Raw genomic sequence first — 72089 nt, forward strand, 5'->3', positions numbered from 1 at the left:
CTTAGCTTGTTACACACACTTGACAATCCACGCTTCTAGGTTTGTTAACCGTACCCAAACGTATGCACTTGTTGGTTCAACAATAGTTAACCAAAAGGTTAGCCATGGGAGCATTTCATATCAACCATGTTCTTCTTCACCATAACTAGTTCAAATGACTTCAAAATGAACCAATTAGAGAGTTGTTCAATTGCAAGGAAATATCATGTACTACACAAGACACAATTGAAGCAAAGATGATTTGATTCACTTGAATCGGTTCATGAACTTTTATAGCCACGGTTTGCAAACTGCATTCCTTAGTCTTTTTAAGTTTAAGTTCAGAAATCATCTTCAGATATATAACCTTCTCAAGTTCGCAGACTAGGTTCGTGGACTTAAGTTACCGGCCAGAGTTTACAAACTCCAACAGAAATTTTCGGGTTTGAGACTTTCGCCGGTTTGCGGACTGGGTTCGCGAACTAAGTTCACGGACTTAGCTTTACGCAAGTAGTTTGTCAACTCCAGCATAAATTCTCGGGTTTGAGAACTTCGTAAGTTCGAGGACCGAGTTCACGGACTTGGCTCACGCCATTCTTCCGGTTCTCTTGATCAACAAAGTTCGCAAACGTTGGTTCAAGGAATAGGACTTATACATAAATGTGTTTCCATAACAATGCTTATGTCCACCATTTGTTATGTAATCTAAACTCTCATTTCAATCATTAAAACATTCTTAGAGGACGTTACATAGTTGTTACACCGTTTCTCGTCAAAGCAATTTTCAAGATGATTGAAACATATTATGACTTTCGTCACATGGTAAAGATAAACTTGATCGAAGCAAAAATCTTACCAACACATATTTCGAGATATAAATATGCAAGGTATACTCGGCTCGAAATACCAAATGTGTATAATCCAAGTCTATATATATAGCATAAGACTTCTTGTCTCAAAGAGTAGGAGATGGAGTAGATAGACTTTTGAGTGACAGATAAGTTCAAGTCTTCAGATACCTTTTTGTCGAGAAGTTACACCGGTTCCTTGAGTAGTTTTTCTTCTTGTATGATGAATCGCCATGAAGTCCTTGAGCTCAACTAAACTTTCTATCCTAGTCCGAGACTTAGCTGTAATAGACTAGAAATCAAGACTTATAGTTTCGATCACTAACATTGACAAACATGCTTGAAATAGCAACGCATGCGAGTTCAACCGAGCAATGTTCTAACAATCTCCCCCTTTGTCAATTTTAGTGACAGAACTATCAATACATATGAAATACAAAAAAGATAAAGAAACTTTAGTAGCTCATATTCCACATGTCTAATATTCAACATTCCTCGAAATCTTCATCACTTCCAAGTACCCCAATGATCCCAAAGTTTGTAAGTTTAGCATCACCGCTGTTGAAGATCCGTAGCTATAACAATGAGAAAGCATCGGTCTCGATCATTGTTATACAGTGTCATAGTATTATTACATAGTGTCAAAGTCCAATTGTATCACAACTTCAACAATAATACTATGGTGATATATATCACTCCCCCTTAGTCAATACTCAATCTCACATGGAAACCACTCCCCCTTACACAATGATCCGAAAATCATATGTATTTGTAGTGTGAACTACATATTAATTCTCCCCCTTTTTGCCAATAAATTGGCAAAAGTACAAGAACGGGATCATAATGAAATATCCGAAAGAGACATTTCATGACTAAAAGAAAAAATACATACCAACTAATTTAGATGCAATCATAAAGCCGAAGCTAAATGCATTCATCAAGGAGTTTAAAGATACAAGATAACCCCTCTAAAATTCCACAGCCGCACACCCCTCATGATATGACCATTAAGCACAAGTTCAAAAGAACTCTCCCCCATTTGATGTCATTCCCGAAAGAACAACAAGAGCGGCCTTAATTTCAAAAGAAAAGAAGGATTTTTATTGGACACCAAAAACCATGAGAATGATTTTCTGTATCCAAAAACTCAATCAAATTAATCACAAGTAAACCCATGATTAATTTGATCGGAATACGTAACCAAATTAAACACAAAAAGTGATCAATTCAATTGATTGTGCTCAACATAAGATAACTTACGGAGCTACGACTAAGTTAACCATAAGAAAATGATTAGCTTGACCGTTCATATACTCAACACAAGAAAACCTTATGGAGTCACGAAAATACTCAACTAGATTAATTACAAGAGAACCCATAATTAATCTAATTGGAATACACAACCAAACTAATTACAAAAGTAATCAATTTAATTGTCATTTGTTTTGCTCGACATAAGAATACTTACGGAGCAATAACTAAATAATCAAACAAGGTGATTAATTTAGTTCAATATGCTCGACATAACATACCTCACGGAACAACAACTAAGCTAAGAAAATCAACTTGGTTGTATAATGCTCAACATAAGATACATTACGGAGCCTCACAGTAATACATAAAATATGGATCAGGGATGATCAATACTGCGGAATACACAAGGATTCATTCTATTTTCCATCACTATTTGCATAACGATTTTCAAAAGACATAATCCTTGAAAACAAAAGATTTTAACCTATATTCCATCAAGTATTTGACAATATAGGCTTAACTTTTGTATTTGTAAAAAGTCCATTCATTCTTTTATCGATACGTGAATACCGATCACGAACGACTTTACTTTAGACAAAGTATGGGACAAACATAGTTCACGGACGTAAACACAAATATCCGATAACAAATTGCAATATAACAAATCATAAAGATTAATACTGCAAAAACATCACCCTCCAAATATTTTTATAATTTAAACCAATAAACCTAAAAAAGAACAAGAAGATGAAAATAATATCTATATGTTGTCATAATCATTGCTATTCCAAACTCTAGTAAACCTTCTCAAAAGAAGAATAAGTTCCCATAAGAAGTTTCCTAGGCATCAGGACAAACTCGTAATGCACATATAAGATGATTTGTCCTTCGAGGGTAGAATCAATATTTTTTGCCTGGATTTACACCAAGAATAGCTACCAAAGGCGTATAAACATATTTTATTAACAAAGAAGAACATACAAAGTCATTAACGACCATGCACTACAGTTCACATAAGATGATTGTGAACATTCAAGAATCCCATAGTGATGCATACTGCTGCCTGTTCTTGAACTTCCTTCTTTGTGATTCACCAACAACATTCTTGTAAAATCTAAAATGAGCTTAGAAGAGTAGTACTCCAAGAATACAAGTGCCAAGTCCAAGAGAAGTGGAATAAGTGCAACGAAACTGAGCAAAACACTCAAAAACAAGAGACAGGACAAATACCAATCTTAACTCATTCAAATACAATAATTCTCGTATCCATTTTGAAAAGAATTCTAATAGGAAGAGAATGCAAAAAGAATGAGGTCATTCCGAGTTCGGACGAAGAAGTTATGGCCAAAACAAGTTTATCGAATATTGACGTCAAGTATGCATACGGGTTTGCAAACGAATTTTCAAGTACGCGAACTTAAACCCCTGGATTTTGATTTTAAAAGATGTTATGCATACCTGGTAGGTGTACCATGAAGTCCAAACATCCCGAACTACTATTTTAAAACCTAAACGTTTAAGAACCTTAAAAACAGATCAAGTTAGGTAGAAAAGAACGATAAGAAAGGTACGTGAATCCTTATAAGTTCTCTAAACAAATAAAAACACAAATATTTCTCAAGTTTATAGACATACCTTTTTAGATGAATCCAATTGAATTCTACAGCCTTACCGAACATAATCTGTGCGCCCCAACTTTCGTGCTTCCCTCACCGTATACATAGCAGGGCATTCCTTGGTGAGGATGCACTTACAACATAATCAAGTTGTGTTAGGGTGAACAATGTCTTGTTCACCACAATTGACCTTTGGATTATCATGAAAGGGATCACTTTTAGAGCCTTTCACATCCAATTCCATTTTTCCAAAAAACTTGTTAAGTTCCAACATCATGGATACTGCCTTCTCCATAGTCATGGAATTTTCTGGAAGATCATTCCTTTTCACACTCAAAGAATCATTAGCTTTCTTTGGTACCCACTTCTGAGTGCGCTTAGGAACAACCAGAACCTTCTTCCCATTACTCTCTTCAAGATTTCTCGGAAGAGAATTGGATTGACTATTCTTTTGCAAGTTAGTCTTTCTCCAATTGGGAGCATCGGTTCTTTTCTTCGTATTTACGAAGTTATCCTTTTGATAAACATTACGATTGTGAAAAGGCTTTGTATAACGTTTATAGGCAAATCTAGGTTTATCACAGCAACGATTCTTTTGCCTAAAGGTTGGGAAGTTACAACCTGTAATGTTAACGGGATTATCCTTAGCATATGATCTTGGTTTCACAACTTCTTGTGATGCCCAAACAAGAACATCATGAAGTTTCTTATTCCTTATACGAAAACGACATCTCCTTTCCAGGTGACCTTTATTTCCGCAATAGTGGAAAACATAAGGAATGTTCTTACCTCGATCCGTATGTGCTGACTTTGGAGGTTGATATTCTTTGCTCTTTCGAACCTTAATTGCCGGTGAAGGTATTTCACTTTTGCCATCAGTGGAAACCTTTTGTTGAGAAGAATCACTAGCCTTGACAAATTTTACCTCTTTGCTAATACTTGGAGCATCTATTCCCTTATATCCCAATCCTCGTGTATCACGATGATTTTTACTTGCTCCTAGCATAGTGGTTAATTTGCTTGAACTAGTATTGAACTTTTTCAAGTCATCTTCCAACATCTTGATTTTATCAAGAGAAACAGCTAAATCAGCCTCAAGGCGTTTTTCTCGAGCGAGACAAGCACTTTCTCTGTCATCAAAAATAACTTGTTGAGAGTTAAACCTTGCTTCAGATTCTGCAAGTTTCTCTTCCAACAAAAAGTACTTTTGATAAAGATTATCACATTCAAGTGACTTCATACGTAGTTTTTCCTCAGAATCCTTGAGGAGCGTTTCGTTAGAACGATTCGAAAAATAAACACCTGCGTAACATCTTCTCAATTTCTTGTTTTCTCGACAGAGAGGAGTTAGAAGACGTGAGACATGAGAAATTGTAATCTTCTTCATCTTCCACGAATCCAAAAACTTAACATACTCTGACACTTCCTCATCAACATCTCTATCAATATCTGAATCACCTTCATCAGAAAGTTCATCCAACTGTTCTTCTAGGAGAGTTTCCCAATCAACATTTTTTACATCAAGAGAATGTTTAGATATTGACTTAGATGTGATAGTTCTCTTAGGTGAATCCAAGCTTTTAGAATCATCTGGTAATTTCTGAACTGGTACGTTATTAGAGATAGACTCGTCCATAAATTCAGATCGCTAAAAACACATACTTGTAAGGTCTTGAACGCGTTTGCCTGCTCTGATACCAATTGAAAAAGCGGGGGTCTAACAATACCATCCAATATTTCTCTTAGCAATCTGTATGGACAATCTCGAATATACTTTTAATAGAATCAACAAGACTCAATCAATTAAAAGTATATCAACGAGTTTATATCTCTATCTTGATTTGATTTACTCAAGCAGGAACTGCGAGTTCTAACCAAATGCAATGAATAACTTGGATGGTACCAAAGACCAATATCCAAGGATCAATCAATGACAATCAACAACCAAAGGTTGGATTACTCTAATTGATGATCTAACGCACAACCTGTATTATTTCAATTATAAAGATGAAACAATATAATGCGGAAATAGAAATAACACAGACACCAGAAATTTTGTTAACGAGGAAATCGCAAAAGCAGAAAACCCCCGAGACCTAGTCCAGATTGAACACACACTATATTAAGCCGCTACAGACACTAGCCTACTCCAAGCTAACTTCGGACTGGACTGTAGTTGAACCCCAATCAATCTCCCACTGATCCAAGGTACATTTATGCTCCTACACCTCTAATCCCAGCAGGATACTGCGCATTTGATTCCCTTAGATGATCTCACCCACAACTAAGAGTTGCTACGACCCAAAATCGCAGGCTTTGACAATAAACAAATCTGTCTCCCACAGACAAGTCTATCAAAAGATCAATCTGTCTCCCACAGATAAACCCTAAAGGTTTTGTTCTGTCTTTTAATAATAATCAAGGTGAACAGGAACCAATTGATAATCCGGTCTTATATTCTCGAAGAACAACCTAGAAATATCAATCACCTCACAATAACTTAACTATGGTAGTATAACAAGTTATTGTGAAATCACAAACAATGAGACGAAGATGTTTGTGATTACTTTTTATATCTTGCCTATCGGAGATATCAATCTCAATCCAATCAATCTGATAGTACTCGTACGATAGAAGATGCAAGATCAGATCACATAACTACGATAAAAGTAGTATCGGTATGGCTTCACAATCCCAATGAAGTCTTTAAGTCGTTAACCTGGTTTAAGAAGAAGAAAACCAAAGGTTAAAGGATAATCGATTCTAGTATGCAAACTAGTATCACATGTGAGGTGTGGGGATTAGTTTTGCACAATAATGGATGTCTCCTTTATATAGTCTTTCAAATCAGGGTTCACAATCAATGTTAGCTTAGTCACAAAGCATTCAATATTCACCGTTAGATGAAAACCTGATTTAGATTCAAGATAATATTTCTCAACTGTTAGATAGAAAACTTAGCTTGTTACACACAGTTGACAACGCACGCTTCTAGGTTTGTTAACCGTACCCAAACATATGCACTTGTTGGTTCAACAATAGTTAACCAAAAGGTTAGACATAGGATCATTTCATATCAACCATGTTCTTCTTCACCATAACTAGTTCAAATGACTTCAAAATGAACTAGTTAGAGAGTTGTTCAATTGCAAGGAAATATCATGTACTACACAAGACACAATTGAAGCAAAGATGATTTGATTCACTTGAATCGGTTCATGAACTTTTATAGCCACGGTTTGCAAACTGCATTCCTTAGTCTTTTTAAGTTTAAGTTCAGAAATCATCTTCAGATATATAACCTTCTCAAGTTCGCAGACTAGGTTCGCGTACTTAAGTTACCGGGCAGAGTTTACAAACTCCAGTAGAAATTCTCGGGTTTGAGAACTTCGCCGGTTCGCGGACTTAGCTTCATGCAAGTAGTTTGTCAACTCCAGCAGAAATTCTCGGGTTTGAGAACTTCGGCAGTTCGTGGACTTGGCTCACGCCATTCTTCCGGTTCTCTTGATCAACAAAGTTCGCAAACTTTGGTTCAAAGAATAAGACTTATACATAAATGTGTTTCCACAACAATGCTTATGTCCACCATTGGTTATGTAATCTAAACTCTCATTTCAATCATTAAAACATTCTTAGAGGACGTTATATAGTTGTTACACCATTTCTCGTCAAAGAAATTTTCAAGATGATTGAAACATATTATGACTTTCGTCATATGGTAAAGATAAACCTGATCGAAGCGAAAAGCTTACCAACACATATTTCGAGATATAGATAGGCGAGGTATACTCGGCTCGAAATACCAAATGTGTATAATCCAAGTCTATATATATAGCATACAACTTCTTGTCTCAAACAGTAGGAGATAGAGTAGATAGACTTTTGAGTGACAGATAAGTTCAAGTTTTCACATACCTTTTTGTCGAGAAGCTTTACCGGTTCCTTGAGTAGTTCTTCTTCTTGTATGATGAATCGCCATGAAGTCCTTGAGCTCAATTACACTTTCTATCCTAGTCCGATACTTAGCTATAATAGACTAGAAATCAAGACTTATAGTTTTGATCACTAACATTGACAAACATGCTTGAGATAGCAACGCATACGAGTTCGACCAAGAAATGCTCTAACAAGAAATAAGACGGACACCAGAAGTTTTGTTAACGAGGAAACCGCAAAGGCAGAAAAACCCCGGGACCTAGTCCAGATTTAACACACACTGTATTAAGCCGCTACAGACACTAGCCTACTACAAACTAACTTTGTCCTGGACTGTAGTTGAACCCCAACCAATCTCACACTGATCCAAGGTACAGTTGCGCTCCCTATGTCTCTAATCCCAGCAGGATACTACTACAACTAAGAGTTGCTACGAACTAAAGTTGAAGACTTTAATAAACAAATTTTTATCACACATAAAAGTCTACAAGAATAGGTAAATTTGTCTCCCACATAAATACCTAAGAGTTTTGTTCCTTCTTTTGATAAATCAAGGTGAACATGAACCAATTGATATACCTGACTTATATTCCCGAAGAACAACCTGAAATATCAATCACCTCACAGTAATCTTAATCGATTATTGAAACAAGATATTGTGGAATCACAAACGATGAGATGAAGACGTTTATGACTACTTTTCTATCTTGCCTATCAGAGAAATTAATCTCAAGCCAATCCTTAAGATTGTACTCAACTACGATAGAAACAAGAAGATCGGATCACACAACTATAAGAAGATAGTTGGGTCTGGCTTCACAATCCTAATGAAGTCTTCAAGTCGTTAACCTACAGGGTCTCGATAGAAACCTAAGGTTAAAGGAGAATCGACTCTAGCTTACAATTAGTATCACACATGAGGTGTGGGGATTAGGTTTCCCAGTTGTTAGAGTTCTCCTTTATATAGTATCCAAATCAGGGTTTGCAATCTAAGTTACCTTGGTAACAAAGCATTCAATATTCACCGTTAGATGAAAACCTGATTAGATTCAAGCTAATATCTTTCAACTGTTAGATCGAACTTAGCTTGTTATACACACATGAAATGTAACTTCATTTAGGTTTGAGTAACCGTACCTAAACGTGTACAAGCCGTTGGTTCAGCAGTAGTTAATTATAGGTTAGCCATATGAGCACTTTCATATCAACCTTTATTCTTCTTTACCACAACTAGTTCAAATGACTCAAATGAACTAGTTAGAGAGTTGTTCAATTGCTTAGATCTCATAGAAGAATACAAGACACAATCGAAACTAAAACAATTTTGATTCAGTCGAATCAATTAATGAACATTATAGCCACAGTTTGCAAAGATTGCATTCCTAAATATATAAATGTATTAGTTCACGAATTAAACCGTTTTTAGAAAATAACCTACTTAAGTACGCATACTGGTACACGGACTTAAGTACCCGGGTTAAGTTTGTTTTCAGTTCACAAACTCCAGCAGAAATTCACGGGACATAAACTTCTGGCAGTGCGCGTACTGGTACGCGAACTCTAGTTCTGGTTATCCTGAGCAACAAAGTACGCATACTTTATTTCAAGGATATTGGACTTACAAACATATGAGCTGTCTCACAATGTTTATATCCAACCATGGTTATGTATTATAAACTATCATTTCAATCATTGAAACATTCTTAGAGGACGTTATATAGTTGTTGCTCACAAGCTATTTTTCGTCAAAGCTATTTTCAAGTAATTGAAACTAATATGACTTTCGTCACTAGTAAAGATGAACTTGGCCAAAGCGAAATCTTACCAACACATATTTCGAGAAATTAATAAGCTAGATAAACTCAACTCGAAATAGTATGTGTATATAATCATAGTCTATATAGCAATACGACTTTTGTCTCAAGATAGGAGATACAATAGACTTTTGAGTGATAGATAAGTTCAAGTCTCCACATACCTTTTTGTCGACGAATTTCCACCAGTTCCTTGAGTAGTTCTTCATCTTTGCATGATGAACGCCATGGAGTCTAGAGCTTAACTACACTTTCTATCCTAGTCCGAGACTTAGCTATTAGTAGACTAGAAATCAAGACTTATAGTTTTGGAAACTAAACTTGACAAACAAGATTGAGATAGCAACGCTTGTGAGTTCGACCGAGTAATGCTCTAAGAATCTCCCACTTTGTCAATTTTAGTGACAAAACTATCAATACATATAAAATACAAAATAAATAAACTTTGCAGCTTCTCTTCCACATGCATGATCTTCTTGGTTCTTCAACATTACTCGAAATCTTTGTCACTTCCAAGTACTCCAATGATTCCAAAGATATTTAATGCAACATCATCGTTGTTGAAGATCCATAGCCATAACAATGAGAAAACAAAAGCTTTCGATCATTGTTAGACAGTGTCATAGTATTATTACACAGCATCAAAGTTCAATTGCATCACAACTTCGACAACAATACTATGGTGATATGTATCACTCCCCCTTAGTCAATACTTCATCTCACATGAAAACCATTACCCCTTACATAATGATCCGAAAACCATATGTATTTGTAGTACGAACTACACATTAACTCTCCCCCTTTTTGTCAATAAAATTGGCAAAGGTACGAAAACTAGTGGGATCCTCATGAAATTTCCATAGAGACACTTTATGACCAAAAGAAAATACATATCAACTTTTTTAAATGCAATCATATAGCCGAAGCTAAATGCATTCATAAAGAAGTTTATAAAGATATAAGATAACCCCTATAATATTCCACATTCGCATTCCCCACAAATATTTGGTAATTAAGCACAAGTTAAATTAAGAACACTCCCCCATATAATGTCATTCTCGAGAGAACAACAAGAGCGACCTTACTTTCACAAGAAAAGAAGGATTTCTTTGGACATTAACAAATCACATAAGAATATGAGTTTGTATCCAAAAAACTCAATCAAATTAACCACAAGAGAACCCATGATTAATTCAATCGGAAATGCTCAACATAAGAGAACTTAGGGAGCCACACAGTACATGCATAAAAATATGGATCAGGGAAGATCAATACTGTGGAATAGACAAATTTCTCATCACCATTTGCACAATAACATGTAATAAACATAATCTTCGTAAACAAAATCTCATCCTATCTTCCATCAATATTTGCATAATAACATGCAATAGGATTATCTTTTGTTTTGTCAAAAGTTCATTCAATCCTTTATCAATACTTGCATATCGATATACGAAAGACTTAACTTTTGACCACGTATGGGACAATCATAGTTCACGGACGCAAACACACATATGCCATGAAAAATTGCAATATATAAAACCATAAAGATTAATACTGCAAAAATCATCTTCCCAACTTTAGAGTTTAAATAAATAAATCAAAAAACAATGAAGATGAAAATGTTGGACATAGCTATGTGTAATCACAATAATGGATATTCCAAATCCTAGTAATCCTTCTAAAAATACAAGAATAAAATTCCCATAAGAAGTTTCTTAGATAAAACTAAAACAAGTCGTTTAAAAGAACCAGTGCCAACATGATTTACTTATCATATTCCTCATCAGAAACAATCCAAGATGCTTGAATCATGTTCAAATTTTCCTTGATCTAGGAAAACTTAGTTGCAATCAACAAAAATTGTTCTTGCACATATTTCACCCTTGAATTGACCTTACAAACACCCTTGTGAATTTTTTGAAGAAGACTCGGGGTGGTAGGATTACAAGAATTGTCAAGGGAATCATCTCTTTGTCTTTTGCACACATTCTCCCTTATACGCTTGAAAGTACATGGACGAACAGGTTTGGGCGCTCTAAGGGAATTGGCAATTGGATCAAAACCACTTTCACGGCAAATTTGACTAATCAAGCAGGGGAAACCTAACTTCTTGTTGGGTGAAGTCATCGAAGTCATTTGAAAAATGATGAAACCACAAATATCGAGACTCGGAATACCCAATTCAAGGAAATATGCCAATTCTGCAAACTCACGAATCCACCGAGAATTCTCAATTGTGGAGGGACAAAGATTAGGGATACCAAGTTTTCCGAAGGCCATCGAGGCAATACTAAGAACATTAGTAGGAAACTTCCCTTCATTCCAAACAACCTTCTTACCACAAAGACCATGAGAGATGTCTTCATACGATGGTCGTTCATCACTTGGCCTGGGTAAACAAATATTACCCAATGGAATTTTGGTAATTTTCGAAATCAACTCTCTATTAGCAAGAAACCTTTATCTATTTATCATGGTTTTGAATTCCACCTTTTTAAGATCAACATCATGATTGTTGGCGTAGAAAATTCTTGTGAGATTATCAAATCCTTGACCAAGACCATCAAAGATGTTTCCAATATTGAATTTTTCAAAGAAAATTAAATCCTCTTTATGTCCACTAGGGGAATCCAATTTATTTTCTAAAATAAATCCATTAGATGAAATTTTTTCAAAAAAATTAGCACAAGAATCATTGACAAACCTAATCCTAAGAGAATTTTGGTCTAAAGGAAGATTCACGCTAGAAGAACCCAAACTTTTTGAAATTCTTTTTGAAACCTTGAAATTCATCATGAGATCCAGAAATTGGAAAGGAAGGAGGAAGGAGACACTTACTTGGAATTAACCTTGAACACCCTTCCTTTTAATTTTTCTCCAAAGAGTTTTAATGGAGGAAATTCATGAACCCTAGAGAGTTCACGTATGCGGACAAATTTGGGAAGGAAGAAAGTACGCATACTTCTTTTGTAAACCCATGAATGGGCTTGGGCCCGTTTCTGAACCGTGTCCCACAAAAGGAATGTGGGATTTCCGAGGTGATAAATCACCAAGGACACGCAACTTGCGAAAGTACGCATGCTTGCGGAACGACCGTGCAGTTGAAAACAAACAAGAATTAACCCAGGTACAAACAAATCAAGCCTTTTTTTCCCCATCTCAAGATATTTACAAATGGGGTAATGCCAACAAGTTACCAAGTGGCGAGATGTGCAGAGAGATCCTCATGCAACATTTCCTGTTGATATTTGTGAACAGTACCAGTGATATAATCATAGTAATGATGATAATCAGGGCTAAAAGAGTTTTCTAACTTTCTACTCACATGATCATAAAGAAGTTTCTTCTGATGCCTTAACCTTGTGTTAATAACACAAGAACCCGGTTTATTGGAATTACTTGTGTTGACAAGGAGTTTAGTTCGTACAACATGATTGCATGATTTTTCATGTACAAAACTTTTATCGGATTGATTCTTATTCTTAAGAGAGTTAAGATTTTCTAAGAATCTAAAAACGTTTTCAAACACTCTAAAAAGATATTTGTAAATTGATCCTTCATGATAGTATTTCTCATAAAGATTAAGAGTTAATCTAGTGAGATTCCATATCTCTGAGCGTAAATAACGTTTTTTCAAACTTCCTTCATTTTTTGATTTTTCCTTTAGATTGTTTCTCATCATCTAACTTTTCCAAGATATTAGATGAAATAAGATTATCATGAGAAACCAGAGGTCTGGTTAATAATAATCCTTGAACGATCTTTAAGGAGTTCTGGCGTGCGCTACAGATGCCGAGAGCAAGTTTCCCAAAGAAATTTCCTATAAGGGCATACTTTAAGGATCTGTCAAACACAAACTTATCAGGTTTATAGTGTTTGCCTACTCTGATACCAATTGAAAAAGTGGGGGTCTAACAACCACACCCAATATTTTGCTTAGCAATCTGTATGTACAAACTCCAATATACTTTTAAGAGAATCAACTAGACAGTCAGACTCAATCTTAACAAAAAGTATATCAAAGAGTTATATCTCAATTTCTCGATTCAATACTTACTCAAGCAAATATAAATATGCGAGTCTAATTGAATACATGATAAATCACTTGAACGGTACCAAAGACCAATGTTCAAGGATCAATCAATTTCAATCAACAACCAAAGGTTGGGTTTTCCAATTGATCGATTCAACGTACAACCTGTGATATTTCAATTATATAACAAAATATAATGCGGAAAAGAAATAACACAGACACCAGAAGTTTTGTTAACGAGGAAACGCAAATGCAGAAAAACCCCGGGACCTAGTCCATATTGAACACAAGATGTATTAAGCAGCTACAAACTAACTTCGGTCTGGACTGTAGTTGAACCCCAATCAATCTCGCACCGATCTAAGGTACAGTTGTGCTCCATACGTCTCTGATCCCAGCAGAATACTACGCACTTGATTCCCTTATATGATCTCACCCACAACTAAGAGTTGCTATGACCCAAAGTCGAAGACTTTAATAAACAAATCTGTATCACAGAGAAAAGCCTACAGGAATAGATAAATCTGTCTCCCACAGAAATACCTACGAGTTTTGTTCCGTCTTTTGATAAATTTAGGTGAACATGAACCAATTGATATACCAGACTTATATTCCCGAAGAACAGCCTAGAAATATCAATCACCTCACAATAATCTTAATCGACTTGCGAAACAAGATATTGTGGAATCACAAACGATGAGACAAAGAAGTTTGTGACTACTTTTCTATCTTGCCTATCGGAGAAATTAATCTCAAGCCAATCCTTACGATTTTACTCAAATACAATATAAACAACAAGATCAAATCACACAACTATATAGAAGATAGTTGGGTCTGGCTTCACAATCCCAATGAAGTCTTCAAGTCGTTAACCTACAAGGTCTCGATAGAAACCTAAGGTTAAAGGAGAATAGACTCTAGCTTATAACTAGTATGAGGTGTGAGGATTAGGTTTCCCAGCTGTTAGATTCCTCCTTTATATAGTCTTCAAATCAGGGTTTGCAATCCAAGTTACCTTGGTAACAAAGCATTCAATATTCACCAACACCTGATTAGATTCAAGCTAATATCTTTCAACTGTTAGATCGAACTTAGCTTGTTATACACACATGAAATGTAACTTCATTTAGGTTTGAGTAACCGTACCTAAACGTGTACAAGTCGTTGGTTCAACAGTAGTTAATTATAGGTTAATATGAGCACTTTCATATCAACCTTATTCTTCTTTACCACAAGTAGTTCAAATGACTCAAATGAACTAGTTAGAGATTTGTTCAATTGCTTAGATCTCATAGAAGAATACAAGACACAATCGAAACAAAAACATTTTTGATTCACTCGAATCAATTCATGAACATTATAGACACGGTTTGCAAAGATTGCATTCCTTAATATATATAAATGTATTAGTTCACGAATTAAACCGTTTTTAGAAAATAACCTACTTAAGTACGCATACTTGTTCGCGGACTTAAGTACCCGGATTAAGTTTGTTTTCAGTTCATAAACTTAGCAGAAATTCACGGGACGTGAACTTCCAGTACGCGCACTTTAGTTCCGGTTATTCTGAGCAGCAAAGTACGCATACTTTGGTTCAAGGATATTGGACTTACACACATATGAGTTGTCTCACAATGTTTATATCTAACCATGGTTATGTATTCTAAACTATCATTTCAATCATTGAAACATTCTTAGAGGACGTAATATAGTTGTTGTTCACAAACTATTTTTCGTCAAAGTGATTTTCAAGTAATTGAAACTAATATGACTTTCATCACTAGTAAAGATGAACTTTTCCAAAGCGAAAGCTTACCAACACATATTTCGAGAAATAGATAATCGAGATAAACTCAGCTCGAAATAGTATGTGTATATAATCATAGTCTATATGACAATACGACTTTTGTCTCAAGATAGGAGATAAAGTAGACTTTTGAGTGATAGATAAGTTCAAGTATCCACATACCTTTTTGTCGATGAAGTTCCACCAGTTCCTTGAGTATTTCTTCGTCTTTGCATGATGAACGTCGTGGAGTCTAGATCTCAACTACACTTTCTATCCTAGTCCGAGACTTAGCTATTAGTAGACTAGAAATCAAGAGTTATAGTTTTGGCAACTAAACTTGATAAACAAGCTTGAGATAGCAACGCTTGCGAGTTCGACCGATCAATGCTCTAACAATAAGGTCACTCGAACTTGATCAAGGATCAAAATTTTCATATTTGATATTTGATTCAAGATCTTAAGATAGGACTTCTGATCATTTATTATAATAGATTCTGTTTTGTACTTGATCGATCATAAGGGAATTAAGTTAATAAATACCCAATTTGTGCTTGTGGTATTTATTAACTTGTTGATATGAGATATTAATACAGCGGTTACTGAAACAGATTAGTCCTTTACTATTTCGGAATACGATCCAAAAGTGTTGAGTGCTAGAAGTCTTCACAACAGGTGGAACGAGTACCAGATTGGTAGTAGGCACATGGATACTGAAGGAACTGTGTATTTTGGAGTTATTTTACTTGGTCTCTACTATACGAAGTTGGTTGTAATCTTTGCATGACGACTTAACTCTGAGAGTATTCAAAACTGGATTAGATCCCTTGGTTTTTTTGCATTTGTTGTTTCCTCGTTAATTAAATCTTGTTGTGTGCTTTTACTTTACTTTCTGTATTATAATAATTATTTTAGTTATAATAAAGTAAATGCACTAGTATGTTAATCCAACACTTGGATTTGATCCTAATAGATTGGTTATGAGTGTCAAAACTTATTCTATATATCTAATGTTAGCTTTTTAAAAAGTAATCTCCTTGACAGTTTTTGTATGTGTTTGATTACACAAGGTGTCTCTTATATAGGTGAATATCAAAAAAAGGATATCGAAAACATTATAATATACTTGGTACCCTCGTCATTTCAGGTTCATTAATTCAGTATCATAATTCGAAATGATTTATGTGCACTATGCCGTCATGGATGTTAAGGATGAGAGCACATATAATTGAATAAAAAGTCGGATTTTGTAATTTTTGAGTCCACATTGATATTGTTTTGCAAAGAAAGTCATCCCATATAAGATAACGAGAATTCAAGAAATTGCATATTTTTGGACTGTTTAGAGCCTACAATACCCAGTTGGTCACCTTATAATTACCAACGATCTCCCGAGGGGCGGAGCCAAGGGTTGACTAACCCCGTCTCGATCCCCTTAAAATCACCAAATCACCCTTGTTTTATCTAGTATTTGGTATTTAGTCTCTCTATCTTATTATATTTATCCCACCAAAATCCATATTTCTATATACTCCTCATGAAAAGCCTTATTTATTTGGAAAGATTAATAACATTCGCTCGAGTATCAAATCTATGTCCTCAAACAATGCTCGCTCTGCAAATAAAAATCAAAGGAAATTTGTCAAAACGGCTGTTTTTGTTCCTCCTAAGGATGGTGAGGTTATCAATCTAGATTTATTGCTTACAAATGATGGTAATGTGGCTGATGAAGACAGTAGATTAGGGAAGCGGCATAGATCTACTAATGAACCCATTGAAATTCCTTTGATTACTGAGACTTCTTCACAAAGTACCTCCCTGAATTCCACTACAACCACCAAGACTACTCGCAGGTCACATCAGAAGAGGACCAAACTGCAAGTGCTAATGAGGGGAGTCAGGTATATTTTATCTTCAAACATCTTTTACTTTTAAAGTTCATTTATTTTTCATCGTTTCTGCTGATCATTGCAAACTCTTTCACCTCATCATATGTTTTAATTACTGTTTCGTATCTACTTCATAAACTAGTCAAAATCATTAAATACCCTTACTTAGCATTATCATTTGTATTAAATCTCACATGCATAATTGATTTCAGTTTTTGCGTTAGAAAATCCAAGCTAGTCTTAGTCCTACTTGTAATTACTAAATTCTCCACCATGAGAGTATTATCATGGAATGTTCAAGGTCTTAAAATCACAAGTACTAGGGATCATATTAAAGATCTTATTAGGACCCAAAACCCTGATATAATCTTCTTATGTGAAACTAAACTTAATGAATCAAAGATGAAACCTCTTGTTCCTCTTATCAATACCCCAATGTGAGATATATTTCTTCAGTAGGGTTATCTGGTGGTCTAACAATTATATGGAAAAATGGTTCTCTCTTGTGAGCTCCTTGGCAGTGAAAACAACATGTTTCATCTAGTTATTCAGGATGATCCAAGTCAGCCAGAATGGTTGCTTTCTTGTATGTATGGGTATGGAAATGGTCAAAGGAAAAAAGAGCAATGGTAGTTCATTGAAGAAACATGAAGGAATGTTAATAGTCCTTGGTGTTTAATGGGTGATCTTAATATTCATCTTTCGAATTCTGGTGCTTCATCTTCTTATAACAGTGATGGTCAAATTACTTCCATGCTTCAAGATATTGGCTTAGAAGATCTGGGATTTATTGGTCATGAACACACTTGGACTAGAAACAATCTGGGAACGGTCAAAAGGAGGTCTAGGATAGATATGACGCTTGGTAATGCAACTTGGAATTCTATCTTTCCTTCTTCAAAGGTTTTACACTTAAGTCAAATGGGAAGTGACCATTGCCCTATTATGCTCATTACTGATTACAACCATCCTAAACTTTGGAAGCCTTTTAAGTTCTTTCAAACTTGGTTAAATGACAAAAAAATGTGCAGTTGAAATAGCAAAAGCCCGGAGTCAGCAAGTTCAAGGATTAGCTGCTTTCAAACTCACTAAGAAGATGCAGTTTACAAGAATATATCTTTCTAAGTGGAACAAAAAGAACTTTGGTGACATTAATCTCAAGGTTGACATTCTTCAAAAGCAGTTATCAGAAATCCAAGCTCTTCCTCACTCTCAGGATAATACTTCTAAGGCTTTTCAGGTTAATGAAGAACTACAAAGGTGGCATCATATTCAGAATGAATTCAATAAACAAAAGTCCAGAGATAACTTTCTTAAAGATATGGATAATAATACAAAGTATTTCCATACTATTTCTAAAATAAAACGAGCAAGAAACAATATTGATACTCTAAAAGATAAGAATAGTAATTGGCTGCATTCTAGAGATCAGTTATGCAAACTTCTCACATATAACTTTCAAGAAATTAGCACTTCTACAAATCCTCAACTGGATGATAAGTTCTACAATCATTTGACTAGCATCATTACTGAAGAAGAAAACATAATACTTGTAGCCGTACCATCTAATGATGAAATTTTCTCTGCTCTTAAAAGTATGGAAAATTGGTCTGCTCCTAGTCCTGAGGGTTTTCAAGCTGGTTTTTATAAAACTCAATGGAACATAGTGGGCGAGGATGTCTGTGATATGGTTAAAATATTTTTTATCTCTAAGCACACGTGCCATGCTCTCAACAAAACTTATATCTCTTTAATTCCAAAGACTAAGAAACCTATTTCTCCTTCTGAATTCAGGGCTATAAGTTTGTGTAATAATTCTTATACGATTCTTTCTAAGATTCCGGTTGTTAGAATGAAGCCTCTAATGGATAGAATTGTGTCTCCATATCAAGTTGCTTATGTCTCTGGGAGACTTATGAATGACAACACCATAATTTCCCATGAATTATTCCATCCTGTGAAGAAGAAAGAAGGTGGGGGTTGCTAGTTGTCTTTGAAGGTGGATATGTATAAAGCTTTTGATAGATTGAAGTGGTATTTCATTTAAAGGCAATGAGAAGTTTTGGATTTTGTGAAGAATGGATCCAGCTTATTAAGAAATGCATTAGCACCACTTCTCTCTATGTTCTTCTCAATGGCTCTCCATGTGAAGAATTCAAGCCTACAAGAGGTATTAGACAAGGAGATCCCCTATCTCCTTACCTTTTTATCTTAGCAATGGAATGGTTCTGAAGGACTCTCACAGCAGCTCATCAGTCAAAGAAAATTCAAGGTATCAAAGCAGCTAGAAATGCTCCTCCTATTAATCATCTACTATTTGCATATGATTGCCTAGTCTTTACTCATGCTAATTTAACCGGTGTGTCTAATCTTCTTCAAGTTATAAAAGATTTCAGTTCACAATCTGGCCAGGTCATTAATTTTGACAAATCATCCATTTTATTCAGCAATAATATGGATTCTTCTCTATGTGATTCTCTTAGTCACATTCTTGGAGTAAAGAACATGGATAGGAAAGATAAGTATTTAGGCTCTCATTTGCTTATTGGTAAATCTAAAGTCAATTCCTTTGAAGACATAAATTTATCCTTTGAAAGAAGACTTGTTAATTAGCAGGGAGGTACTATGTGTCAAGCTGGTAGAGGTACCATGGTTAAAGCTGTCCTTAATGTTGTGACTATGCATCAAATGAGCTCCTTAAAAATTCCAAGGAAATTAATCAAGAAGTTAGATACTCCTCAAAGGAATTTTTTTTGGGGATACAAATCTAACAGAGGCAATAATCCTATATCCTGGAACAACTTATGTATTCCAAAGGAAATAGGGGATTTAAATTTTAGAGATCTTGAAAAACTCAAGCATGCTTTGCTCACTAAATTTGCCTGGAGAATAAGTGCTCAACCTGATCTGTTGTGTGTTAAACTCTTAAAAGCTAAGTACTTCAGAGAAGAAAAATTTCTTCATATTCAGAAAGATAAGAACAACTCCAGCTGGATTTGGAAAGGTGTAGAAGTTGGGCTCAAGATTTTTCAACAAAATGTTTGCATGGAGGTTAATAATGGAAGGAAAACTCGAATTTGGCTTGACAATTGGATCATAAATCTGGACAATAATCCAATACCTTCTCAATCTATCCATCTTAGTTATGAGTATGTTTCTGAACAGTTGCTTCCAAATTCTTCTGAATGGAACATCAGTTTACTATATATTCTTTTCGAAGAAGAAGTGGTGGAAAAGATACTAAAGCTGCAAATTCATTTAGAAGATGAAGATATTATTCGATGGAGACCAACAAGAGATAGGTTATTCACAGTAAAGAGTGCTTATAACAAATTGGTTGAGAGCAATTTTCACCAGCAAGAACTCATCAATTTTGTACCCAAGAATGTATGGAAGTCTCTCTGGAAGATGAAAGTCCCTCACAGAGTGAAGCTTTTTATTTGGAAGTGCTTAAAAGAGATAGTTCAAACAAAAGATAAGGTTGCTAGGTACAACAGTAGCATTGAAACTCACTGCAAAATCTGTAATTAACTGGAGGAAACGATCTTTCATCTCTTACTAGAATGCCAACATGCTAGAACCGTATGGAGAGGTCTTGGTGTCAATGTGGATCAAGTAGATATCAACTGTGACAGTATAAAGGATTGGATCATCTCTTGGTTGAATAATCAGTTTACAAATGGAATGGAGGAAGATCATATTTGGAGAACTACATTGATGGTAGGCTGTTGGGTTATTTAGAAGGAAAAAAGTGTAAATGTCTTTCAAAATAAATCTTTAAACCCTTTATCTACTATTTCTATAATTATATTTTACTTGCATAATTGCTCTCTTGCAGTCAAGAACAACATGTCAGAGCAGCCTAACATTCAGCTTACACCTGCTCCACTAGAACATGTTACAAAAGTATTCATTGTTGTATCTTTCGATCATCTTACTTACACTTCTGGCACCGATATGGTGCTTGTTTCTTATGCAGGAACATATGATGGAGTTAAAGGATCGTATGCAGACGGAGTAATTGAATCGGAAGCTGCAGAGTGCATGGCTATACTGGAGGCACTAAGTTGGCTTAAGGACCTAAACATTAATGAAGTTCAACTCATTGCTGATGCAGAAAGGTTTAAAACTCTCTCATGTTAAGAGAGACTTGAATAATTTAGCCGATAGTGTAGCTAAAAGAGCCTGGAAGGATAAACTTCTCTTAGAAAATACATGGATTATTCATCATGGCTATCTTCTTTATTATAAAGGCTTACAGTGCCAGAAACTGCATAATTAATATAAGTTCTTTATCAAAAAAAAAAAGAGAGAAAGAAAACTCCTCATTTGTAATTTTTGGCTCCGCCACATGGTCTCCCTCATTTGATGATATCAGATGACGGGTCCAAGGAAGTCATCAGATGAGGTCCAAGGAATACTACAGACTACAATTATAGGGAAAATTAGGCTAAGACCCCGTCCGTAACGGACGACAGTGGACGTCTGCACTGAATCTAATGTGAACAAGAAGTAAGCCGGTCTAACTGTTACCAAGAACAATCACTCCCTTTCTCCACCTAGTTGTGCATTCTTTTTACTCGCTGGTCGTTCCCATGCTCACCACCACGGCCACTAGTCAATTAACTTTGAGAGTTCAAACCAAATTGTAGCTTCATAGTAGTATGGTATTTAGTCTTAATAGGGTCATAACGGTTCAGTCTTTGGAAGGAACAAGTTATGTTATTCTGAGTCTTTTTTTTTTTGATCGGCATGTTATTCTGAGTCTCTGACCACGTATCCCATGTAAGTACGTACTTACATTTGGTTGGTCATCATTTTCATGCACAGCAATATCTCTTGGTTATCACTAGAGAATGGCACATGCTGCACAGCTACTCCTCCCACTCCCACAGCGCTGTGTACGGATAGGGCTGGGATGCCCTATAACTTTATGGCTTTGTGGAGTTCCTTTTGTCTGGAAATCATAAACATTTGCCATCCAGCCGATCGAAATTTGGTCTATTCTGTCGTCTATCCTAAATTTGGTCCTACACTTGTGAAGTGTGTACATTCCATTCCGACCTCACATTTAATGATCAGCATCTTCAGTTTGGGAGCTCGACATGTTTTGACGCTGCAGATTTCAACACAACTATCTCCCCACAGTATTAAATACCTTCCAACGACTCTCGCTATAATATCTTGTCCATTTTCCATTAATTTCTTGATATTGAAATCTGATTGATCTCCATATTTAATGCTTTGGATCCACTTCTGTTTTGCTGGTCCTCGTTTTGTTCCAGTTGAACTCTACATTGTATACCATATAATTTTTTTAAAAAGTACAGTAAAGTACTGCAAGTCTGTTATGCACGGTATCAAAGTTTTGGTTCTACAGCTTTGCGCTTCTGCAGGCATACGTGGGATTGGAGCGCAGGTATGTTTCGGATTGGACAATTTGGACTGAAGAAGGCAAGAAGCGTACTGAAAAATTCAAGCTGCTAATGTGCTTTTTCTTTGTCATGGCACTCTACGCTCTTTCCACTTAGAAATGCCCGTTGGTTCCATGATGAAGTTAAATTAAGACGGACTTTTAAAGTTTTCTCTAGCAAAAAAAAAAGAAGAAAAGATGTCCTTCGGCCAAATCTTTGGAATAGATCCAAGCCCAAATGGAAGCCCAACATACTTGAACAACTGCACGGGAGGTAAAGAATAGAGCCATCCTGATTTCTTTGGTCAATTAGTCTTTGTATCAACTATTTTCCTTACCAGAATGAACCTGGGCGGAAAGAGTATCACGCAACTAAAGGCAGATAAATTAAGGTGGCAAAACCTCTTTGTATAGGAAACCTTTTAGCTGAAAAGGCCATACTTTTGCAAAAGTGCAATTTTAATCCATCACCTCAAATTATTTTCGTTAACCTTGTCTGCTCGCCATGTTTACGCCGACACTTATGTATTATTAGGTTTAATGTAATGCATGGCCAATGGCATGTAACTACATCAATCTAACTAGCATTCAAGCATGCTGCATCCCTCTTCTGATATTAAGTTTGTCTACGAACCTACGTCTAACAAGCCCCGCCCTCTAAAATTTACGCTGCTTTACTTTAGTGCGATACAAATTTGAATTGGATGCGATATAAATCAGTAGTTGTTAGAAGCTGGAACAAGTTTTGTGGCGCTTATATCCAAATAACTTCCATATAAAATTACGAAACATGACAGGGTCCACTGGTTCCAAATTGCCTTCTAAAACACCCGATTCTAAGGACATGTTCCGCATTTACGTGGAAATATCTTGGAAGACCTGTATATAGGATTTCATCTTCAGATTAGTACAAGAGTATAACTCTCTTCAATGTCTGCTATGATATATGTCTGTGTTTGTTGTTAGTCATTCTGTTACTAGTTTACAGTTCTGTTTGTATCCGTGCAAGTCTTGTAATTCCGTTAACTGCGACAGCATGTCTTTGTATCTGTATTAGCCTTCTCCTATAAAGGCTTGTACTTGTTTTACTTTCTTTGTAATGTGATCAAACCATTCCTATCCACTCATTTCAGTATGATATCAGAACCGATTAGGGCCTGATAACCAGTTTAGAGCTTCCGCCATTAAACCTGCAATTCAAGCTCCTGTTCTTGAATTTTTCTTCTGATTCGATATGGAATCAAGTATTACTAAAGTTCCTTTACATACTATAGCTAGTATAGTTCCTTCTAAACTTCAAGATCATAATTTTCTAACATGGAAATCGTTATTACTCCCTCGTTTCAAGGGATACAATGTTCTTGGATATATTGATGGATCTAAAAGATGTCCAAACAAATTTGTGCATGCACAGTGTCTGCTATGATATATGTCTGTGTGTGCTGTTAGTCATTCTGTTACTAGTTAACAGTTCTGTCTGTATTCGTACAAGCCTTGTAATTCCGTTAACTGTGACAGCTAGCATTGACAGCCTGTCTTTGTATCTGTGTTAGCCTTCTCTTATAAAGGTGACAACTAGCATTGACATCCTGTCTTTGTATCTGTGTTAGCCTTCTCCTATAAAGGCTTGTACTTGTTTTACTTTCTTTGTAATGTGATCAAACCATTCCTATCCACTCATTTCAGTACAGATCAGTGTTCTAACGGTTAGGATGAGATTAAGAATTTGGTGCTAGCGAATTTCGAATTCAGATCATTGATATCATCGCCCACTAACTTTACAACTGCATTACAGTGACACCTGCACGTCTATGGATCCTTGTTAAAATAAACATGATGATGTTGCCCCAAAGTTTTTCTATACAGTCCGTTAGTAAAATAAACCATTTGTTGATACCACCATTTTTAAACTTTAAACAAAAGAAATTTTTATAATCTTCCATAGAAATCATCTGTTAAACATGTTTTGCATTTCAAACACTGTAAGAGGTGGGTGGGCTTCTCAATACAAAACTGATCTTGGGCTTCTTAAATTTAAAGTCTCGACAATTCGGATGTTGAATTATCCATACATAATGATTGGGATTCCTCCTACGTGGTCAAATCTCATTGGATCATGTACTACCTGCTCTACGGAAGATACCTGCTCTACCCTCCAGTGGCTATTTAACGGATAAAAGGAACTAGACTATGAAATTTCCATAGACACCATATAAATATACACCGCGTATACTCGTTTGCCTTTTAGTCGCACTCGCATCTTTCTCCTATTCCATTTTACAAAACAAGAGAGACAAAAGAATAGGTCAGAAGACATATTGAGACAGACGCCTTCGATAAAGTTCCAAGCATTTCTCTATCAGACACGACAAATCTTCAGCTTCTTCTTCTTCTTCTTCGTCTGCTCCTTTTTATTTCACAGCTTAGTAATAAACGTGGATTGGATCAATCTCTTTGAATCCTAATCAAATTCGCCTATTATCAATATTTTAGGATTTCGGTTTTAAATTTCCGAGTTATTATTTTTTTTAGGGTATTTTATGGAAGGGAAATAGATTCTTCTTCTTCCGTAATAAAAATCTGTAAAGAAGGTACGATTTATTAATTTGATGGGATATTTCTGTGAATTTTTTTTAGGGTTTCTGTCGATTGAAGCTTTTTTAGAATATAATTTGTGAAAAATAAATCTTTAGGGTTAGTATATATTTTTGTGGGTAATGGAAACTTCGAATAGCAGTACGGATTCGTATAGGAATTCGTCTAGCAGTAGTAGTAATAATTCGAGAAGATTTGGGATGCAATTTTCTGCTGCGAATTTTATACAAGCACCTTTGTCGGCGTTATTGGAATATTCTGGAGTTTTAAGAACTAGGTCGAGTCATCAAGAATCCGAGAGTTTGATTAATGGAAGTCCTACATCTGTTTTTCGTGAGAGAAATCAGAATCGGTTAGATGATTCTATTGGCCCAGTTAGTGGGGATGGGGAAGTTTCGATTAGGATAATTGGTGAACAAGATAGAGAAGGTGGTGAAGATGCCCTATCTGCTGACCAGATTACTGGCTCATCATCAGCTGTTGTGCTGGAACGGCAGGGGGGTAATGTGGGTAATGATGGTGGTGGAGTTGGTGAGGGGTTGGCATCTTCAGCTTCAATAGCGGGTAGTAATTCTAGTAATGAAACCACTGATGGGGAAGCTGGTGCTGGTGTTGGGGGTAATAATAGGGACTCGTCGTACCAGAGATATGATATTCAGCAGGTTGCTAGGTGGATTGAGCAGGTTTTGCCCTTCTCTTTGCTTCTCTTGGTGGTCTTCATTCGACAACACTTGCAAGGTATTTCAACTCGCCACTTATTTTATACATTAATTTCTTTTCTTGAAACAATTATATATGCAGATGTGTTAAAAGAATGAAGCCATTTTGGCATGAGGGCAGTCGATTTTTCTCTTTTAGACTCTGCTCATATTAAAATTTCTGAACCCTCAGTTATGACTGGTAGACGTAGTGTGGTGCTATGGTATAGTTCATATGTTTGCCATCTTTAGAACTATGGGATTTGTTTATGGTCTCATTCTTGTGCCTTCTCTTGGTTTTCTACAGGCACAATGAAAATGCTCACTAAAATGGTCACTTTAATTATTTTTCCTGATTTATGGGATGTGATTCTTTCAAACGTGTTTTTATACATCATTCTAAGAAAGAAACGGTTGTTCCTACACCATTCTATTTTGCTCTCATTGTATAATTTACTCCATCACTGTGATATCATGCATCCCAGCAATTTATTGAACAAATATTGCATCTAAATCTAATACTTGATAACCAAAATGATCAGGATCACCCCCAGTTAAATTGTAAGCCAGGTAGCGAGATTAGTGCTTCACTGTTCTAGAAAATCTTGACATAATTTTCATGTTGATTTTTATGTCACACTTCTATTTTCAAACCAGTAAAATACTAAAGCATTAGTATCATACTAAGGTGGTACATGTGTTGGCTTGAGTTTTTTTTTGTGTTCGCTTGAGATGTTGAGTTGTTTTCATTTTCTTCCCATAATATTCCAAATCCGCTCCTTCATTGTATTAATATAAGCAATAACGTACAGGTTTCTTCGTTACAATTTTGATTGCTGCTGTAATGTTCAAGTCAAATGATATTCTACGGAAGCAGACAGCGCTCAAGGTACTGTGGTGTATCTTTTTTTTTTCTTTTCTTTTTTCTTTTTATCACTTCTTCTTTTGTGCACTTGATTTTCGTCATTCTTACAGCGTGGTTTCTTGTTTGTTTATACAGGGGGAGAGAAAGGTTACTTTTCTTGCAGGAATTGGTGTAGTCTTCATACTTCATGTAGTTGGTGTTTATTGGTGGTTTCGGAATGATGATCTTCTCCATCCTCTGGTTATGCTTCCTCCAAAAGCAATACCTCCTTTCTGGCATGCTATATTCATCATCATGGTCAATGGTATGATAATAGCTCCTATTGCCATTGCTACACTTGCTTTCAATTGGAAAAGGACTCGTTTTTTTTTTCCTTTTTTAAAAATAGGGATAGGCGGTCTGAAAATTCCTGTTCAACTTACCGTGAAAGATCATGTAATGCAAAGTTGCAAATAGAGTGCTTTCACAACTTATCTATGTTGGACTAGCATCCTCTTCCCTTTATTACCACTTGGTTGTGGTGCAAAATTGCTATGACTGATATCTTTTTCACCTGCTTTGGAATACACCCTGCAAATGCCTGTGTAAATTTCTAGTACCTTCACGGTGTAATCATTTCTTCTTTAAGAAATGGTGCTAAAGTACAAATACTTCTTATTCATTGTGTTTCAGTCTCTTTTATTAAACTTCGAACCTTTGACAAAGCATAAAATTTCTTAATCTTGCTGTTCGTTCTTAATATTGCTTTACTTTTCAGACACGATGGTGCGGCAGGCAGCAATGATCTTGAAGTTGGCACTGCTGATATATTACAAAAATAGCCGAGGTCGCAACTACCGTAGGCAGGTAAAGTGATTTGTTGTTTTTTATGATATAGCAATAGTGTTCAGTAAGCGAGCGGGTTCCATCTGATTTATCATTAATTACAGTATTTACTTTCATTCAGTTGGTGGACCAGGTAAAACCTTTATGTTCTAATTACAAGAGAAACCATTAGTAATATAATAATGCGTCATTTAGAGTGTACATCTAGTTTTTTCTTCTTTTGATCGAGGGGGTGAATGGTAAGTCTGTGTTAGGAGGTGGCAGTTCTTTGGTTAGGATTTTTTCAGATTATAGTTACTGCTGAATTAAAATGATCTGACATTAGCTAAGGAAAACATGAATATAAAATAGTATGTTATTACTTGTTAGCTTATCCTTTCAAGTCTTGTGAGTTAAAAACTGCTCGAGGTCTCGCCTCAAGTTGAGTGTTAAGTTTATGACTCATCCAATTGAGGGTATAACCTCAAGCTGAGTTCAACTTTATGACTCATCCAGTTGAGGCTGTAGCATCTCTTGTCTTCTTTCGTTTGTCCTGACTATGCTTTTCTAAAATACATGGTTGCCATGACCTTCAGTTCTTTAGCTGAAATGTTGACTAGTAAATATGTTGAAACAAAAGAGCATATGTTTATTTACCATTTTATGTTTAAAAAAAATTCAGGGTCAAATGCTTACTTTGGTGGAGTATCTATTGCTACTATACCGTGCCTTGATACCAACTCCTGTTTGGTATCGCTTCTTTTTGAACAAGGAATATGGAAGCCTCTTTTCATCCCTAACCACAGGCTTATACCTTACTTTCAAGCTGACATCAGTTGTTGAGAAGGTATGGTTCCTTGCGAACACATTTTTTATATTCTTCTTCCAAGTTCCCAGGAACATCACTTAAAATATTCTAAAGTTCATTAATTGCAGAGTGGTGGTGCAATGTTTTTAGTGACATTGGATTTTGTGGTTTCCAGGTCCAGAGTTTCTTTGCTGCATTAAAGGCATTGTCACGTAAAGAGGTTCATTATGGGTCTTATGCCACATCTGAACAGGTAAGGGTGCACTTGAGCTAACTTTTTTTTTGCTTGATAGATGCTCGAACTTTGTGAATTTAAGGACCGAGAATTTGATGATTCTGTATATTGAGCTGGCTTTCTTGGAGCTGTGCCATGGATCAATATTTCAGAAATAACATATCTATGCTTGATATCTTCTAAGTGATTCCGTTTTTTTCTTTTTTTTTTCCTGAGAATTGGGATCTTTTGCCTTCGTTGTTTATTTTTGCTAGTCTTTGACATTACTTAACAGAACAGTTGTATATATTAAAGGCCACTTCATGGTCTGTGCCATGGATCAATATTTCAGAAACTCTTTGTCGATTTCGCTGCCATTTGGAATGAAGGGTTTTGGTATGAGACAAGATATATTTGTATTGTTGGGGTGTTCTTCTGAAATATATCAAAATGTTTAAGATTGTCTTTTCGGGATATCTTGGTTTCCAAATCAGAAACAATTGGTCAAATAGACTAGTAAACTTAGAGGTTGCCAACTGAATTGGTGCAATAGAACTTGATAATTGCGTTGTTATCATGATTCTTTTAGTTCTCCACACTTGTGAAATCTCGCTGTGCACAATATTATCTGGAGTAGTTTGGCAATACTCTGGGAGTGTCGTATTTGGTGTGAGTCACATAACAGGATCTGAAGTCATGTCATCTTTTGTCTTCTTGTTGAAGCTAGAGATGGTTAGTCACCTTTGAGGATGTATTGAGTATATTGCAGTTAACATTGTTGCTTTCCAATTAATATTAAAAATCAATCACATTTTTCTCCTATATTCAACATGTCTGCAAAAAAGATGCAGACCACCCAACACATACAGACCTTATAGTGATTTCGTACATGTAAAATTTATTGAACTCATAGTTTACCCCTTGGTCTTTTGTATTAATGATAGTACTATTATTAGCCACGTGGTTTAAGCCTTCGGCAATATGATGCAGGTTAATGCAGCAGGTGATCTGTGTGCTATATGCCAGGAGAAGATGCATGCACCGATCTTACTTCGTTGTAAACACATTTTCTGTGAAGATTGTGTATCAGAATGGTTAGTTTGTTAGCCTCAAACCTCATTACTTTTTGTTCTACTTATTGTTGTTAATTTATATTCATGCGCTTATATGCCATATTTGACTTTTTTATTTTCAGTTATCTAGCATATTAAGAACTGTGTTAGTTGATGGATATTTCAGGGAGACCCCTGACCCTATAGCATTATCTTTAGATGCAGTCATTCGGGTTTGAGTATTCACCTCAGATTGTACACCATAATCCATAGTAGTCCATACATATCATGCAGATGTTGGTGCTCTCGAGTAATAAAATTGTCCATGGCCAGAAACTTGAACCAAATTTATATCTTCTCTATGACTGTGGACCTGCAAGAATTCCTGCTTGTGTTTATTTGAAATCAGATCCTTCAAGGCAACTGATTATGATTTTGGTTTATGTGGTTGAGCAAGTAGACTTCTATCCAGATCCTTGGTCGCATGTCTTCTTTTTTTCTGGGCAGAGTTGCGCGCTTATGAAATTTACGTATTAATGATATGCTGGAATTAAGGATGAAGTCTTTTTATATAACATCGTTTGGTGGTAGTAGTATCATGTGGTTATACACCATTAGGAGGCAGTTTATTGTCTTTACTCTGATAACTTGCTGGAAAGTAGAAAGCAAGATTTCTTAGAACATTCACATTTTTTCAGGTTCGAGAGAGAAAGAACATGCCCATTATGCAGAGCCTTGGTTAAACCAGCAGATCTCAGATCATTTGGCGACGGATCGACCAGTCTGTTCTTCCAATTATTTTGAGGGATGGCCTCTGATACTACTTGCCACGGATAAAATTCAAAGAGCTCTTCTTCTTGGTTCTTTTGAATGGAGAACCGTTTAACAGAGCAGCTACAAAACCAACACTTCTTATGATGCATCTGTTTACCAACTTGCGTAATTGCAGGTGTATTTTGCAAGCTCTGCTGTTCTCTCACGTTATTGTGTAACACCGGGTTATATGATGTAGTTAAGGCTAGTTCCTTCAAAACCAAAAAATGGGACTGGCCTTATGATTATATGTTATTGGAGAGGGATTTTGAACTACGGACAAATATCATATACAGACAAAAGGCTTACAGAAAAATGAAGAAAAATTATCCTCCTCGGATTAACCTCATCTCTGAAATATTTCTTGCTACTCTTTACTACGAGTATTTAAGTTAAGTTGATGTTTAGTTACACTGCTAACAATTATGTATATTTATGCTGGAAAGTACATTATCAAGGAAAACACTCTTTAAGTTCAGTTTTTCATTCAGCACACTGGATTTCAAACTACCTTGATAAAATGTTAAGTTCAAGTGGGAATGCATTAATAAACCACTTATTAGTATGGATCTGCTCTGTAAAAATAATATATCTTGTACAGTTCCGACTTCTTATGGTGGAGTCCAAGTTATTATCAAGCTTGGGAAAAAAGCGTGTAAGCTTCCAAGTTGGGATTATCTACATTTTTTCTAAGGCATGTTTCAAGGTTTCATGAACTGACAGATCGGAAAAATACGCCTAGCGCGCCAGGGCGTGCAGGCTATAACTTCCCGATGCGCCACTTTAATGCTACTAAGCGGGCATTAAAACTCCTCTTCGAGTCAAGGAAATGCACATTCATTTGCCCTTGCAAGCATGCCTAGTAAACATGATGCAGCTAAGTTAGCCTCCACACCGTTCCAACTTATCCTTGTTGTGCAAAGCGTTAAAAGCCATAAAGGCCAAGGCCGAAGCATCTTGCATTCATCACTAGCTTCCGAATATTTTCCAGGCATAAGGCCATACCTGGGGCTTCCTTCGATTTATTCGGGCTCCGCTAACTTGCATAAAGATATTGCTTACTTTACTGGCCATGCCCAATGCGCCACTGATACATGCCTTCGTCGAATCCCTTGATAGGAAGTATGAGCATCGAAGGAATGGAACGCAACTCACTTCTTCAAGTTTGGCCACAATCATCTCTTACATCACAATACCGAGCCAGCCTTGGAATCCAGAAAAGCATGATTTATAAAGATGATACCAGTTTTGGCGGAGCTGATACCATTTGAACGATCCAACCGCCAGGATTTATTAGGATTTCTTTTCCTATCCGTATTCGTATCAGCCCCGCAAGAACCGGTATCCCCTTCATAAATTGTGCAAATAAAAGTGGCAATCCGAGTCGCGTTAAAAGCAATTACGAACCGCGCAATCTTATGGTTGGTTTTATTTCTAAACTAGTGGTATCTTTTTAGCAGTCGATCTTGTGGCCAAAATTAAACGCAATTTCGCATCGCATTTTGGAATCTATTTTACCTTACACCATTATACTTGAACTTCCATGATCAATTCCAAGTTCTTTTAAGTGTCGTGAATTTTGGAAGATAGAATTTAGAATTAGCATCCGCCGTTAGATTACAAAATATTGATACACATAAGGTCAAAAGAAATTTTGGGATAGATTTTTTCCACCGAGAGCGCCAACCATGGTATTTTACTAGGTCCTTGTTTTTTAGCCTCATGGTGTTTGTTATCGACAAAATGAAATCTTCTTATTCAATCTCATGATTTCTTTTGATCCCTATCAATCAATCTATAGGGATGGAGTCTATTGCTTCCCATAGACAAAAAGCTATCAAAATGATTTCAGAGAAACGTAAAACACTAAACTTATGCAAAACAATAATAATTAAAAATAAAATCGTCCAAAATGAGTCTATTTTATTTATTATTTTTAGATATAGGGCTTAGATGATATTTCTGCCATGACTAATATTTGGACAGTTACTTTTGGTCTACTTCTACTCAAGTAGCAAAAATAAAAATAAAAATTCTCCAATTTTTTAATACAGGCAAATACGGTTTGCCTTCCAAATTTCACAACTATAACTACATAAAAGATGTCTTTTTCAATTATAAACGAAATTAACACCCGAAAAACTTCGGGTGAACCAAACAATGTTCATTGTTGATATTTACAACATGTCTCGGAAATTGTAAGGTGAATAAAAATCTACATTGTAGCCTTAAATTGACATCGCAATGGAATTTGCAGCGTAATCCAAATCTGCCAGTATAACCCAAATTATGTTGCATGGTGTTAGAGCATTGCTCAGTTGAATCCATCAAGCGTTGGCATGTCAAGATTGATTGTCATATTTTGGTTCCAAAACTGAAGGTCACTTAGTTAGATTGCTAGATTCAAATTTGTTAAGTTAGACTAGGAATTCTAGAAATGTTGAGACATACAAGTATTACTCTGAAGACCCGGAGATTCTGAAGACGTATCGACATCAACTAACATATCATCCTTCTGCTCGAGGTTAATAATACAAGACTTGATTTGCTTTTTTTTATTTTTTTTATCTACGTTACTTTCAAGTCGTTTAGATAGAAAACATAACATGCCAAGTTATATATATATATATATATATGAAACTCTAGTATGAGAGACTTGATCATCTTATTGTGATCAAAATGTCACGGAAGAATACATACCAAAGCTGTGTATATTGAATTACGAAGTATAACACCTATCTTTTGAACTTCGTAATTACGACATAAACATTATCTTTGTAAATTTTTACTAGATTGTGTAATGAACTTAGGATTGATTATATACCTAGAAAACTACGTTTAATTACATGAGTTTAAGGAAGTAGATTTACGACAGTTATTTCGTAGTTGAAAGGAATCAGTGGGATTGGTGGTCCGATTCCTATTGGGGATCTATAGCAGGACCGATCCCTACCTATTGGGGATCTCTAGCAGAACCGATTTCCATAGCAAAACCTTATTTCCGGTTTCACGTATTCTCTAGGGTTTGTGTGATTTTCGGAATGTGGGCTTGCTAAATAGGAAAGTTCAAGATGTCGACATAGTGAGTAATTTGAACATGTGTAAGATCCTATTCACTTATTGTTCAAAGATATTCCTTGATACTCAAGGTGAGATCTCAAACCGAAATGTTTGAGAATCTACTATTGAGATTTTCGAATATATATATTTTACTTTTCCAGCAAGTAAAACATATCTCTTGAAGATATATTAGTAAAATATACTTGTATATTAACTAATATTAAATTGTCAGCCATGAGGGATTTCGGTATAACAATTGGATATTAGCTGGAATTAGACAAAACCGAATATTAGAGCTGAAAAAGCGGGGGTCTAACAACACCACCCAATATTTCTCTTAGCAATCTGTATGGACTAACTTCGAAATACTTTCTAGAGAATCAACTAGACAGTCAGACTCAATCTAGGTAAAAGTATCTCAAGGAGTTAATATCTCTCTCTTATTTTGATTTACTCGAGCTAATAAAAATCAGCGAGTCTTTAATCAAACACAAGGAATAACTTGGATGGTACCAAAGACCAATATCCAAGGATCAATCAATGACAATCAACAACAAAGGTTGGATTACTCTAATTGATGATCTAACGCACAACCTGTATTATTTCAATTATAAAGATAAAACAATATAATGAGGAAATTGAAATAACACAGACACCGGAAATTTTGTTAACGAGGAAACCGCAAATGCACAAAAACCCTGGGACCTAGTCCAGATTGAACACACACTGTATTAAGCCGCTATAGACACTAGCCTACTCTAAGCTAACTTCGGACTGGACTGTAGTTGAACTCAAATCATTCTCCCACTGATCCAAGGTGCAGTTGTACTCCCTACGCCTCTGATCCCAACAGGATACTGTGCACTTGATTCCCTTAGCTGATCTCACCCACAACTAAGAGTTGCTACGACCCAAAAACGCAGGCTTTGACAAAAAACAAATCTGTCTCCCACAGACAAGTCTATCAAAGGATCAATCTGTCTCCCACAGATAAACCCTAAAGGTTTTGTTCCGTCTTTTGATAATAATCAAGGTGAACAAGAACCAATTGATAATCCAGTCTTATATTCCCGAAGAACAACCTAGAGTTATCAATCACCTCACAACAATCTTAATCGTATGGTAGCGAAACAAGATGTTGCGGAATCACAAACAATGGGACGAAGATGTTTGTGATTACTTTTTATATCTTGCCTATCAGAGATATCAATCTCAAGCCAATCAATCTGATTGTACTCGTACGATAGAAGATGCAAGATCAGATCACACAACTACGATAAAAGTAGTATCGGTCTGGCTTCACAATCCCAATGAAGTCTTTAAGTCGTTAACCTGGTTTTAGAAGAAGAAAACTAAAGGTTAAAGGAGAATCGACTCTAGTATACAAACTAGTATCACACATGAGATGTGGGGATTAGTTTTGTACAATAATAGATGTATCCTTTATATAGTCTTTCAAATAAGGTTTTGCAATCAATGTTAGCTTAGTAACAAAGCATTCAATATTCACCGTTACATGAAAACCCGATTTAGATTCAAGCTAATATTTCTCAACCGTTAGATCGAAAACTTAGCTTGTTACACACACTTGACAATGCACGATTCTAGGCATGTTAACCACACCCAAACGTATGCACTTGTTGGTTCAACAATAGTTAATCAAAAGGTTAGCCATATGAGCATTTCATATCAACCATGTTCTTCTTCACCATAACTAGTTCAAATGAACTAGTTAGAGAGTTGTTCAATTGCAAGGAAATCTTATGTACTACACAAGACACAATTGAAGCAAAGATGATTTGATTCACTTGAATCAGTTCATGAACTTTTATAGCCACGGTTTGCAAACTGCATTCCTTAGTCTTTTTAATTTGAAGTTCAAAAATCATCTTCAGATATATAACCTTCTCAAGTTCGCAGACTAGGTTCGCGGACTTAAGTTACCGGGCAGAGTTTACAAACTCCAGCAGAATTTCTCGGGTTTGAGAACTTCGCCGGATCGCGGACTGAGTTCGCGGACTTAGCTTCACGCAAGTAGTTTGTCAACTCCAGCAGAAATTCTCGGGTTTGAGAACTTCGGCAATTCGCGGACTTGGCTTATGCCATTCTTCCGGTTCTCTTGATCAACAAAGTTCGCAAACATTGGTTCAAGGAATGGGACTTATACATAAATGTGTTTCCACAACAATGCTTATGTCCACCATTGGTTATGTAATATAAACTCTCATTTCAATCATTGAAAAATTCTTAGAGGACGTTATATAGTTGTTTACACCATTTCTCGTCAAAGCAATTTTCAAGATGATTGAAACATATTATGACTTTCGTCACATGGTAAAGATAAACTCGGATAAAGCGAAAAGCTTACCAACACATATTTCGAGATATAGATAGGCGAGGTATACTCGACTCGAAATACCAAATGTGTATAATCCAAGTCTATATATATAGCATACGACTTCTTGTCTCAAAGAGTAGGAGATAGAGTAGATAGAATTTTGAGTGACAGATAAGTTAAAGTCTTCACATACCTTTTTGTCAAGAAGTTCCACTGGTTCCTGAGTAGTTCTTCTACTTGTATGATGAATCGCCATGAAGTCCTTGAGCTCAACTACACTTTCTATCCTAGTCCGAGACTTAGCTATAATAGACTATAAATCAAGACTTATAGTTTTGATCACTAACATTGACAAACATGCTTGATATAGCAACGCATGCGAGTTCGACCGAGCAATGCTCTAACAGTCTTCTTCAGATGAAGTCCTCAAATGCATAAAAGTCCTGCAACCGGGCTTTGAGCATGAACTGATTCTCTGTGGTAAGTGTTTGTATTCGTGATCTCCATATCCACAATGCTTGCAGTGTAATAACTCCTTCTTCAATTTGGCTTCAAGTTTGAAGTTTTTGCAGAGTGTTGCAATCTTTTCTTCTTCTTCTTTTTTAATCATCATAGCATCATCTAGCATATGTGGTTCCTCTGGACAATTGGGATCTTGACATTGCAAATACCTGAGATTTTCCGGTTGTGATTCAATCACCATTCTGATGCGTGAACAACCTTCCCGCGGACACTTTGAATACATCCAAGAACATTGCATAAGACTGTGGTTATCCATGAAACATAATGGGCAAACCTCTTTTGCTTCGACACATAATATTTGCTTCGCTTTGCCTTTAGAAATCATGGTGGATGATGAGAAAGAAATCGGTTGGTTTGGTTTAGAATAAAACCTAGTGATGTATTTATAATAGAAAATAGGCGTTGGTAATTCAAACGAGCGTTCAAAGGAAAGTCGCATGCGATTTTACTTTGAACGCCAACGGCTAAATTTCCATTTCCAACGGCAAACTTTTCTTTCTCAACCTATAAATTTCATTCCTCTTATCTCCAAAATCACATTTTCTTCTTCTTCTTTTTTCCTACATCTCTCCTCCTTTGCAGAAATGTCTGTTAGAAATCGTGGTCCCAAGTATACTCAAGAAGAGGATATAACTCTATGCAAGGCATATTTATTTCATAGGGTAATCACTTGTGTTGTTATTTCTCATGACAGTTATTTTTGGGAGAACGTTTTTTCAATGTTCGTCTCATTGACGGGAAACCCAGGAAACCGAGATGTTCATCGATTGCGTGCTCGGTTTCATTCTATTAGGCTTGCAGTCCAGCCATTTCTTGGTCTGGTAATAGAAATTGATCGAGAAAAGTTCAGCAGTGTAACTAAAGATGAAGTGATCCAAACAACTCTTGATAATTGGGAGGAAGCTCATGGTAAGCCTTTTTGTTAGGAAGCGTGTTTCAGAATTTTAAAAGTTGGTCCATCTCAAGCACATCGTTACTGCACTCGAATGCCACTGCCGGAATTTAGAATGGAAGAAAATGTTGCTCTTGTTCGATGTTGGTTACATCGTATGGTGAGACCAATGAACAATGAAAATTTCTGGGAATGAGTATTAGGCATTTTGTAGCATCGCGGAATGAAGCCATAAGAAATAGTAAGAGCCTAGAACTAAGAATTGCATTCATCACTAATGAAGTCAAACATTATACATAAGTATTGTGGATGGTTCATCGTAGCAATTCTGGATTATCCAACGAAGAATTGGAAACCATCGCTCAGACCAAGTCGCCGGTTCGCGGACTGGGTTCGCGTACTGAGTTCACAGACTTAGCTTCACGAAAGTAGTTTGTCAACTCCACCAGAAATTCTCGGGTTTGAGAACTTCGGCAGTTCGCGGACTTGGCTGACGTCATTCTTCCGGTTCTCTTGATCAACAAAGTTCGCAAACTTTGGTTCAAGGAATAGGACTTATACATAAATGTGTTTCCACAACAATGCTTATGTCCACCATTGGTTATGTAATCTAAACTCTCGTTTCAATCATTGAAACATTCTTAGAGGACGTTATACAGTTGTTATACCATTTATCGTCAAAGCAATTTTCAAGATGATTGAAACATATTATGACTTTCGTCACATGGTAAAGATAAACTAGGTTAAAGAGAAAAGCTTACCAACACATATTTCGAGATATAGATAGGAAATGTTTACTCGTCTCGAAATACCAAATGTGTATAATCCAAGTCTATATATATAGCATACGACTTCTTGTCTCAAAGAGTAGGAGATAGAGTAGATAGACTTTTAAGTGACAGATAAGTTCAAGTCTTCACATACCTTTTTGTCGAGAAGTTCCACCAGTTCCTTGAGTAGTTCTTCTACTTGTATGATGAATCTCCATGAAGTCCTTGAGCCCAACTACACTTTCTATCCTAGTCCGAGACTTAGATATAGTAGACTATAAATCAAGACTTATAGTTTTGATCACTAACATTGACAAACATGCTTGAGATAGAAACACATGCGATTTCGACCGACCAATGCTCTAACAATCTCCCCCTTTGTCAATTTTAGTGACAAAACTATCAATACATATGGAATACAAAAAAAAAAGATAAAGAAAATTTAGTAGCTCCTATTCCACATGTCTAATCTTCAACATTCCTCGAAATCTTCGTCACTTCCAAGTACTCCAATGATCCCAAAGGTTGTAAGTTTAGCATCACCGCTGTTGAAGATCCGTAGCTATAACAATGAGAAAGCATCGGTCTCGATCATTTTTATACAGTGTCATAGTATTATTATACAGTGTCAAAGTCCGATTGTATCACAACTTCAACAATAATACTATAGTGATATGTATCACACCCCTTAGTCAATACTCCATCTCACATGGAAACCACTCCCCCTTATACAATGATCCGAAAACCATATGTATTTATAGTGTGAACTACATATTAATTCTCCCCCTTTTTGTCAATAAAATTGGCAAAGGTACAAGAACGGGATCATAATGAAATTTCCGAAAGAGACATTTCATGATTAAAAGAAAAAATACATACCAACTAATTTAGATGCAATCATAAAGCCGAAGCTAAATGCATTCATCAAGGAGTTTAATGATACAAGATAACTCTTCTAAAATTCCATAGCCGCACACCCCTGAAGATATGACCATTAAGCACAAGTTCAAAAGAACTCTCTCCCATTTGATTTCATTCCCGAAATAACAACAAGAACGACCTTAATTTCAAAAGAAAAGAAGGATTTTTATTGGACACCAAAAACCATGAGAATGATTTTCTATATCCAATAATCAATCAAATTAATCACAAGTAAACCCATGATTAATTTAATCGGAATACGCAACCAAATTAAACACAAAAGGTGATCAATTCAATTGATTGTGCTCAACATAAGATAACTTACGGAGATACGACTAAGTTAACCATAAGATAATGATTAGCTTAACCGTTCATATACTCAACACAAGAAAACTTTATGGAGTCACGAAAATACTCAACTAGATTAATTACAAGAGAACCCATAATTAATCTAATTGGAATACACAACCAAACTAATTACAAAAGTAATCAATTTAATTGTCCTTTGTTTTGCTCGACATAATAAAACTTACGGAGCAATAACTAAATAACCGAATAAGATGATTAATTTAGTTCAATATGCTCGACATAATATATCTCACGGAACAACAACTAAGCTAAGAAAATCAACTTGGTTGTATAATGCTCAACATAAGATACATTACGGAGCCTCACAGTAATACATAAAATATGGATCAGAGATGATCAATACTGCGGAATACACAAGGATTCATTCTATCTTCAATCACTATTTGCATAATGATAATTAATAGACATAATCCTTGAAAGCAAAAGATTTTAACCTATATTCCATCAAATAACTGACAATATAGGCTTAACTTTTGTATTTGTCAAAAGTCTATTCATTCTTTTACCAGTACGTGAATACCGAACACGAACGACTTTACTTTTGACAAAGTATGGGACAAACATAGTTCACGGACGTAAACACCAATATCCCATAAAAAATTGCAATATAACAAATCATAAAGATTAACTGCAAAACATCATCCTCCAAAATTTTTTTAGAATTTAAACCAATAAACCTTAAAAAAGAACAAGAAGATGAAAATAATAGCTATGTGTAGTCACAATCATTGTTATTCGAAGCACTAGTTATTCTTCCAACTAAACCAAAAAGAAGACATACTAGGAAACAATATCTTTGAGAAATTCCTTATCATTCCCGAACTCCTTGTCGCCAACATCCATTGAAATATAAGGTTCGTGGAGGAAGGAGTCAATACCAACAAACCGTCTTGGCTGATGATGTCGAACCAGGGCCTTCTGAATTTCCAAAGATCTTAAAACGCAAGCCTTTATTTCATTAATCTCCTTTCTTACTTCCTTCAACTCATCAAGAACATCGGAAAACTTCTGAGAGTTAGAAGGGACAGCCCTGGGTTTCTTGTATCCTCCTCTTTCTTTTCAAGGAAGGAGTTACTGAAGATTTCTCTTTTTCCTTGATTGATGGCATAACAATCATATTGACATCTTTTCCATCCAAAGACATGATGCTTAGAGAAAAGTTATAAACAACTGGTTTTTGTGAGTGGAATTCACAATCTCATCAAGCTTATAAAAGATATCAGAGAGAAAAAAGGAATGTAGGGTTCGCAACCTTTAAACAGGTTCGTGGACGCCCAACTCTAAACCCTATAAAGAGTAGAATTGTCGATAATAATACTTTCTTTTATTTTGATAGACAAACAACTAAGAAAAGAAGAAGAAAAACATTTCCTAAAGCCTGATTGGTACACAACCTTGTCTCTTTTGATCAGGCACATGAGACAAGATTTACCTAACAACACAATCAATTTGTGTTGTGATGAACAACAATTTGTCCACCATTTTCCTCTAGAGAGGAACCCTCAGACTTCTGTCTATCAAAGCGATTTGACCATACTTTCTTCTTTGATGGTCTTATTTTGTCTTTGGAAACCAACTTCTTATACGAAGATAAAATCCTACATACCTCAGCAGTCTTCTGAGCAAGTTTAAGCTTTCTTGCCAATCGATTTGCTATTCGTTGAAATTTGCTGGCGTGCCTCAATTGATGTTTGTACTTGTAACATCTTGATAGTTCATGACCCTTCTGAGAACAAAATGAGCACGTCAAACTTGGATAGTATTCAGGCATCTGTGGTGTGAAAGCATCCAGACACATAGTAGATCCTAAAACATTACAAACAGAGTTTCCGAAAGATGGGTCAATTGATTCTTCCAGCTTGATTGGATTCTCTTCTTCACCGAAACCATCAAGGTTGATATATGTATTGCTACAATTATCAAAATCAATTTTTCACATAGAAGACCAACACTTGATTTCCTATCTCATCAGAATCATAGATCTCAGACATCTCATCAAGTGTTACAGCAAGACCTTTGTTCCCAGTGTATTTTCTACGATTTGGGCACTCGTTTGCAAAATGACCAAAACCTTTACACTTAAAGAACTGTGGCATGTCCTCGTCATCAGCCTCGTCAGCATCCCTGTTTTTAGAAGAGACGCGATTGTGAGGTTTATCTGACGACCTAGGTTTGTCTCTTGAAAACCGTTTACTTCTCTTCAATAGAAGATCCCTAAACTGTCTTGTGATCAAGGAGACCGATTTGTCAAGATCTTCATCCGAAAAATCATCCTCAGACTGATCATCCTCAGAGACATAAACACTTTTACATTTATCAAGCAATTTAGTGTTCTCCTGTGCTTTAAAGGCAACATCCTTTCCGATTTTGGATGTTTACTCATCATCAAAGATCTTTAGCTTTCCAACCAATGTATTTCTGGAAAGATTATCAAGGTTATTTCCCTCAACGATGGCAGGCTTCTTAGATTCGTATCTAGATGGCAACGATCTGAGAATTTTTGTCACAATGTTCTTTTCAGTAATAGTCATACCCAATGCAAAAGATGCATTAAATATTTCAGACACTCTGTGATTAAACTCATCAAATGTATCTTCATCTTCCATACGAAGGTTCTCCCAATCAGAATTAAGGTTTTGAAGCCTAACTTCCTTTTCACTGGAGTTATCTTTAAATACGGTTTCTAAGATATCCCAAGCATCTTTAGACCTAATGCAATTTGACACATGGTGCTGAAGATTTGGGGTAATGGCATGTATGATGGCATTCAAACCGTTGGAATTTTTCTTTGCAGCAAGTATCTCGGCAGGATTATATTCACCAATATTCTTGGGAACGTTTACATCTCCAACTGCCACAACGGGACCATCATAGCCATTAACAACATATACCCATGATTCAAAATAACGTGCTTGAAGAAAAGCTCGCATAACAATTTTCCACCATAAGTGATTAGACCCATCGAAGAATGGTGGTACGTTAATAGAGATAGCACCTATGTCCATAGAGTCATATCGCTACAAACACAGACTTGTAAGGTCTTGAACGTGTTTGCATGCTCTGATACCAATTGAAAAAGCGGGGGTCTAACAACACCACCCAATATTTCGCCTAGCAATCTGTATGGACTAACTCCGAAATACTTTCTAGAGAATCAACTAGACAGTCAGACTCAATCCAGGTAAAACCATCTCAAGGAGTTAATATATCTCTCTTGTTTTGATTTACTCGAGCTAATAAAAATCAGCGAGTCTTTAATCAAACACAAGGAATAACTCGGATGGTACCAAAGACCAATATCCAAGGATCAATCAATGACAATCAACAACCAAAGGTTGGATTATTCTAATTGATGATCTAACGCACAACCTGTATTATTTCAATTATAAAGATAAAACAATATAATGCGGAAACTGAAATAACACAGACACCAGAAATTTTGTTAACGAGGAAACCGTAAATGCTGAAAAACTCCGGGACCTAGTCCAGATTGAACATACACTGTATTAAGCCGCTACAGACACTAGCCTACTCCAAGCTAACTTCGGACTGTACTGTAGTTGAACCCCAATCATTATTTCAATGATCCAAGGTACAGTTGTACTCCCTACGCCTCTAATCCCAGCAGGATACTGCGCAATTGATTCCCTTAAATGATGTCACCCACAACTAAGAGTTGCTACGATCCAAAATCGCAGGCTTTGACAATAAACAAATCTGTCTCACACATACAAGTCTATCAAAGGATCAATCTGTCTCCCACAGAAAAACCCTAAAGGTTTTTTACGTCTTTTGATAATAATCAGGGTGAACAGGAACCAATTGATAATTCGGTCCTATATTCCCGAAGAACAACCTAGATAAATCAATCACCTCACAACAATCTTAATCGTATGGTAGCGAAACAAGATGTTGCGGAATCACAAACAATGAGACGAAGATGTTTGTGATTACTTTTTATATCTTGCCTATCAGAGATATCAGTCTCAAGCCAATCAATATGATTGTACTCGTACGATATAAGATGCAAGATCAGATCACACAACTACGATAAAAGTAGTATCGGTCTGGCTTCACAATCCCAATGAAGTCTTTAAGTCGTTAACCTGGTTTTAGAAGAAGAAAACTAAAGGTTAAAAGAGAATCGACTCTAGTATGAGAACTAGTATCACACGTGAGGTGTGGGGATTAGTTTTGCACAATACTAGATGTCTCCTTTATATAGTCTTTCAAATCAGGGTTTGCAATCAATGTTAGCTTAGTAACAAAGCATTCAACATTCACCGTTAGATGAAAACCTGATTTAGATTCAAGCTAATATTTCTCAACCGTTAGATCGAAAACTTGGCTTGTTACACACACTTGATAATGCACGCTTCTAGGTTTGTTAACCGTACCCAAACGTATGCACTTGTTGGTTCAACAATAGTTAACCAAAAGGTTATCCATATGAGAATTTCATATCAACCATGTTCTTCTTCACCATAACTAGTTCAAATGACTTCAAATGAACTAGTTAGAGTTGTTCAATTGCAAGGAAATCTTATGTATCACACAAGACACAATTGAAGCAAAAATGATTTGATTCACTTGAATCAGCTCATGAACTTTATAGCCATGGTTTGCAAACTGCATTCCTTAGTTTTTTTAAGTTTAAGTTCAGAAATCATCTTCAGATATATAACCTTCTCAGGTTCGCGGACTTAAGTTACCGGGCAGAGTTTACAAACTCCAGCAGAAATTCTCGGGTTTGAGAACTTTTCCGGTTCGCGGATTGGGTTTGCGGACTGGGTTCGTGGACTTAGCTTCACACAATTAGTTGTCAACTCCAGCAGAAATTCTCGGGTTTGAGAACTTCGGCAGTTCACGGACCGAGTTCGCGGACTTGGCTTATGTTATTCTTCTGTTTCTCTTGATCAACAAAGTTCGCAAGCTTTGGTTCAAGGAATGGGACTTATACATAAATGTGTTTCCAAACAATGCTTATGTCCACCATTGGTTATGTAATCTAAACTCTCATTTCAATCATCGAAACATTCTTAGAGGACATTATATAGTTGTTACACCATTTCTCGTCAAAGCAATTTTCAAGATGATTGAAACATATTATGACTTTCGTCACATGGTAAAGATAAACTCGGTTAAAGAGAAAAGCCTACCAACACATGTTTCGAGATATAGATAGGCAAGGTATACTCGGCTCTAAATGCCAAATGTGTATAATCCAAGTCTATATATATAGCATACGACTTCTTGTCTCAAAGAGTAGGAGATAGAGTAGATACACATTTGAGTGACAGATAAGTTCAAGTCTTCACATACCTTTTTGTCGAGAAGTTCCACCGGTTCCTTGAGTAGTTCTTCTACTTGTATGATGAATCGCCATGAAGTCCTTGAGCTCAACTACACTTTCTATCCTAGTCCGAGACTTAGCTATAATAGACTATAAATCAAGACTTATAGTTTTGATCACTAACATTGACAAACATGCTTGAGATAGCAACGCATGCGAGTTCGACCGAGCAATGCTCTAACAGGAGCTTATTGCATATCTTGTGAAAACGCGGGGGTACCAAAATACACCACCACTTTTTTTTAGGCAATCTGTATGAAAAAACTCAATACAACTCCGAGAGTTAAGCTCAATCAAGGAATAATATCTAGAGTTATCTTTATCTATCTCTTTCTCTCTCTCTTGCGATTAAAACCTTTACAAAAATAAATCAGTGAACCTAATCACAAAGAGATTACTTTCATGGTACCGAAAACCAATGTCCAAGAATTAATCAAGCCATATCTAACAAACTAGGTCGGATGTATCTAATATGATTGATCAATGCAAAACCTGTGATATTTCAATTATAAAGATAAACAATTTAATGCGGAAAAACAAATAACACAGACACCAGAAGTTTTGGTAACGAGGAAACCGAAAATGCAGAAAAACCCCGGGACCTAGTCCAGATTGAACACCAAATTGTATTAAGACGCTACAGACACTAGCCTACTACCAATTAACTTCGGACTAGAATGTTGTTGAGATCTAAAAGGTATCCCACCAAATAAGGTACAGTCCCGCTCCTTACGCCTCTTGAATCCCAGCAGGACTCTGCGCAATTGATTCCCTTAGATGACGTCACACCAGCTAAGAATTGCTTTAACTCAATTGAATACTTTAAACTAATCTTCCTCCCACAGCTTAATCCTATTTATATTCTATTTACGATCAAAAATATTTTGGTCAAGGTGATATGGAAATCGATAGCAATAGACAAAGTCTAGCTAACTTCAAAATACGGACTTATGCAACCCCAAGTGCAGCCTAGATTATTATTCACCTCACAAGTATAAAACTTGTGGAATCAACAAAGTTTGAGATGAAGGGAACTTTGATGATTTCAATCTATCTTGATTGATAGAGCAAGATTAACAATCAACAAGATCAGGATACTCGAGTTATCAAGGATAGATAACTGGACCTGGCTTCACGAATCCCTATGAAGTCTTTGTAGTCGCTAAACCCTAAAAAGTTTAGGAATAAGACGACTCTAGATACAACTAAGACACACCAAAAAGCAGTATCGGGATTCAAAGATCCCAGTTGCTTGAAGTTCCTCTTTTATAGAAATTCAAAACATAAGTTGCTTTAGGTTTAAGTTAAGATAGCTTTGGAACCAAGCAGTCAATATCCACCGTTAGATGAATCTTTGAATCTGATTTACGTAAGCAAGATATACACTCTGGTTAGGTGAAACCGTAACCGAACCGTGTACAAAGACTATGTTTAACATGGTTAGCCGAAACTAGCCGATTTGGACTTAATAGCGTAATACTCATTTTCATGAATATTTAAGACATTAATCTTGAGTCACAATCATGTGATCGAATAAGTCTAGTATTTTTTAGAATTAATCAAATGCTAATTATCTCGTAAAATTAATTTAACCACACTTGAAGATAATCGACATGGTTAGTAAATGCACAAAATATAAATACCATAGCCATTCGTGACTAAGGACAGCAAGAGTACGTGTGGCCGTTTGTAAACATTTAACCAAACCAAGTTCTGGAGTTAATAGAACTATTTAAGTATGCGTACCGGTTTGGAAACCTTAAGACTACGACCTGTTCCAGAATCCACATAACTATTTTGGTTTGCGTACCGGTTTGTAAACTAACCAGGTTTTGTAACCACAGTTCCTAAATGGTTTTCATATGAGTATGCATACCGATCCGGTTCATGAGTTGAACAGATTTTCACATGATATACATAAGAATATGTGTACCAAAAATTTGTAAGTCGATATATAGATACTCTGCTACGTGTACGAATACATGTAATACGGGTTCAGACTTATAACAATTTTCCCATTTTGTAAGACTGATAACATTGTCTTGTATCCGAATCTACAGTAGTTATATATTTCTCTCTAAATCGATTCAAAATATTCCTGAATAACATCAATGACACATATCACTGTTCCAGGCTATTTTCGAATGATGATACTTGAATCATGATTTTGATTGCGAACAATAAATTGTCCTTAACCGAAATTCATCAAGTATGAAAAAATGTTCATTAAGCCTAGTCATTATATTTCGAGAACTAATTATCAAGATAAACTTGACTCGAAATTCTTGTATATGCATAATAGTCTAATTAGTTATGCGACATCGTCTCAGTGATAGAAAAGTGAATATAACTTGAGAAATAGGTGGTTCAGTCTTTACTTACCTTTTGTTGATGAAGTTCTCCAAAAGCTTCGGTTGATTTTCTCCTTCAAATGGTAGAACGCAATGATGACTGCCGAGATCCTCGTTTCTCAACTACATTTCTATCCTAGTCCGAGACTTAACTAAATATAAACTAGAAATCAAGATATAGTTTTGAAAACTAAATTTGACAACAAGCTTGAGATAGCAACACTTGTGAGTTCGACCGAGCACTGCTCTAACATCTTGAGAATATTTTCGGCTATGGAAATTCCTTGGTGTCCAAACTACCTTGGTTTATAAATAGTGAAGTTTTTTCTTCTTACAAACTTATCCTGAGGCAGTCACTTCATTTTATAATCACTGTTGTAGACGACCAATAATATTACTTGTAACTTAATTAGGCGGAATCTCTAACGTCTGCTAGTTTAGAGACTTTTTTTGGGATCAATAAGCGTCTAGATAGTATCGTTGGTGAGAAACTAGAATTTTCATTGTTATTTTAGTTTTCGGTTATTGATTTGATTGATTAACGGTTCTTAAACCTTGATTGCACCTAGTTTTATTATTCTTGAGAGCCCTCTCTTCTGACATAAATCCACTCAAACTAAATCAACGATTAATAATGGTTAAGATATGTTCTTAGATCTGACGATAAACTTGTGATCATTCATTGTTAATAGACTCCATTTTGTGTGTGATCGATCATAAATGGAATCAAGTTTATTTATGCAGGTACATTGAAGACAAGAGATTTTTTATTGGTTTCCTATCTTTGTGATTTACTCCATGCACATACTTAATCAGCTGGGATCCGAATTACCGTTGTTTATATTTTGATAGACATCTTATTACTAGTCATATAATATGGAAAAACTATCATTTGGCAGTATTCTTTAGTATCTGAATTTGATAGTTCGTATACCTAGATCTTGTTATCTTGATATTCTAGATCTTGGTAGATCTCACCAAACAAAGGAGTTTATTAGATTAAACAGAAAAGCTTTTGTTTGACTCAACACAAATCTATGAGTTCAAGATTGACTATTCTTCCGACGAGAATGATCAAGATTGTAAAACAGAATATGTTGCAACCATTGCAGGACACTACAATCATAATTCATGTCCAAAATTAGATACATTGGGTGACTTCAACTCTAAGTTTTTCTCATAAAAACTTTTTTGTCAAGAGAAAAATATTCAGTCCTTAGAATATGAGATTGAAAGAATAAAATCTTTACTCGATAAAGTAAGTTTAAGATATCTAAGTGACAAAGAAGAGCTGAATAAGAAACTTGTAAGATCCGAGCTCTCTCTAGATTCTGAAAATAAATGTGTATCTAAACTTATCAACAACATTGATAGTTGTCATTATGAAGTTAGGAAAATGAAAGTAGTAAATTCTAAAGTAAGGAATACTCATGACTACTCCTTTAGATCAACCCAATATGTCTCTAGCAAGCCAGAGAGACACTTAAGGAAAACGTGGATAATTCTACCAAATCTAAGGGTTATATTTAAAATATATCTGTTCCTTGTTTCCAATGTAAACAATGGGGACATCATAAGAAAAATTTCATTACTTGTCACAGAATTGCAAACACAATTCAAAAAGAAGTTCACACCGTTTATCCAGTAAAACTGATTCGAAAAAACCATCGATGTCCTGGAAAAACTTCAGAATCCTAGAAAACTGCAATTTACACTTTAGGATAGGGCTGCACAAGACCCACCCGACTTACCCGAACCCGCCCGTATCCGCTAAACCTATGGGTTTTTAACCTGAATCCGCCCGTAGCGGTTTGGTAGTTGGTTATGAATATAAACCCCGTTATAGTTGGGTTGGTAGTTGGTTATTAGAGAAATCCGCCCAAACCCACCCGAAAAACCCGGTAAATATAGACCATTGATAGAAACTAATCTTAGCCCTCCATTGATTGAAACACTAGTAGTAGATAAGGAAACTTACGGTATTTGTATTGCAAAAATTACTGGGCTCGTATTTTGATATAATATTACATGTTATGGGCATTTGGAAATTTGGTTAATGGCTTGATGTTATATATGCCTTGGCAGTAGACAGTCTCTCAAGTTTCAGAATCATTAATTATTGCTTTAGTTACCTTAATGTTTCCAATCAACATAATCACCTGTATGAGCCCGCTGGTTAGAATAATGATATTGAAGACGACTTCCAACCATTCAGTTGTGCTCTCTAGGTTTCCAAATGTGCTAAAGACGATGATTTCAAGCGAAAGAAGAATTATTAGTCAATTCGGTTACCATAAATTAAGAAATATTGGGAAAATTATATTAAGCACGTATAATTATTACCTCAATGTCACGAGAGAATTTTCTCCAAGCGGTTGTTATTAGTAACCAAAGGAACAGTCCATTTGTAAGCACCATAACTAAAATTATCGGCTGTGTCGAGACACATAAACCTAACATGCATGTTTTACATATAAACCCGGTGATTTTTCTTTGCTACAACCTGAAGCGGGTTTAAGCGGGTTAAAACCCGAAACCGACCAACCCGTAATGGGCGGGTCAAAAACCCGCCCGATACTTGAGCGAACGGGGTTGGTTATGAAAATAAAAATCCGCTACAGTTGGGTTGGTATTAGATGAAACCCGACCAACCCGACCCATGTGCATCCCTACTTTGGAGGGATGTTTTTGATGGTTGGAACTTTCTTCTGAAACACTTTGTTAAGTAATTCAATATTGAGACAAGCCAAAATCTCAGCATTGTCGACTGCAATACTGTCATTGTCTGCTGCAAAACTAACACATGGTGGAGGAGGAAAAATAATCCCATGAACCAAAAAGTCAGCATCTTTAACATTAAAAGATCCCAATATGATATCTCTTGTATGTGATCTGCATGGTCTATTTCCATGTGTGAAGAACCATACATTATGGGCATAACTACATTTGAAGTTGCGAGAGGGTATCTTCCAAAGCTTTGTAAACTTCATGTTTTTTAGAGAAACACTGACTGCAACGATCCTTTTATCTCCCATTAACAAAGTGCTTGTCACTAAGATGGCGAAGCAAGGTCCCCAAACCTCTCCTCCCAACACCGTTCTTACTTCTTGCAACTATCAAATCTTCTAAAAGGGCATTGGAAGTAGGTGTCTGGTTGTGATGAAATTCCAGGACTCTGAGAGGATCTCGTGCTTGGCATGGCTAAACCCTAATTGAAATAAAAGTAGCCGTCTTTTGGAGACAAATTTTTTTAACATGAAAAGCAATCAATGCATCTCGAAAGAGAAAGGAGAGCATATGCAGGAAAACAACGATCAAAAGAAGAAACCAGACGAAATGGATTGATCAAAGAAACCCTAATCACAATAAAATAGCTGTTACCCATTGTTTTTCTTTTTCTTTTAAGAGATCCTTCCAAAGTACAATCGGCACTTACTTTTTTACCTTGATATAACAAATAATTACATCATGTATGTTTTTTGTTGCATTTGCAGGTTGGTTGCAACAGTCTGTGTTTCTTCGAAAGTTTAGTTGCAATAGTTTGTGTTCTATTCGTTGTTTCATTGCAGCTGTCTGTGTTATTTCTTTTCCGCATTATATTTCGTTATATAATTGAATATCATAGGTTGTGCATTGAATCGATCAATTGGTAAATCCAACCTTTGGTTGTTGATTGAAATTGATTGATCCTTGAATATTGATTGGTCTTTGGTAGCGTTCAAGTTATTTCTCTTATATTCAATCGGGCTCGCAAATTTCTATTTGCTGATTGCGGATTGAATTAAGAGGTAGAGATATAAAACTCTTTGATATACTTTTTTTTTGGATTGAGTCTGATTGTCTAGTTGATTCTCTTGAAAGTATATTGGAGTTTATCTATTCAGATTGCCAAACGAAATATTGGGTGTGGTTGTTAGACCCCCGCTTTTTCAATTGGTATCAGAGCAGACAAACACATTTAAGGCCTCATAAGTCTATGTTTGTAGAAATATGATTTATGTGGACTTAAGAAGTATCTCACAAACTACGTACATAAAAAAGTCTTCCAAAGTGAAAAGGCGAGGGTACCCAAATATACCTCAAGCTAAAACTTTTCCTACCTATAAGTCATTTCTCCGAAAGTGATTGCCTATGGACTGAGTCGAGACAATACAACTAATCGGTTCACACTTCGTGTGATCGTCTATGGGTACGAGATCGAGACAATACAACAACGAAGTATGTTTACTTGATACAAAGGTATTGACTTAACCAAACACAATAGGATTTCTTATCAAGTAAATAAGAATTAACGTTTGTGTAATTTACTTTAATTATAATAAAACAATTATAATGCAGAAAATAAAAATAAATGACGCAGCAAGATTTTGTTGACGAGGAAAACTGCAAATGCAGAAAAACTCCGGGACCTAGTCCAGAATTGAATACTCTCAGAATTAAGCCGCTACACAAAATTACACTAACTTCGTATAGTTGAGACCAAGTAACTAACCATATAGCTCACCTAGTTCCGTATGTATTCCCACGCCTCCAACTTATAAATAAGTCACGTACTTGGATCAATCCCTTTGGTTCGTATTCCAAACAGTAAAGGAACAAGAAATCTGTTTGGTATCAACTCTATTCAACCAAGTAATATGAGTCGGACAAAGGCTCTTCCGTTTATCTCAACATAAACTCCTTCGTCAGGTCTAGATTTATCTTATGTTCAATCACCCAAAGGTAATCGATTAAGATTAAGCCAACAACACCTTTAATCCGAAGAACCGTGTTGATGCCGATCTACTCAATTAATCAATCCAATCTACCACAAGGATAAACCGATTATTAATTGGATCCTCTTTTACCGAAACAAGTATTGTGCACATCAAAGATTGTAAAACCCAAGTCAGATCTTCAATATCTTCTTTGTCTTCAAATCTTCTTAAATCCTCAATAAAAACCTGCACACAATTACTTGAATCTCTTGTGATCAATCACGCACAGAACGGAGTCTGTTAACAATGGATTATCACAAGATCGTCTTTAGAACTAACAACGGTCTAAAGATCCCTGTCGAAACTCGGAACTAGTTTGAGTGAATCTTCTAACAGAAGAGAAGATTCTCAAGAATAAACAAACTAGGTGCAATCAGATTTCAACCACCGTTAGTCAATCAAATCAATCGAAAACAAAGATAAACCGCAATTATCTAGTTTCTCACCAATGGGTCGCGCTAGAGCTTCTCAATCCCAAAGAAGACTTTAAAATGAGCGGCCGTAAGAGATTTCACCTAATTAGATTACTCTCCTCTCTGATAGGTGGCTACACCATTAACAACAACGAAAGAGTAAATATGTTGTTACGAAGGATTAGTTTGCTAGAAAGGAAAACTTCTTGTATTTATAGACAAGGAAGTTTGGACACCAAGGAATTTCCAAAACCGAAAATATTCTCAAGATATTCATTAAAGCACAAATTCGGTTTCCATGATTCCTGGAAATGCTCTGTCCAAAAATAACGATCGAAATCTCTCGGAAAATCTAATTAGTAAATGCACATTACTAATTCTGTAATTTCCCTACAAAATGAATTAATAACCTTAATTAAAAGATTCTTAACTTACTTATTTTTCGATCCTGGGATTCTTTTCCCTTAGCCGTTAAGGAATATCTTTGTACAATTATAGAAATAAACATCCACAGCACGTGTTCAAAGTTTGTCGACATCTTTACTTTGTAAGTTCTCTTTCACACTTACAACCTTGAAACCGATTTGCCACACTTCCAAACAAGTTTAGAATTGGTTCATCTGACTTTCAAGCTATGTGATTGATAAAACCAACATTCAATCACAATCATGGGTTTAACGGTTCTATCAAAACAAGTTTCGGTTCTACCTCCATGTGAGTACTACGCATAGTCACACTAGCTTCCCAAAGATTCGGTTGACTAGGTACTAGGATCGGTTCCCCACATATATATAGTATCTAACTTATATGTGTTGCACATTCCATTGGATCGGTTCCCCTTTCTGCTATAAACCTTGCTGCACCCCATACAAGGATCGATTCCCCTTGATGTACTGCACCCCTTACAAGGATCGGTTCCCTTTCCCTTACTAGGGTCGGTTCTCTTTCCCTTACAAGGATCGTTTCCCTTTCCCTTACTAGGATCGGTTCCCTTTCCCCAAGGTCAGATATAATCCGATCATACCATAAGTGATTACTTAAGATTGGTTTTACTAATAAAATTTATACCAATACATTAGTCAGGACTTTGTGAATAGTTCTACCAAGAATACAACAAGTTGTGAGCGGTTATACTCTATCACACATATTGGTTGTTCATAAGATATGCAATGAATAACAAAACCAATAACTCCTGACAATTTCCTTTTCGTTTCACAAACAAGTTTATGAACTTACTTCCTTAGAACACATGTAAACATTGTTCCCTAGGATGAAATCCTCACCTCATGCCCATACATAATCACAATAGCATTCAAATGATTATGGCGATGTCTTATCTACAAAGTTTAATGAGTAAGCAATAAACCTCGTATTGTATTCCTCAATACTATGTCTATCTAGAGTTCATATATGTTTCGCAGTTATGTTTTCAATATGCACGACTTGAAAGATATGTTAGGGAATGAAACAGTTCAAGTCAAATATCACTAACCTCAATTGGAAGGATGATTGTTGTCGTTCTATCTCCTTGCTTCTTCACATCTTCAAGACTTCGCAATACTTGTAATGTCTCATATCCTAATACTTTCAAGCTAAACTATACGAAGTTTAACTCTAGTACGTAATCAAGCGACTCTTAACATGAGTTTTGATTCACTAAAATATGACAACCAAACTTGACATACCAACGCTTGGTGGGTTCAACCGAGCAATACTCTAACAATCTCCCCCTTTGTCAATTTTAGTGACAAAACTCTTACATCATATGGATAAACAAATTACAAGAATTCATTACACTCCGCTTGATTCCCGATTCAACAGCACAGTAAAACTGCTTACATTCAATCCTTGAAAATGCCGTTGTTGACATTATAATAACAAAGCAAATACCCCCCTAAGGAATATAGGTAGATATTCAATCCGCATGTCTTTGTTATACCAATCAATATGACATGTTACTCCCCCTTAGTCTGTGCTTTCACTCTTTCGTTACATAAAACATTCAAGTACCAATGTTCTTTTTCCCTAACGATGCCAATCAATATAAAATCAATACCAGCACCACTTGTTTACTCCATATATTTCTCCCCCTTTTTGTCACAAAAATGACAAAGAGACGAAAAAAATAAAGGACAACACGAAAAGAATCTTACAAATCTCAAAATAGACTTGCAAACCTATAGAGTTAAGCACGAGGGTTCCACACGCCATTTTTTGATAACCACTATCAAAACCGAAACTAAAAGTACTCTTATTTTGATATGTTACCAAGGAAACAATTGTCCGAAACAATTTTTCCCATTTAGTTTAGCAAACCAAAAACAACTAATCACATTAGTCCCTTTGCTAAACTGATTGTTCAAAAACAACAGCTTAATTCGATAAGACCAAAATAAAGATAAACTCCATTTTTCTCATCAGGTTTTAATTATCCATAAACTAAGACCTTTCAATTTTAAACAAGCCAAACACTAGGTTAGTTAACTAGCATTTCCTTGTTTAGGAATTCGATTAGACTTGAATAACTGAAACCTCACTTTGATAAGACAACCTATGATCAGAATTAACTTAGTTTCTTATCCTGAATCGAATTGGACTAAACAACTCATCCCGTACACATATTATTTCGTTAAGCCATAAATAATTCATACAAACCAAAATAAATCAACTTGCATAATTATTCACCTCAACCGGAAGCAATTGAAACAACATAGACATTAAAAGCACCGTAATTGCACCATAATTTTGTAAGCCTAAACAATTGATACCATACAAAAGCAAGATAACAATAGTTTTTATTAACCGGAACCAATTGAACACACACATCAATTGTACCGAATTTTTTTAAGCCTAAACGATTGATACCACACAATAAAGCAAGATAACAATAGTTTTTCTTAACATGAACCAATTGAAACACACATCCACACACACATCATGGAATAAATATCAATTGAACCTAAATTTTGTTAAGCAAAAGCAACAAATATATATAATATCAACTCAGGCTTTTCTTAAACAGGAAAACAATTAACTAACAAGATTGTTACCTCAAATTTCGCATCCACTTCTCCAATATGATAGCATCTTCGTCCAGGGAGAATTGATATCGAAATACCGCCACGTTGTCATCCTTATGCATAAACAAAAGAATAACAACACACCTCAACCTTTACCAGAGAAAGGTTGAAACCGATTTTAACATTTGCAAGCAAAAGTTGAATACCGTCGAAACACATATGCTTTTATGCTAAACCAAAACCGATTCAACATATTGTGACTTTTTCACATATTGTTTCTATTATAACCCCTCATGATCCTTTGATAAAGCCTACCTACTAAGGCTAGAACTTAATCCCGCTAAATCAAAAAGTCACCCAAACCATAAGGGTTCAAAATAAATGAGATCGCATATTAAGGTAGTAAAACCGAAAACATACATCTCATAAACATACATAACAACAAGATAAAAGCAATTAAGCACAAGCTATGTAAACCGAAAACTATCACAAGAAGAATTACTAATCAAATAATTTTATTCATAATAGTTTTATTCATAATAGACCAGTACAATCAATGAAAGAAATTACAAATTGATGTCTATTATACTGGATTAAGTAATGCAGCAAATAACTTAATCTCTAATGACCTTCTGACATGAGTTTTTCAAAGGTCATCCTCAATTTCCTCAAATTTTTCAGGATCTTCATCAATAGCATCTCGACTGATATCTCGGATTCTGCACACAATACCTTGGTTATGTTCACAGGCTAAAGCATTAACCTTCCGATTAATATTTCTTGCATACTCCCTATTACCGATTCCAAGTTTAATCAGTTTCCTTTGGTTACGGATAACATTTCTTAGTAATGTTGCTTGTCTGTGATGAGTTTCAATGGTACTGAGGAGGACTTGTCGAAGATTGATAATATCAACCTTACCATCCAAACTGTTTTGGACAAGGAGATGAGTCATATCATCTTTTTCATTATCGATGTTTTCACAACCAGATTTCTTGAAGGTGTTATCAAGATGTAAATTTTTCTTAGAAGTCATTCCACTTAAGGCTTTCAGAAATTGTGCTTGAGATCTGGTTTGATAGTTCATTCTTTTGTATAAGTTCTCTGACACTTTGAGTACTAATACCTTTAACACATTCCTAACTTAGATATCAACCTTAAATAAATAATTCTGACAAGATTTAAAAAAAAATTTCGCATCTAATGTGTTACAGCAACACAATTTTTTTTTAAGAGATTATCTCCAAAAATCGGTATCAATAGATACTAGCTTATCCTTTTTACACATGTTGTTGTAAGACAACCTTTCTACCAAACAGATGATTAATATCTTTAAGGTAGATTGTGTAATCTCTCTATGTTGAATAAGAGATATTAGTTGGATACCAGCTTCCCAGGTTTGTGTGCTTCCTTACATCCGAGGATTGGGAAAGGTAAGGATGCACACTCCAATGCGGTTAAGCACTGGGATGAGGATAATCCTCATCATAGACTTCAGGAGGAGATCTTTCTCCCTTTTGAACATAATCATGTTCTTCTTTGTGGGTTCTGAACCCATCCTTTTTGTTAAGGGAATTGTGAGATACAATAGCCTTAATTACATTTTGCGCCCAAGATGGTATGTTCCTTGAACTTGAACTCGTTTCGTCTAGATCTGCCAGTCGACAGTTTGATAACATCCCTTGTTCAAGACGTTCTATATGTCCTCTTAAGGTTTTCATTCCTTGTTGGAAATGTTTTTCTAAACACTTGTTCATATACACCTCTTGGCATGTTACTGTAAGAAGATTCTCAATAAGGTCCTTATTCCTTATCTGTGAGTGTTCCATCGAATGAGTAAGGTTCTCACACTCTATAGTTTGTTGACGAACTTCATTGCATAAAGCAATTTATGTTCCTCATAATCTATCAGATTATATTGAAGATTAAGGGTTTCTCGCTTTCCTTCACATATTCTTATATTCATTTGAACAATAAGTTCTAGGACATCATCTACACTGTCAATGGATTTACCCTTTCTTGAAATTTTTTCAATATGTTTGAAAAAGCTTTCCATCATTTTAGAAAATTCAGAACTCGGGCAAACGCATGAATCGAATCCTTTTTCAGAAGATTTCTCACAAGGAATTGGAGATGAGTCCAAACCATGTTTCTTGAGTTTCGAACTCACCCCTTTTTGATCAGGAACCTGATTCGTAATCAAATTATTAGTCATAGACTTTTTCTTTGATTTTCGAAAAGACTTTCGAGACCAATTTCCATTGGTTTTCCTTGAGATCTTGTTCTCATTATCTTGACTTACGTTAACTGAATCACTCATTAGATTCATTCTTATAGGTTGGATCGCACCAAACACAGATTGTTAGATCTTTTCGTGTTTTCCTGCTCTGATACCAACTGAAAAGGCGAGGGTACCCAAATATATCTCAAGCTAAAACTTTTCCTACCTATAAGTCCTTTCTCCGAAAGTGATTGTCTATGGACTGAGTCGAGACAATACAACTAATCGGTTCACACTTCGTGTGATCGTCCATGGATACGAGATCGAGACAATACAACAACGAAGTATGTTTACTTGATACAAAGGTTCGGACTTAACCAAACACAATAGGATTGCTTATCAAGTAAATAAGAATTAACGTTTGTGTAATTTACTTTCATTATAATAAAATAATTATAATGCGGAAAATAAAAGTAAATGACATAGCAAGATTTTGTTGACGAGGAAAACTGCAAATGCAGAAAAACCCCGGTACCTAGTCCAGAATTGAATACTCTCAGAATTAAGCCGCTACACAAAATTACACTAACTTCGTATAGTTGAGACCAAGTAACTAACCCTATAGTTCACCTAGTTCCGTCTGTACTCCCACGCCTCCGACTTATAAATAAGTCACGTACTTGGATCAATCCCTTTGGTTCGTATTCCAAACAGTAAAGGAACAAGAAATCTGTTTGGTATCAACTCTATTCAACCAAGTGATATGAGTCGGACAAAGGCTCTTCCGTTTATCTCAACATAAACTCCTTCGTCAGGTCTAGATTTATCTTATGTTCAATCACCCAAAGGTAATCGATTAAGATTAAGTCAACAACACGTTTAATCTGAAGAACCGTGTTGATGCCGATCTACTCAATTAATCAATCCAATCTACCACAAGGATAAACCGATTATTAATTGGATCCTCTTTTACCGAAACAAGTATTGTGCACACCAAAGATTGTAAAACCTAAGTCAGATCTTCAATATATTCTTTGTCTTCAAATCTTCTTAAATCTTCAATAAAAACCTGCACACAATCACTTGAATCTCTTGTGATCAATCACGCACAGAACGGAGTTTGTTAACAATGGATTATCGATCTTCTTTAGAACTAACAACGGTCTAAAGATCCCTGTCGAAACTCTGAACTAGTTTGAGTGAATCTTATATCAGAAGAGAAGATTCTCAAGAATAAACAAACTAGGTGCAATCAGATTTCAACCACCGTTAGTCAATCAAATCAATCGAAAACAAAGATAAACCGCAATTATCTAGTTTCCCACCAACGGGTTGCGCTAGAGCTTATCAATCCCAAAGAAGACTTTAAACTGAGCGGCCGTAAGAGATTTCACCTAATTAGATTACTCTCCTCTATGATAGGCGGCTACACCAGTAACAACAATAAAAGAGTAAATTTGTTGTTACGAAGGATTAGTTTGCTAGAAAGGCAAACTTCTTGTATTTATAGACAAGGTAGTTTGGACACCAAGGAATTTACAAAACCGAAAATATTCTCAAGATATTCATTAAAGCACAAATTCGGTTTCCATAATTCCTGGAAATACTCTGTCCAAAAATAACGATCGAAATCTCTCGGAAAGTCTAATTAGTAAATGCACATTACTAATTCTTTAATTTCCCTACAAAATGAAATTAATAACCTTAATTAAAAGATTCTTAACTTACTTATGTTTCGATCCTGGGATTCTCTTCCCTTAGCCGTTAAGGAATATCTTTGTACAATTATAGAAATAAACATTCACAGCACGTGTTCAAAGTTTGTCGACATCTTTACTTTGTAAGTTCTCTTTCACACTTACAACCTTGAAACAGATTTGCCACACTTCCAAACAAATTTAGAATTGGTTCATCTGACTTTCAAGAACTATGTGATTGATCAAACCAACATTCAATCATAATTATGGGTTTAACGGTTCTACCAAAACAAGTTTCGGTTCTAACTCCATGTGAGTACTACGCACAGTCACACTAGCTTCCCAAAGATTCGGTTGACTAGGTACTAGGATCGGTTCCCCACATATATATGGTATCTAACTTATATGTGTTGCACATGTCCATAGGATCGGTTCTCCTTTCTGCTATAAACCTTGCTGCACCCTATACAAGGATCGGTTCCCCTTGATGTACTGCACCCCTTACAAGGATCGGTTCCCTTTCCCTTACTAGGATCGGTTTCCTTTCCCTTACAAGGATCGATTCCCTTTCCCTTACTAGGATCGGTTTCCTTTCCCCAAGGTCAGACATAATCCGATCATACCACAAGTGATTACTTAAGATTGGTTTTACTAATAAAAGTTATACTAATACATAAGTCCAGATTTTGTGAATAGTTCTACCAATATCAAACAAGTTTATGAACTTACTTCCTTAAAACACATGTAAACACTGTTCCCTACGATGAAATCCTCACCTCATACCCATACATAATCACAATAGCATTCAAATGATTATGGCGATGTCTTATCTACAAAGTTTAATGGTTAAGCAATAAACCTCGTATTGTATTCCTTAATACTATGTCTATCTAGAGTTCATATATGTTTCGCAGTTATGTTTTCAATATGCACGACTTGAAAGATACGTTAGGGAATGAAACATTTCAAGTCAAATATCACTAACCTCAAGTGGAAGGATGATTATTGTTGTTGTTGTAGCTCCTTGCTTCTTCACATCTTCAAGACTTCACAATACTTGTAATGTCTCATATCCTAATACTTTCAAGCTAACCTATACGAAGTTTAACTCTAGCACATAATCAAGCTACTCTTAACATGAGTTTTTATTCACTAAAATATGACAACCAAACTTGACATACCAACGCTTGGTGGGTTCAAATGAGTAATGCTCTAACATAAACATTGCCACTGACGGAGACTAGTTTGGTTTTCAATTTAACATCATCCAAAAGCCCAACAGTTAAAGAAGTCTGGAGGACTGCAACTTTCTTAACTATAAAAGAACTATGCTTCCTTAGAAACAGAGCAGTTTTTGATGAAATACAGCCAAATGCTGAAGCTTTGAAGCAGAGGATAATGCAAAATACTAAGGACTATAAATTCAGAATAAAATGTTTTATGTGGAATACAGTGGAAAACCTACAAATTCTGAAAACCTTTGGAATGAAATGCAGGAGAGTGAAGCATATCAAAATACAAGAAGTTTTATTTTCTTTTCCCACTGGTGATCAAATCTTATTATGTTGTGATGGAGCAGCAAGAAACAACCCTGGAGAAGCAGGATATGGGTTTGTAGGGAGAGATTCTACTAGCACTGTTTTAATTGTTGTTGCAGGTGGAATGGGTATTGCAACAAACTTCATGGCAGAGGTTTATGTAGTCATAAATGCATGTGAATGGGCTATTAGCAAAGTTTTCTTGAACATATGCAGTAGATCTGATTCCAAAGCAGTTATAAAATCTTTTTCAGCCAATGAAGTTCCTTGGTATGTGCAGACAAGATGGAACAAAATAGTTGATATTCTTATTAGCTGCCAATTCATACATAGTTACAGGGAAGTTAACTCCTCGGATGATGGCCTTGCAAAAATGGAAGCTCTCTTACCTAGAGGTGACAAGAGAATTTTCTTAGGTAGACCTTCTTTTATGATACGTATGGAAAATACTGATATTACATATTATAGATTTAGTTGAAAAATGTAAGGAAGCTTGCTTGTTTTCTTCTATTTCTGAGCTTTGTTGTTATTTTTGAATAACTTTTGTACATTCATTTTTGAAAATTAATACAAATATTATTAAGCAAAAAAAAAAGACAGAGACTAGTTTGATGTTATAGAAAAGAACTGATACTCATATTTTCTGTTTCGAAAATGATAGTACCAACCATTTGTTGTTGCTATTTGCATAGCCTCTAACATAGCCCAGGCTTCAGCTTGCTGGACGTTTATAGCTCTTTTGAGTGTTCCCCTCATGATATATGCCCTTCAAGAATTTCTAGTTATAATTCCAATACCAGCTAACAAAGATTCTGAATTATACGAAGCATCAATATTTATCTTTAAGAATTGTACATGAGGAGGCTCCCAAGGCAGATGTAAGATGTAGTTATGTATATGAGAATGACCATGAGCAACAAATGAGCTATATAAGTGATGTTGTGCCATGTAAGAGTTTATCTGTTGTATGACAGTGTGATGATTGGGTGTTATATTACTAAAAACAACCCTACATCTATGTTTCCAAATGAAGTGCATTATGCAGAGAGCTAAGTGAACAACCTGAGGTGTTTGTTTAATATTTATATTCCAATCCTTAACCTGCCAAGTTTGAATCCAGGAGAGAACTGAAGGATGCTGCACATAAGAAATAAACTGATGAAGAAAAAATGTCCCCCAGATTGCTTGAGAGAAAGAGCAATGGGGTAACAAATGATCCAGATCTTCAGTTTGATTCATACTACACTGAACACAGAATTTTTCATCAGTATGCAGGCGTCTAAAAATGCAAGCTTTAAGAGGAATAGCATCACGTATTCCTTTCCAAAAAAAATTGAAACTTGTATGGCACTTTCAATTTCCATACTGCTAACCAAAATTGTTGAGATAAACCCATTGTAATGTCAATATGCAAATCCTTTCCACAAAGCATCTTGTATGCTGAAGCAGTTGTAAAGATGTCAGTACTAGTAAAAGTCCAGAACAACTTATTTTCTTGATCTAATTGTAAAGAACTAGTGAGAATGGAGTTCACCTGTTCTGCAGGAAAAAATTGCCGAAGAAGTGGTATATTTGATAGACACATTTTTGGGTCTAATTTGTCCTCAATGTTCTGTATCGTTAGTACTCGATTTCGTATTTATTTTGGTGTTTTGTGTATTTGTAGGTATTTCTTTGGAAATAAATATTGTTGGAAAATTCGGCTCGAAAAGTTGCTCGGAGCACCTCGAAGGACAATTGCTATACGGACCCCCATTTTTGCTAAGTGTCACTCACAGCTATATGTAGACCATTTTTGTCCACAACACCCTTCTCCCTCGTTTGAATTAATTTTTTTGGCGGGAAACTGTTTTTTTCACCTGCAACATATTCTTCTTCGGATTTGGAGGAGCTGCAGTAAGACTCAATGGATGAATTTGCACGGGATGACTTTACGGAGCGTAACAGGTGTGGTATGGTTGATTGTTTCGATTAGAATTGGCTGGATCGTCGGATTGAAGCTAAACAGGGCAAGCCATGTTCACAAGGGAGACAGTCACGGGATTACAGCGAGTTTGGACGTGTACCGCACGCGTTGGTTGCTTCAGAAACGTGAAGGAGTTAAACAAAGATTCTATGCACGTATCTAGACGCGTGCAGGAGAAGAAAAAGGGAAGACAATATTCCCGAGAATATTTTCTTTGCTGCCGGAGTTATGAGGATTATTTGGAGTAATGGGGTGATATTCGAAGGCCTCTGTGGGTATATATAGGCTTCTAGTATCACATTTAGGGGGACAGAGAGTTTGGGGAGAGGCGGAGAGCAACAACAAAAGAGAAAAAAATCACATCAGAGAACCACCATTTCTGCTGCTGCTGAAGAACACGAAGAACAAAAGACCACCAGAGGCAGTCGTTCATGCTACAATGACAACGACAGCCACACGAGGGTCGCAGAGATACAACAACAACAGTTCTTTTTTTATCGTTCTTTGTAACAGTGTTTTGCAACAATTATAAACGTTGCAAACACCCGATTTTCATTATTTTCTCTCCATTTCATCTTTGTAAACAAATTTTGAGCATGAATCAATATTTTGAGCAAGTTTACAAAATGATGAGCTAAACCCATCCTCTGGGGCGACGGAGGAAGCTATTTTGCCAATGAAATGTGGTAATCTCTATTTTATTTAATTTATGCAATTATCATATGATTATTTGCCTTGATAAATCAATAGATAAAATGGTTTTTACTAAACAATTGTTATTTCAATTGATGGAGCATGCTAGCCTAGGGTTTTGATGTCCCATACTTTCGATTTACAATTGTTATTTCTAAAAAATCAACTTTTGCAATATTAAGAATCAATTTGAATGAAGGATTTGCATAATTATAATTAGAGAATATAAATCACTTTGATATTGGTAATTAGTGGAATCCATAGCCCCAGTCTTCTCCATATTTTTCATATCACTTTTCTTTAAGTTTCCTATAATTTTTATTTAAAATTAAGTCTAAAATCTGCTTTCACAAGTCTTGAACGAATCTTATTACTACAACAACATTGAAAAACACATCAATTTTGGCGCCGCCGACGCGGACTTGTCTTTAGGCTAGAGTTTTAGATTTTTTTTTAGGTTTTTATTTTATCCGTTCTTCTTTACGTTTTTGGGTTTTTGTCTTTTTCTTACAGAATTCGGAATTTGGAGCGAAAGAAAATTTTGCCAAAGCTTTTGGTGAATACTTAAAGACTTCGAGTGAAAGGCAAAGCGAAAGGAGCGAAAGAAGAAGATATTTTTTTTATTTTATAAAAAAAAAGAGAAAAAAAAAGAGAGACATTTTTATTTTTGTAGATTTTTATTTTTTTTAGATTTTCTTTTTCTTTTGCACTTTTTATTTTTGGACTTTGGACTTTAAATTTTGGGACATTATTTTTTAAACCCTACAGAAGGGTAGTTTAAATATAAACTGTTTGCACAGAAGGACGGTGATTACGATATCACCTCGGCCCCTCGGGTTCGTACATGACATAGGAGTCGTGGCCCGAGTCGACTACAAAGGTTCATCCCCTGTCTGGTACGGGAGGTAAGTTTGTCGAAACACTCGTGAATCCCCTGTCAGCGAGTTACTGTCTTCCTTCGTATGCATATATGTTGAGGACTTGAAAACGGCTGCTTTAATTTCCTAGTAAAGGGCAAGGACTGTCCATACAAGATAAGGGTTCGGATTTCATCACCGTTCTCTTCTTGCCCGCCTTAGGAAAACGACACCAAACGCGAACCTAGGCCTAAAATTTTGACTAGAACGAGACCGATAGGGTAACGAGCTTAACAGGAAAGTCATTCGAAAAATATTGGTTACTCTTTTAAGGATACTTCGAAGTTCTTGACGGTTTCTGTAAGTTGAATGCGTGACTGCACCGCCTTGTAATACCGGTGAGGCCTTGGGTCTCAAAGCTCCACCGAGCTTCCCTCGCTTCTATTCAACTTACTTTAACTCGGATTAATTCCAGAGGGGTTTGCTTAAGTTGTAACGAATTCCCATTTGAAGGATTAGAAGCTGGTCTAGAAACAATCTAAGTGGAGCCATCATGCTTTTTGTTTGCTAGAAATCAGTAGGTTTGCTGTGGTAGAGTCATCCTTGTTTGTGTTTGCATAGAACATCCCTTCCTTTTTAGGACTTTCCTTTTTGATTTTGTTTTTCTAGTGTATGCCCGAAGTTTTTAAACGGGCTTGGAAAAGAAACACTCTAGGTCGTTTGATTAGTGACAAACCTAGTAGTTCTTCTTGTGAAGGCGGGGAGCTCGAAGACTCTTCTTTTGAGATCCCCGTTTTTGGAAACTTCAGTTTTGAGAATCTGTCTCTTCGTGAGGAAAGTACCCCTAGTACTCCTAGTCCTTTGGTAGTGCCAGAAATGGTAACTTTGAAAGCTTTGCTAAACCCAAGTAGGACCTCTCGTCCGTCTTGTATCAAGTTATCAGAAACCGAGGCAAATTATGAACTGAAACCTGGGACTTTACAGATGCTCCCAATGTTTTTAGGGAAGGAGAATGAGAACCCCTATTTTCATGTTAAGGAATTTGAGGAAGTTTGTAGTACTCTGAAAATTAAAAACCTAAGTGATGATGCGTTGAAACTTAGGTTATTCCCCTTTTTCTTAAAAGATAAAGCCAAATCTTGGTTGTATAGTTTGGACTCCGAGTCAATTGAAATCTATGACCAACTTACTTATGCCTTTATACATAAGTTTTTCCCAAGGCATAAAACATCGTCTATTAGGACACAAATATCTACTTTTTCCCAACAAGAGGGAGAATATTTATATAGGTACTTAGAAAGGTTCAATGACTTGATATCTCAATGTCCTCATCATGGTTTGGATAAAGTTAGGTTAGTTCAGATCCTCTACGAGGGTTTAGATTATTCAATAACAACCATGGTTGAGTCCTTATGCACAGGTGGATTTGAGAATAAAACTGTTGATGAAGCGATGACATTTTTGAATGAAGTCGCCGATAAGACCCAACAATGGGAAAATAGTAGGGAACCCCAGAAAACAATTCTTCTAAGTAGAGGAAATGTTAATAGGGTAGAAGGATCTCATGAGTCAGATGACAAAATAGCAGCTATAACCAAAAGGTTAGAAGCCTTAGAATTAGGTCATTCTAGTGGTAGTAGTGGAAGAAATGAGCCTTTTTGGGAAGGCCATGCGGTTGAAGAGCAAGCCAATGCTCTTTATAACAACACTAAGTTTGATAACCGACAGAAGTTTGACCCATATTCAGAAACCTATAACCCTGGCTGGAGAAACCATCCAAACCTTTCTTGGTCCAAGGGACAGAATCAAGGTCAGTCTAGTGATGATCAGGTTCCCCCAGGTTTTGGCTATACTAAGAATCCTTCAGCTCCGGTACAGTTTCAGAATCCTTCAGATAAGAAGATTATGAGTTTAGAAGAGTCTCTTTCTTTGTTAACTCGTAACACTGTGCAGTTTCAGCAATCTTTTGCTCAAGGTTTAGAAGAAAATAAGAGAATAGGTCAGGATAACTCTCAGTCTATTTCCGAGTTAAAAACCCAGGTTAGTCAGATAAATGAGTCTTTATGAGAAAGAGGTAAGTTTCCTAGTCAGACTCAACCCAACCCTAGAGGAATTAATGAAATAGGTGAAAGACCATCTGATCATGTGAATGCTATTAAAACCCTTAGGAGTGGTAGAGCGATAGACAACAAGGTTTCCATGCCTGATAGTGAACATGCTGTAGTTCACCCTTCTGAACCAGAAACTGAGGAGACTGATAGAGTCTCTAAAGAGACCAATGAGGGTCATATTGAGCCCGGCTTTGTCCCTAGAGCCCCATTCCCACAGCTGCTAGTTCCAACTAAGAGGGAGTCCAATTTTAATGATATATTGGAGGTTTTTAAGCAGGTAACTATCAACCTTCCACTATAGATGCAATTAAGCAGATTCCCTCTTATGCCAAGTTTCTCAAGGATATGTGTACGCGAAAGCGAAAGCTTAATGTCCAAAGAAAGCCTTTCTAGCTAGTCAGGTGAGTTCTATTATTCAGAATACCACTACTCCTAAGTATAAAGACCCAGGGTCCCCTACCATTTCTTGCACAATAGGTAAATACCGTGTTGAGAAAGCGTTGCTTGACTTAGGAGCTAGTGTGAACTTACTACCATATCATGTGTACCTTAAGCTAGGACTTGGTGAGATGAAACCTACCCAGATGACACTTCAGTTAGCTGATAGGTCCGTTAAAATTCCTCGTGGTGTGATCGAGGATGTTCTCATAGAGGTTGACAGTTTATTTATCCAGTGGATTTTGTTATCCTAGATACCCAACCTGTCCCTGACCCAGAGAACCAGATACCGGTAATTTTAGGTCGCCCGTTTTTAGCTACATCCAATGCGATCATTAACTGTCGAAATGGTATTATGAAATTGTCTTTTGGTAATATGATATTGAGCTGAACATTTTAATATTAGTAAGCTACCCTCTGAACTAGATGACTCGAACATAGAAGAGGTGAACATGATAGGAACATTAGTCGAGGAGTCATTACCAAACACTTTGTTAGAAGATCCATTAGAGAAATGCCTAGCTCACTTTGGGATTGATTTTGATGATGATAATGTGATTAATGAGGTGAATGCTTTGTTAGATTCAACCCCTTTGTTAGATACTAGTAATGGATGGAAACCTAAAGTCGAACCACTACCAGTTTCTAAGTCTACCCTAGTTCCTTCATTAGAAGAGCCTCCTAAGTTGGACCTAAAACCATTGCCAGATTCCCTGAAATATAGGTTTTTAGGCCCGTCTGAGACTTTACCTGTGATTATTTCTTCCGTCTTGGATAGTGACCAGGAAAGTAGGCTAGTAACCGTCCTTCAAAACAACAAGGAAGCTTTAGGGTGGACCATAGCTGACATTAAGGGTATAAGTCCCACTGTTTGTATGCATCAGATCTATTTAGAGAGTGATACCAAACCTTCTAGGGAGATGCAACGTCGACTAAACCCTAATATGAAAAGAGGTAGTTCGAAACGAGGTCCTTAAGTTGTTAGATGCAGGCATTATCTACCCCATTTCAGACAGTAAGTGGGTCAGCCCCGTTCAGGTTGTACCCAAGAAATCCGGTATTACTGTAGTCCAGAATGATAACAATGAGTTAATCCCGACCCGAGTGACCACGGGTTGGCGTGTTTGTATTGACTATAGGAAATTGAACAAGGTCACTAGGAAGGACCACTTTCCCCTTCCCTTCATCGACCAGATGCTAGAGAGATTAGCTGGACATAGTCACTACTGCTTTTTAGATGGCTACTCTGGATATAATCAGATCGTTATTGCCCCAGAAGACCAGGGAAAACCACTTTTACCTGTCCCTTTGGTACCTTTGCGTATAGACGCATGCCTTTCGGGCTTTGTAATGCCCCTGCGACTTTTCAGCGTTGCATGATGAGCATATTTTCTGACATGGTAGAACGGTTCTTAGAGGTCTTTATGGATGATTTTTCAGTGTTTGGTTCGTCTTTCGATGAGTGCTTGCATCATTTGTCACTAGTGTTGACTAGGTGTAAGGAAAAAATTTAGTGCTTAATTGGGAGAAATGTCACTTCATGGTTCGTTCAGGAATTGTTTTAGGGCATATCGTATCTTCTAAGGGTATAGAGGTAGATAAAGCCAAAGTTGACCTTATTAAGACTTTACAGGTCCCAAAAACCGTAAGAGATATTAGGTCATTCTTAGGGCATGCAGGTTTTTATCGTCGATTCATTAAGGATTTTAGCCTAATTTCTAGACCTCTTTGCAATTTGCTTGCAAAAGATGTTAAGTTTGTCTTTGATGATGCTTGTTTAGAGGCTTTTGAGAAGCTTAAGAATTTACTCACTACCGCCCCCATAGTCCAGGCACCCAACTGGAACCTACCCTTTGAGATCATGTGTGATGCTTCAGATTATGCTATTGGTGTTGTGCTAGGTCAGCGAGAAAACAAATTACTTCATGTGATTTACTATGCTAGCAAAACTCTGAATGATGCCCAGTTGAACTATACCACTACCGAGAAGGAACTGTTAGCCATTGTGTTTGCCTTAGACAAGTTTAGACCCTATCTCTTAGGTTCTAAGATCATCATATATACTGATCATGCTGCTTTGAAATATCTTTTGTCTAAGAAGGATACAAAACCTAGATTGATTAGGTGGATCCTTTTGTTGCAAGAGTTTTCTCCAGACATTAGAGACAAAAAGGGTGCCGAAAATGTTGTAGCAGACCACTTGTCTAGGCTAGTTGTTAGTTCCCCTGATGATTCCCTTCCTATAAGGGATAGCTTTCCTGATGAACAATTGTTCTTTGTTACCCAATTACCTTGGTATGCGAATATAGTGAACTATCTTGTTACTGGTCGAATGCCCCAACATTGGGGTAAACAAGATCGTTCTAGGTTTTTAGCTGAGGTTAAGCACTTCTTTTGGGATGATCCTTATTTGTTTAAGTATTGTCCAGACCAGATTATTAGGAGATGTATACCTGAGAGTGACCAGTCCAGTATTATTTCCTTTTGTCATGATCATGCTTGTGGGGGTCACTTTAGTGCTAAGAAAACTGCTGCTAAGATATTGCAGTGTGGATTCTATTGGCCTTCGTTGTTTAAAGACTCCCACAGTTACTGTGTGACTTGTGAACGTTGCCAGAAATTAGGAACCATTTCCCGTAGGAACATGATGCCCTTGAACCCTATTTTAGTTGTGGAGGTCTTTGATGTGGGGTATTGACTTTATGGGTCCGTTTCCTAATTCTTTTGGTAACTTATACATCCTTGTCGCTGTAGACTATGTCTCTAAGTGGATTGAGGCGGCTGCGTGTAAAACCAATGACCATAGGGTTGTGATTGAGTTCTTGAAAAATAATATACTTACACGTTTTGGTACACCGCGAGCTATAATTAGTGATAGAGGGTCGCACTTTTGTAATGGACCTTTTAGTCTTTTGATGAAGAAATATGGCATTACACATAAGGTAGCTACCCTGTATCGTCCACAGACTAGTGGTCAGGTAGAAGTTTCCAATAGAGAGATAAAACGTATATTAGAGAAAACAGTTAATCCTAATCGGAAAGACTGGTCGTCTAGCCTTACTGATGCCTTATGGGCTTACCGTACTGCGTTTAAGACCCCCATTGGAATGTCACCTTATCGACTTGTGTATGGCAAGGCATATCACTTACCTGTCGAGTTAGAACATAGAGATTATTGGGCTGTTAAGCAGCTAAATTTTTCACTGGACAAGGCAGGAGCTCATAGGAAACTCCAGCTCAATGAGTTGGAAGAGATTCGCAGAGATGCATACGATAGTGCTAAGGAGTATAAGAACAAAATGAAACTTGTGCATGATAGAAATATCTTAAGAAAGTCATTTTCTCCAGGTCAAAAAGTTCTTCTGTATGATACCCGCTTGCATCTTTTCCCTGGGAAGTTACGTTCTCGGTGGACGGGTCCTTTTTATTGTTCGCACTGTCTTTCCTCATGGAGCTGTTGAGATCGAGATACCGGATGGTAGTAGTTCTTCGAAGGTTAACGGTCAGAGATTGAAACTCTTTGTAGAGCCCTTTCCTACAGGTGATATTGAGGATGTCCCTCTGGAGGACCCTGTTTACCCTTGATTGACCATCGATGCGATTGTATGTTGTATATTAGTTTTTGATTTCTCTCTTAATCCAGGTACTATCTTTCCGACTTCTCTCTTTACTAATTCCTCATGTTACTTTACTGTTTGGTATTGCTCTTTCATTAGAAACATTGAGGACAATGTTAGATTTAAGTTTGGGGGTGGGGAAGAAACTTTTTGTTAGCTTTTAGTTGCAATAAATAAACTCCAGAGCCTAGAAATTTATTCTTATTAAGGTTGGCACTAACCAATCTAAGTGGATGGGAAAATCTTGGTTGTAGGAGTTGAGGAACCAATCTGATTAGATGGAAACATCTAAAGGGTTTATTCATAAAATCACAGAGCTCAGGTGTTAGAATTAAAAAAATACATGGTAGTTTCGCCATATCTCGTTGAATCCTAATCCTTTTTTTTAAGTGATTTGGTGAGGCACACAATTCAAGTTGTTACTTTTGCTAGGGTAGAATAGAGTGATTGAGATACCAGACAAAAAAAAAACAGACCATTAGACCAACCGGAATAAATTCAATAAAGTCGACCACTGGTGCCCTTGTATATGCCAGTTGTGTTGACCTAGAGTTAGGTTTATCGACCACTGGTCCCCTTGTATATGCCAGTTGTGTTGATATTAGTCAGACCGGTATCTCAGTCCATTAGGATAGGTTCACCTTGGGAGAGGCCTTCAGACAGATATGGGAAACACCATTCACTTTTAACCATCTCTTTATCCATCTTCTTAATCTTTCCATGTGATTGGTTGACTCCGGTTATGATGTACAGAAACTATCTGAGTAGAGCTCCGTCACTTATATATGAATTTTAGTATGCTGAGTGCAAACTCGTGTACAACAATTGGAATTTCACATCAGGGTACTTCCTCCTGTAGTCAATGAGAGTATGCCAACCACGGAGATTCTTTAGTGCTTTCCAAGGTTCTGCGTAGATAGCTAGGGTATGGAGTAAAGGTTTTGTGGGTACACCTATGGTAAACCCTCCGGAGACAACACTCCGCCACTAGGGCTACCTAGTGGTTTAACGGCTTGCTGCACGTGCTAAGTGTAGTCATTTTTCTAGATTTTCTCGAGGACTAGCAAATAATAAGTTTGGGGGTATTTGATAGACACATTTTTGGGTCTAATTTGTCCTCAATGTTCTGTATCCTTAGTACTCGATTTCGTATTTATTTTGGTGTTTTGTGTGTTTGTAGGTATTTCTTTGGAAATAAATATTGTTGGAAAATTCGGCTCGAAAAGTTGCTCGGAGCACCCCGGAGGACAATTGCTATACGGACCCCCATTTTTGCTAAGTGTCATCCACGGCTATATGTAGCCCATTTTTGTACACAACACCTATTTTTGTCCACAGCACCCTTCTCCCTCGTTTGAATTAATTTTTTTGGCGGGAAACTGTTTTTTTTCACCTGCAACATATTCTTCTTCGGATTTGGAGGAGCTGCAGTGAGACTCAATGGCTGAATTTGAACGGGATGACTTTACGGAGCGTAACAGGCGTGGTATGGTTCATTGTTTCGACTAGAATTGGTTGGATCGTCGGATTGAAGCTAAATGGGCAAGCCATGTTCACAAGGGAGACATTCACGGGATTACAGCGAGTTTGGACGTGTACCGCACGCGTTGGTTGCTTCAGACGCGTGCAGGAGAAGAAAAAGGGAAGAAAATATTCCCGAGAATATTTTCTTTGTTGCCGAAGTTATGAGGATTATTTGGAGTAATGGGGTGATATTCAAAGGCCTCTGTGGGTATATATAGGCTTCTGGTATCATATTTAGGGG

The 72089-nt window shown here is 36.3% G+C and overlaps 2 protein-coding genes and 1 pseudogene across 2 annotated transcripts; 2 read left to right on the forward strand and 1 right to left on the reverse strand.

Moving 5' to 3' along the window:
- The first annotated feature begins 24791 nt into the window (after nt 1-24791).
- Nucleotides 24792-30989, forward strand: LOC113321818 (RING finger and transmembrane domain-containing protein 2-like). Its single transcript, XM_026569740.1, has 8 exons — nt 24792-25904; nt 26677-26753; nt 26865-27033; nt 27487-27575; nt 28216-28380; nt 28517-28594; nt 29546-29649; nt 30306-30989. Exons 1-8 carry the CDS (start codon nt 25289-25291, stop codon nt 30409-30411), a joined length of 1404 nt encoding a protein of 467 aa, XP_026425525.1. The 5' UTR covers nt 24792-25288; the 3' UTR covers nt 30412-30989.
- Nucleotides 30990-60589: 29600 nt separating this feature from the next.
- Nucleotides 60590-61120, forward strand: LOC113324213. The gene has a single exon (XM_026572533.1). The coding sequence runs from the start codon at nt 60590-60592 to the stop codon at nt 61118-61120; it is 531 nt and encodes a 176-aa protein (XP_026428318.1).
- A 4278-nt stretch (nt 61121-65398) lies between these two features.
- Nucleotides 65399-65498, reverse strand: LOC113325479 (annotated as a pseudogene).
- Between the last annotated feature and the right edge of the window lie 6591 nt (nt 65499-72089).

This window comes from Papaver somniferum, chromosome 11 (assembly GCF_003573695.1).
Source record: "Papaver somniferum cultivar HN1 chromosome 11, ASM357369v1, whole genome shotgun sequence".
NCBI lineage: Eukaryota > Viridiplantae > Streptophyta > Magnoliopsida > Ranunculales > Papaveraceae > Papaver > Papaver somniferum.

What these genes read in the sequence shown, in the direction of transcription:
- LOC113321818 (XM_026569740.1), top strand. Translation starts at nt 25,289, where the DNA reads ATGGAAACTTCGAATAGCAGTACGGATTCGTATAGGAATTCGTCTAGC. An exon ending in GGAAGCAGACAGCGCTCAAG is followed by an intron (nt 26,754 to 26,864) that starts GTACTGTGGTGT and finishes TTGTTTATACAG; the next exon opens with GGGGAGAGAAAGGTTACTTT. An exon ending in CTTATGCCACATCTGAACAG is followed by an intron (nt 28,595 to 29,545) that starts GTAAGGGTGCAC and finishes AATATGATGCAG; the next exon opens with GTTAATGCAGCAGGTGATCT.
- LOC113324213 (XM_026572533.1), top strand. Translation starts at nt 60,590, where the DNA reads ATGAAATGCAGGAGAGTGAAGCATATCAAAATACAAGAAGTTTTATTT.